The sequence below is a fragment of the Rhinatrema bivittatum genome, chromosome 4 (genome assembly GCF_901001135.1).
Source record: "Rhinatrema bivittatum chromosome 4, aRhiBiv1.1, whole genome shotgun sequence".
Lineage (NCBI taxonomy): Eukaryota > Metazoa > Chordata > Amphibia > Gymnophiona > Rhinatrematidae > Rhinatrema > Rhinatrema bivittatum.
In genome coordinates this window covers 29,945,073-30,017,161 of record NC_042618.1, presented here as the reverse complement: position 1 = coordinate 30,017,161, position 72,089 = coordinate 29,945,073, and the positions used below count along the sequence as shown (strand labels likewise).

The 72,089-nt window shown below is 45.9% G+C and overlaps 1 pseudogene; it reads right to left on the bottom strand.

Annotated features, from left to right (window-relative positions):
* Nucleotides 1–50,115: 50,115 nt before the first annotated feature.
* LOC115091393 lies at nt 50,116–50,289 on the bottom strand (annotated as a pseudogene).
* Nucleotides 50,290–72,089: the final 21,800 nt, after the last annotated feature.

Genomic DNA, 72,089 nt, shown 5'->3' with positions numbered 1-72,089 from the left:
CACAAAGATTGGTGTTAGGACTGTTTCTATTCAATATCTTTGTGAGTAACATTGTGGAAGGGATAGAAGGTAAAGTTTGTCTATTTGCAGATGATACTGAGATCTGCAATAGAATGGACATGTCTGAAAGAGTAGAGAGAATGGACATGATTTAAGGAAGCTTGAACAGTGGTCGAAGATATGGTAGCTGGGATTCAATGCCAAGAAGTGTAGAGTCATGCATCTGGGGTGTGGTAATCCAAAAGAGCTATATGTGATGTGGTGTGAAGAGCTGCTGTGTAGGGACCAAGAGAGGGTGATAGTATCTAGTGATCTGAAGATGGCAAATCAATGTGACAAGGTGATAGCTAAAGCCAAAAGAATGCTGGACTGCATAGAGAGAGGAATAACCAGTAAAAAAAAAAGGAGGTAATAATGCCCTTGTACAGGTCTTTGGTGAGGCCTCACCCAGAGTATTGTGTTCAGTTCTGGAGAACATAGCTCAAAAAGTACAGACACAGGCTGGAAGCAGTCCAGAGAAGGGCAATCAAAATGGTGGGGGGTCTCTATCAAATGATTTATGAGGAGAGGTTGAAGGACCTAGCTATGTATACCCTGGAGGAGATGAGGTGCAGGGGAGATATGACACAGTCAGCTGAAGTGTTACATGCGCAGCCCACGGCAACCCTGCGGCGTGGCCCTCTCACCTTCTCAGACGGACTCCAGGGCCTGGCTCCTCTTCTCTGGCAGTCAGGGGCTGGCAGCTCCGACTTTGGGTTCCCTCCAATGCCTCCTGTCCTGCCTCGCTACCCAGTATTGGTAGCCAAGATGTCCCTGCTCGTTGGGCCTCTCCACATGGCCCGCAGAGAGACGCTGCCATCAGTGCTGCGCCCCCTCCTGGGCGCGCGCGCTCGCTCGCATCTCTAGTTCTTTTAAAGGGCCAGCGGCGGGAACCTGACCATGGACCCAGATACTGACATCAGACTCTTCAGCGTATAAAGGCTCAGGCCTCGCTCAGTAGCGATGCCTTTGCAACAGGTCTCCTCATATTCCGAGTACTCTCCCCAAATTGTGTCTTCATTGTATTCCTGTTTCCTGTGATTCCTGGTTCCTGTTCTCCTTGTTCCTGTTCGTCTATATGTTGGACTGATTCTTGGATTTGAACACTACTCCATCTGACTACTCTTCAGCTTCTCTCCAGCTCTGGACCTCTGCTACGCCTGACTACTCTTCAACTTCTCTCCAGCCCCGGACCTCCGTTACGCCTGACTACTCTTCAAATTCTCTCCAGCCCTGGACCTCCACTACGCCTGACTACTCTTCAGTTTCTCTCCAACCCTGGACATTTGCCACGCCTGACCACGCCTACCTTCTCCATGCCCTGACCATTGCTTTGATTGACTTCACCTGCCTTCTCCGTACCCTGACTCTTGCTACGAATGACTACGCTATAGACTCTCCTGTATCCAGAGTCTACACTGCTTGCCACAACTTCTACTTGCCGCCGGCTCTGATCCTAGCCTGTCAGTGACGCCTCTCCCTGCCTATTCTCTGGACATCGACTTATGAGGCTTAGGCGCCACCAGCTATCTACTGTTCCATTGGCACCCAAGTTCCCATTCCAAATCCAGTCCAGGATAGGACTATGCCATCTACCGGCTGCTGTCTCTGGGCTGAACTACCTTCCATCCTTAGTTAACACTGAGGCCCACCTAAGTACTGCTCGACTTGGCACCCAAAAGCTCAATCTGAGGGGAATGAGGGCTGGAATAGGTGAAACACCAGTGGCCTCTAGCTTCAGCCCACTCTACCTGCTGACAGTGGGGACCCGTAGGCCCCTGCCTCCGGGTAGTGTCAACCCCACCTCAGCCCAAGGGTCCATCTCCAAACAACATGAAGAAGAGACGACTGAGTGTTGATATGATAGAAGCCTTTAAAATCATGAGAGGTCTAGAATAGGTAAATGTGAATTGGTTATTTACTCTTTTGTCTAATAGAAAGATTAGGGGGAACTCCATGAAGTGAGCAAGTAGCACATTTAAAACTAAATGAAGAAAATGCTTTGTCACTCAATGCATAATTAAGCTCTGGAATTTGTTGCCAGAGGATGTGGTCAGGACAGTTAGTGTAGCTGGGTTTAAAAAAGGTTTGAATAAGTTCTTGGAGGAGAAGTCCATTAACTGCTATTAATCAAGCTGACTTAGGGAATAGGGATGTGCAGAGCAAAATTTTATGTTCATATTTTTTATGTCCGAAAGGGGGTCCCACTTGCGGCCAATATGGACATAAAAAAAATCCAATGAGTTGGGTATATGTACATATGTGCAAAAAAAAAATTTAAACCCCCTCACCCTCCTTAATCCCCCCCCCAGACTTACCACAACTCCCTGGTGATCGAGCGAGGAGTGAGGACGTCATTTCTGCAATCCTTGGCGAGAAGCATGTGACGTCGGTGGCACGTCGAGTGACGCGGCGTCACGTGATTCCCGGCTCGTTTGCGCCGGACGGCTCGTTCGGCCCAAAAAGAACTTTTGGCCAGCTTGGGGGGGCCTCCTGACCCCCCCAAGCTGGCCAAAAGTTATTTTTGGGCCGAACGAGCCGTCCGGCGCGAACTCGCCGGGAATCACGTGGCGCCGCGTCACTCAGACGCGACGTCACGTGATTCCCGGCAAGTTCGCGCCGGACGGCTCGTTCGGCCCAAAAAGAACTTTTGGCCAGCTTGGGGGGGCCTCCTGACCCCCTCAAGCTGGCCAAAAGTTCTTTTTGGGCCGAACGAGCCATCCGGCGCGAACGAGCCGGGAATCACGTGACGCCGGCGTCACTCGACGTGCCGCCGACGTCACATGCTTCTCGCCAAGGATTGCAGAAATGGCGTCCTCACTCCTCGCTCCATCACCAGGGAGTTGTGGTAAGTCGGGGGGGGGGGATTAAGGAGGGTGAGGGGGTTTATATTTTTATTTTGGCTCAACAATCGCGATTTCCCACATATCGAACATATCTATGTTCGATATGTGGGAAATCCGATCGTTTATGTCGAATCAATTTTTTAAGTAAAAAAAAAATATGAGTTGCGTTTTACTAATGCGGTCAATCCGAATGCACACCCCTATTAGGGAATAGCCACTGCTATATCTGGCATCAGTAGCATGGGATCTATTTAGTGTTTGGGTACTTGCCAGGTACTTGTAGCCTGGATTGGCCACTGTGGAAACAGAATGCTAGGCTTGATGGACCCTTAGTCTGACCCTGTATGGCAATGTCTTATGTTCTTATTGTTGCTCGTCCCGACCGCGTGGGTGCTGCGACTTGGCCTGCTCACCTTGCCATGCCCTCAACCAGCTCCTGTCTCATCACTGCTGCCAATTCCCGCTATCCCCATCACTCACCATGGCCCTCTCCGGCTTCCTCCACGCAATAGGCCTTACAGAGGAGCTCCCGCGGGGCTCCACATCATTCTACTCCTCGGCCCCACCCCTAGGCACGCGCGGCCGACATCACGATGTTTAAAGGGCCATGCGCGGGAAACCCAGCTCAGATGCGCCCTGATGACATTACCAGCCCCTGCCAAGGACTCGGGTCACTACTGTCCTGGAAGTGCTCGCCCCGGATCTCACCTCTGGCTGACCATCCCCAGAGTATCATTCCACCCATTGGCTCCTCCCACGGTGGCTGGAGTCCCAGTCTGGCAGAATCACCATCGAGCACTACTTTGGGTCAATACCATGGTGTTCTGAGTTTGCCTTCTCTGGTTTCCAGCGTTACCTAGTTACAGAATTTCCTTGTTCCAGTGTCTCCTTGTTCCAGCGTCTCCTTGTTCCTGAGCCTTCGAGTGTTCCTGTGTCCTTCCCAGGTAGTACCTTCCCAGACTGATCTCTGGTACTGCCCTCTGCCTGCCTGACCATCCTCTTTGTCTGCCGCCTGGAACTGACCCTCGCTTGCCTTGACTACGCTCGGACTGACCTTGGTATTTGACCCCTGCTTTGGCTGACCACTTCTGGACTGATACTCTGGCTCTGACCCTTGCGCTTCACTTGGACACTCTCTTCTGGCCTACTGTGACTACCAGACCAACCTGCTTGGAATCCACCCGTGGCTTCCAACTGATTAGATTCACAGACGCTGCCTATCTCGCCTGGAGAACCTTCCTGAACTGTTACCTCCCTGAGGTCTCCGGAGCTTCCAATTTGGGTCTAGTCCATTCTCTCTGCATCAGCTGTGCACCCTTGCTCGTGGTGGGCACACCTCTCTGCTATCTCTCTGGGAGATCACCTGAGGCCCACCTAAGTCCAGGCGGTCTGGGTACCCAAGGGCTCAACCTGCGGAAACCCTGGACTGTTATTGGCAAAGCTCCAGCTAGCCTCTGTCTCCTCATGTGCTTCGCCTCCTGGTGGCAGGTGCTCCCTGGGTCCGACCAGAGGGCCATACCAATCCTGCACCAGGCCAAGGGTCCACCTCCAGCGCAACACTTATGAAACAATGGCAACAGTATTGACATTTAGAGGTCAAATTTCAATCTATGCATTTTGGGTGAAATGTCCTATTCTGAAAGCAAAAGTGTGTGCATACTTTTGCTTTAAAAGCAAAACTCATTATGGGTACAAAATGCCCATGGACCTTTTCACCTGCTTATTCTGAAGGTGCTATTTCCATGGAAAATAACACACATGGATTTGAAAATTTACAAGTGAATTTTCTAAGAAGTTATCCAGGTAAATTAACATATTGAGGCAATTTTCAAAGCCCATTTACCCAGGTATGCCTTAATCAGGTCCATAATGTAATGTATGTGTGTTTTAACTCCAATCCCTCCCCCCTTCCCCCCACACAGACAACCTAAACATGCCCCTGGCAATGCTTTTTTAAGTGTGACTAAAAGTGTGCACGCAGTGGAACGATGAACGACCATGTACGTATATCCATAATAAGGGAGTGCAATTACCACAACATTAAGCCTTATATTGAAATCAGATGGTGATGGAGCAAGAGGCACCATATTACAGCTGATAATATCGTAACATCAAATTCACAATGTAACATAAAACATCAAACCCTAAAGTAAAAGCCAAACAAACAGATAGGAAAACATCCTAAAAATCTCTACTGCACAGTTACAACAGAGAGCACTGGAAAAAAAAAAAGAATGCCAGTATTTTTTGCATTCCTGCCCTTAGTTTAAACTAATATTACAGTCAGAACATGTTCCCTTCCCTTCCAACACCAAGCTCTAGATATCGGTGACTTCCTATATCTTAGCAGGGATAATGAGGATTATGCGTATTGTAATGAAGCCGATAATGCTTTACTCTATAGGAAGCAGCAGATCTCTCTGTCTACATACCCAAGTAAAAGAGGCTTATTCAGTTTTCCAAAGAGCCTCTGAAATAAATTCCTTTAAACACAAGACAGGAATTTTCAAAAAGCCTGTGTATTTTGCAACTATAGGGGTAAATTTCCAAAGCCATTTATACCCATAAAAAACATGGGAAACTCAATTTTGTTCCTACTTGTATGCACATAAAATAAAATAAAGAGGCATTCTGGGGGGGGGGTTTAGAATTGGGAGTGGAGTTTGAATTTGCACATACATGCTTTGGGTTTTAAAAAGTTTGCATATATAAACCATGCTACCATTTAAGTGAATTACAGCATGGAAAAATAGAGGACTATGCAGCAATGTATCATGAACCACCAACCCAGGAAACCCAGAAGTGATTGAAAAGGTTGCCAGACCCCTTACTGTGAAGGTGCTTAAATGACCATTGAATAGATTAGTCAGAGACTCAAGTAGAGGAATTTGCATGTCACAGTACCCTGGACTACTATTGGTAACTTGCAGTGAAATATTACTTTAACTAATCTAGAACTATGACTGGAAAAGTCATACATTGGAGAATTCTGAATGAAAGAGGGATCTGTGAGAAAAAATTACTGAAAAACAGTCCTTGGAAACAAACAGATTCTCACCCTGACTAACAAAGAGAATTAGAGCCTTGGGTACCCAGTTCACAAGACAACATTTAAAAAAAAAAGTCATGGTCCTGCCTGGGTCTTGGTCTTTTAGCTAAGAGAAGGTGACACATCCAGGCTGGGTAACAATGCATGATTGGCCATGAGCATAGAAAAGATAAAATCACTAAAAACTGACACTGCGGAAGGACTGAATCACTGAATGCTAAACAAGACATGTGCCTAGTGGAGCTGTAAACCCAAGTCAGGAAAAGCCCTAAACATGTTGGGGACATTGAAGCCAGCTCAAAAGAGGAACTGGAGTCAGTATGGTGAGCTATTTGGTGCATGCTTATAACTGCACATATAATGATGCTACAGAGTTTTCACCCTATTTTCTGATATTTGGGTGAGAGACCCAATTGCCAATTGATCTGTGTTTTGGGGTTTCAGTAGATGGGTCATTGCCTCAGACTTTTTAAAGCTATGTGAAGAGGCTAAAAGAACAATTAGGGACAGCCTATAGGCTGTGGAATCTGCCTACCAACCGAGCCAGAGAAGCAAGCATTGATATGACCAGAAGGTGAGGCAGAATGACTTGATGGCAGGGGACAGAGTACTCTTACAGAACTGGGGGCTGACTGGGAGATACAAAATTGCTAATGGGTGGGGGTCTACCCCCTGTGTTGTTGAGGAAAAACTGAACAACATGCCTATTTACCATTTAAGGCCAGAATAGGGTGAAGGCCCAGTAAAAATGGTTCACAGAAACCATCTCCCATTGAACAGTTGGTATTTCCCCCTAAAGGAAGGGAACCCCAAGCTATAGCTGAACCCCCTCCACCCTGACCAAGAAGAAGGGAACAGTAAGACCTGAGACCTAACCTCATTGGGAGTTTGATAAGAATCCCCATCAGGAACTGCTAGGGACCCCTGAGTATCCACTGGAAGACAGACATAGTGGATATGATAGTAAGGATTCAGAAGGAGAGTTAGGTGGGGGAAATATGAGGTTCACCTGAGAGCCACAATGAAGAAACCGTACCCCTAACCAACAGGCACAAGATGGTGACTTAGTAAGGCAGTTCCTGGAAATGGAAATCCAGGAGAGGGAAAGCCAAGAAGCCCCCCCCCCCCCCCAAAGAGTAATGATAGGGCTGAGGGTGGTACAGATGGCAAGAGAGGGATGGACAACCTGGAACAAGAAAGGGAAAGAGGTTTCACAGATGACATTCACCCGCAGAGAGAATCAGATATTACAGAGGCTGAGGAATTGGTTCCACTGCCACCTCGAGAGCCCAGAAGGACAGGTAGGACTGTGAAGCCCACAATAAGGTTCACTATATGATAGTCCTGGAAATCCTGTGAGTGTCCTCCCTGACAGTAGCACACAATAGGGATGTGAATCGTTTTTTGATGATTTAAAATATCGTCCGATATATTTTAAATCGTCAAAAATCGTTAGAGCCGCGATACAATAACAATTCCCCCGATTTATCGTTAAAAAATCATAAATCGGGGGAAGGGGGAGGGGAAGGGGAGGGCGGGAAAACCGGCACACTAAAACAACCCTAAAACCCACCCCGACCCTTTAAAATAAATCCCCCACCCTCCCGAACCCCCCCAAAATGCCTTAAATTACCTGGGGTCCAGAGGAAGGGTCCCGGTGTGATCTTTTACTCTCGGACCTCTATGCGTTGTAGAAATGGCGCCGGCGCTACCTTTGACCTGTCATATGACAGGTCAAAGGTAGCGCCGGCGCCATTTTGTTTTTTTGTCCCCCGACGTCAGGAGTGTAGGAGATCGCTCCCGGACCCCCGCTGGACCCCCAGGGACTTTTGGCCAGCTTGGGGGGGGGCCTCCTGACCCCCACAAGACTTGCCAAAAGTCCAGCGGGGGTCCGGAACGATCTCCTACCATGAATCGTTTTTCCGTACGGAAAAACGATTCAACTGCAGGAGGCCGGCGCTATTTTGCGCAAAATGGCGCCGGCCGTACGGCAACACGATTCGACTGCAGGAGGTCATTCCGGACCCCCGCTGGACTTTTGGCAAGTCTTGTGGGGGTCAGGAGGCCCCCGCAAGCTGGCCAAAAGTCCCTGGGGGTCCAGCGGGGGTCCGGAACGACCTCCTGCAGTCGAATCGTTTTTCCGTACGGAAAAACGATTCACGGTAGGAGATCGTTCCAGACCCCCGCTGGACTTTTGGCAAGTCTTGTGGGGGTCAGGAGGCCCCTCCCAAGCTGGCCAAAAGTCCCTGGGGGTCCAGCGGGGGTCCGGGAGCGATCTCCTACGCTCCTGACGTTGGGGGACAAAAAAACAAAATGGCGCCGGCGCTACCTTTGACCTGTCATATGACAGGTCAAAGGTAGCGCCGGCGCCATTTCTACAATGCACGGATGTCCGAGAGTAAAAGATCACACCGGGACCCTTCCTCTGGACCCCAGGTAATTTAAGGCATTTTGGGGGGGTTCGGGAGGGTGGGGGATTTATTTTAAAGGGTCGGGGTGGGTTTTAGGGTTGTTTTAGTGTGCCGGTTTTCCCGCCCTCCCCCTTCCCCTCCCCCCCCACTGGACCCCAGGTAATTTAAGGCATTTGGGGGGGTTCGGGAGGATGGGGGATTTATTTTAAAGGGTCGGGGTGGGTTTTAGGGATGTTTTAGTGTGCCGGTTTTCGATTTACACGATTTACACGATATTTAAAAAACCCAAACTGCGACGATCCGTTTCCCTCCCCCTCCCAGCCGAAATCGATCGTTAAGATGATCGATCACACGATTCACATCTCTAGCACACAAACAGGTGACTGCTTATTACCCAAAGGTATACATATACATGTTATGCATTGCAAAGAACAAATGTAACTTTGCGTGGCTTCGTGTGCATACTTTAGAATAATTTAAAGATATAAGTTGCTTTGAAAACTGGGGGGGGGGGGGGGGTAACTGATGCATGTACTTGCTGCATAAATGACCTGCGAGATTGCAAAATCACCTTGCCCAGGGGCACTTTTACCACAGGTGCTTTACATCAGTTTTCAATAAGAAACTGGCTGCATTGTTCCTTTGTCCACCAATTACACGAAAAATGTCCGAGTGCTTTGTAACCTGCCATTTCATGTGGATGGTAGAGTTTGGGGGAGGGGGAATAGCGCAGTGACATTTGAAAATCAAAGGTACATGGGCTGTTTTCCCTCCCCGACCTAAACATATCCCTCTGAAAGGCTGCTTTTTTTCCCCAGGGCGTAACGTGTATAGGCCACAGAAAATTCAGACCAATCTACCCAGGTAAATAACTTTGATAACTGCCCTCAAGATATAGTTATTTATTTGCTGAGGTCAACAAATATCTTTCTGCCATACTGAGACCTGAGTTTGGGTGATTTGAGCCTTGTTTTTATCCTTTTACATTGTTAAATAGCTCAGAAACTGGGGCAGGAAAAGAAAATCTTTCTTTAAATGATTATGCTCAACATGAACTGTTTTTTATCGGAAGGATAATAGGGCATTTTTTGTTGAGAAAGACTGAATTGCATTTGATGAACTGTTTTCATTATAAACAATGCAAGCAGTCCTGCTCTCAAAATGGAGAGAAAATGCAGGAAGAAACAGCTCGGAAGTTCAGCCTGCCAGTCCTTCAGGGGATTATATATGTTGACTAGGGATGTGTAGAGGCAAAATATTTGTTTCAATTTGTTCATTTGTTTCGTAGGTTACAGCTACCTTCATTTGGTTCGTAGGAAACAAAAACAAATTTGGTGGATTCATACCATTTGTTTTCCATAGAAGTGACACTGTAAACTCTGAGCATGTGCGAGTAGCTCTGCATTTCCCCTCTAGCAGTTGTTAGGAAAGGCAGTGTGCTTTCTTTCAGAGTTTAAAAAAAAAAAAGCTAGAAAAACGTTGGATTTGATACTGGTAAAGGGCTGTTTTTGATTCTTTCTCTTGCAGTGGTCTCACTCACTGTGCTAGAAAAACCTAGGCAGTAGGTAGGAGTCTGGAGATTACAGCAGTTCTAGTGATTTTTGTTTGTCTCTGTTTGGACTGAGTGTCTGAGATAGAACAGCAGTGAGGGTAGCACGCTGGCAAACTGAAGAGAAGAAGAGCCTTACCAGGCTGACAATCTTTTTAGTTGTGTTTAACTAACAATTTTCTCTTGTATGGAAAAGCAATCAGTAAACACTGAATGCACCCACAGCACAGCACAAATACAATGTATATATATGTATGTGTGTGGGGGGGGGGGGGGGGAGACAGATAATTTCCATACAGCAGCATGGGGGTATAATATCAAATAAATATTAAATTCCTTTGTGATATCCAAAGCCCCCAGTAGGCAGTCCACTTCAAATTCCTTCATGTCACTGAAAGGAAAAGGGATAGGAGGGAATGCAGCATTGACATGGATAGAGGATTTATTACAGAGGTAGCCCAGCATAGGAGCAGAGACAATAAAAAGACATACCCACCCCAATATTAAAAAATACTGTTTTTAGCCACAGAATGGCAGGAGAGGAAGGCAGTTCAAAGCAGAAACAATTGAAATTTGGAGATTATGTGTCACTGCTGCCTGTTCCTCTCCCTCTTGTTTTGGAGCAGAGGGAAAATGAGGGATAGTTATTCAAGGCTGCCATTATCAGGGCACAGGCAGCAGAAGTACAATGCCTAAAACCAGCAGTGCACTGTGCTATGATATTGCTTCTGAGGCAGTGAAAGTAGTATTTTCAACAACAAATTCTGGGGAAGAATTTTGTCTGCAATTCTCTCAATCAGAACTTCAAGAACTACTAGTTAAAAAAACAAATGGGTGGATAAGTCAGGAGTAGGGATGTGCATTGCCAAAAAATTGTTTTTGTTTTCATTTTATTTAATGCTTTGTGTTTTTCATATATTTAATTTTTTATGTTTTTATTCTAATTTGTTTTTGTCAAATAGTGCACACAAGTTGCAAATAGTGTGCACAGTTTGAAAAATGTGTGCACTATTTGCTGAAAACAAATCTGAACAAAATTTTTGGAGTTTTGGGGGAGTCAAATTTATTTTGTTTGATATAAAACAACAATGGGCTCATTTGTCCTGTTTTCTATTTTTTGTTTAAAACAAATTCATATCCCTAGTCAGTAGGATCTTAGCCTCTAGTGTGGTGAAGGGGGAGATAAATGGGACTCATGTTGATGAGCAACACCTAACGAAGAGCAGACAGAACAGGTAGAGAGTGTGAGTGATGCCCCTGGAATTTTTCCTCAGGGCCTACCCTCAGCCTCAACTCAAGTGCCAGTATTAATTCCTGAAAATGTAGAAAAAGAGATTGAGGAAGACATCGCTGATCTGGAGGCACTTTAAAGCGAGGAAGAATCAGTATTTTGCAGTAAGGATATCAGTCAAGGGAGCATTTGACAAACAATAGCATGCAGCAGCATCTGCTGCAGTTGCACCTGCTAATATTGGCATCAGTGGAAGATGGTAGTGCTAACCTGGAGACACCTTCTGCCATTCCAAGTAATAAGCCAGAGGAAAGGGGTTGAAAAGAGGACGATATTTCTTTAAGCTGATCCTATGGCCAGTTTCACCAATGAGGTGGCAGGCCAGTAACCCCCCTGCCATGGATCTGCAGCAGCATCAAACCATAGATGAAATAAGGTGGTGTTCCATGTCACTGTCCTGGGGCAAGAGACGGGCAGCATCTTAAATAGAGACAAAGAACATCAGAGAAATGATTGCCCTGGATGATCAGCCCCTTCAGGTAGTGAAGAACATGGACTTTAAGCATCTGCTAAGACTGCTATGTGCATTAGCTCCCAATTACAAAATCCCTTACAGGACTACATTTAGTAGGCAGGCTTTCCCCACCTTGAACCACCAGTAGCATAGTTGTATCCATGTACAGCTGGCTAAGGCAGAGGTGAATAGAGTGCATTTTATCAGCTATTATCTGGACTAGCACCAATGCTGCACATGTTTACCTCCCCCTGGCAGCACACATGATTGGAGACAAGACTTCAGCTTACAGACAAGATACAGTACTTTTTGACTTAACAATATAGTACAACATGAAAACACATCAGAGGAAAACACTTCATGACCCCACACCTTGAATTTGCCTCCATGCCATCTAAATGCTGAAAACACATTTCAGATGTTGCCACATTGCTTTTAAATCCCCTAGGAACCAATCTGGATCCTCAGGAGCAAGATCATACAACAAGCTCTCTACCATTTGAACGTAGTTCTCTTCGAGCCAGTTTGTGGTTCTATACACGATGCACTAGTCCCAAACTAAGCAGACCCTGGTTTAAGACCCGCTGCAGTCATTTATTTCATCTAGAAACTTTAACTCCTCAGCATGTCCTGATATGATATTTACCTAGTCCTAAATTCTGTTAACATTTCATAGCTTGTCTGTTCAATTTGGTCAGGCAGATGGTAATACACCACCACTGCTATTCTATTCCCCTTCTCACATGTAATTTCTATCCATAAAAGTTTGTGCATTTTGTTTCCTTTAGAACTTTTTCCTGTTTGACTCTATACCCTCTTTAACATATAGCATCACCTCTCCACCAGTTTGATCTATCCTATTATTTTGGTATAATTTATACCTTGTTATCACAGTATCCCATTGGTTAATATCCTTCCACCAGGTCTCTGAGATGCCAATTATATATACACATTTGTGCTGTTTGCAAATGAACATACTCAATATCTTGGGAGTTATGACACCTTTGTGCTGTTTGTAATTCCCCACACTGTATGCCTTGGATGTTTTCATGCATTTGTGCTGTTTGCAATTCCACATACTGTACACTTTGGAAATTTTTATGCTTTTGTGCTGTTTGCAATTCTTGAGGTCTTCCTTCCACACTGTCTATATGCCATGCCCCTGATGCTATAGCTTGAGAATCTTTCTGCCACTCTGCTTTGCTGCCATGCCCCTGATGCTACATCTTGGGGGTGTTGTTGCCACTCTGTCTTGCTGCCATGCCTCTGATGTACCACCTTGGAATGATGCTGCCATTTTGCCTGTAAGGAACTGCGTATGTGTGAGTCCCTCTTGCCATGACTTAGCCTTGTAGGCAGAGTCCAGAGACCCCTGCCAGTGGTGGGAAAATGAGTCTTAGCATGGGAAGACTATGACTAGGTTCTAAAGTCTATACAAAGACCAAGCTGTGGCTGAAGCCAGGCAAGGACAAGGCTGACGGCTTGAGACAAGGCTGAGTCTGAAGCAAAGCTGAAGACTGCAATAGAGCCACAGGTGAAGAGTGAAGCAAAGCTGAAGACTGAGAAGATGGAACCAGGCAGAAGCTGAAGACAGGAACCAGACTGAAGCTGAAGGCAGGAACCAGGCTGTAGACAAAGGCAGCAACTAAGCTGGATCTGAAGGCAGGAACCAGGCTGGAATTGAAGGCAGCACCAGGCTGATGCTGAAGGCAGGAACCAGAAGGGCTTTAGCAAGACAGAAGACTGGAACCAGAAGGAGCAGGAACCAGGAGAGCTTCTTGCTGAGGCAACAAATTTAAGTTCAGGTAGGCTAAGTAGTCTTGAACCTGTGACATCAACAGTGGGACAGGTACCCAACACTCCTGCCAACATCTGCCAAATTTGGGGCACCGATGTGCACGCATGCCCTAAGCATCTCTTCACCGGGTCCTAGTATCACATGGGTCAGAGCGTCCAATGGTGGTTCCCTGCCACATGGTGAACCTCTGCCGCCAAGGAGTTTGGGAAGGCGGCTGGATTGGATTCTAACAGTACCCCGTCTTCAAGACCACTCCTCAAGTATTTTCTCTTTGGCTTTTTGAGGAGATGAAGGTATTATTTTACCAACTGGAGGCCTGGGGGTCCAGACTCAGGATCCAGAGATTCTTTGGTTTCAAGACTGGACTGAAAAATCATTCAAAGCAAAATACTTATTGAAGAAAAGGTTGAAAGTTTAAACAAGGACTGAGACTGGTCCTGATCAATGGAGAAAAGTTCTTTAGCAGGAGGACAACACATTCAGAATTCACACAGGAACAGGATTATACATTGAAGCAGCAAAACAGGCACTTCAGATGAGGGACCAGGCTGTGGCTGAATCCAGGCAAGGACAAGACTGATAGCTTGAGACAAGGTTGATGGCTTGAGGCAAGGCTGAGACTGAAGTGGAGCTGAAGATTGCAGTGGATCCACAGGCCAAAACTGAATTAAAACTGAAGGCTGAGAAGACAGAACTAGGCACAATTTAAAGACAGGAACCAGACTGGAGCTCCCTAGCAGGCACTGGGCTTACGCTAAAGGCAGGAACCAGGTTGTAGGGCTTGAGCAAGACAGAAGACTGGAATCAGAAGTAGCAGGAACCAGGAGACCTTCTTATTGAAGCTACAAATTCAAGTCCACACAGGCTAAGTAGTTTTGAGTATTTTACATCATCATCGGGGAGGGTACCTGACTCTCCCGCCAAATGTGCACCGAATTGTGCACACAGATGTAAATGTACACCCTAAGCATCTCTTCACTGGGTCCTAGTATCCCACACGTCACAGCATCCAATGGCGGCTCCGTAACGCATGGTGAACATCTGTCGCGGAAGAGTCTGAAAAGGCAGCTGGATTCTAAAACGCCCAATTGCCATAACCTTGTTGCCATCTTACTGCCATCCTGCTTTGTTGTCATGGTCAGATGTACCACCTTAGGAGTACTGCTGCCAATCAGCCTGGCTGCTATACACCTGATGCCTCATCTTTGGGGGTCTTGTTGCCATACCTCAGACTCTATATCTTCCTGCCACTCAGCTTTGCTGCTATATCCCACACGTTAAATTTCTGGGTTCTTCCTGCCACTCTGTCTTTCTGCCGTACCCAGCCCTCTACTACTGGAGGGGGGGGGGGGGGGGGAGTGGAGGAGGACTGCCACTTAGCCTTGCTGCCATACCCAGACTTCATACCATGGGTGTTCCCAAACCCAGTCAGTTGTGGACCCTTGGTCCGGAGGGTACTCACCAAGGAGATGTCCAGATGAATTCCCTTCCGGAAGGTGGAGCAGTAACGCGATACAGGCGCCAGGCAAGACAAGGTCCAGGTCCGGGCAAGGTCAAGGCAGGTGGCAGGCAAGGCAAAGTCCAGTTCCAGGCTAGGTCAGGCCAGGCGGCAGGCAAGGCAAAGTCCAGTTCCAGGCAAGGCCAGGGCAGGTGGCAGGCAAGGCAAAGTCCAGTTCCAGGCTAGGTCAGGCCAGGCGGCAGGCAAGGCAAAGTCCAGTTCCAGGCAAGGTCGAGGCAGGCGGCAGGCAAGGCAAAGTCCAGTTCCAGGCAAGGTCGAGGCAGGCGGCAGGCAAGGCAAAGTCCAGTTCCAGGCTAGGTCAAGGCAGGTGGCAGGCAAGGCAAATCCAATCCAGGCAGGGTCAAGGTAGGTGAAGACAAAACAGAACTCCAACAGCACCAGAAGAACCTTGTTGTAAAGGCATAGAGCCTTCCCGGGGAGAGGGTTAAATCTCCCCGGGAGTCTGAGGTCACCTCCGGGGCCGACCCGACTTTCCCGCCTCGGCCCCTGTAAGGGGGCAGGTCCTGCCGCGCTCTCCCCGACGCTGCTTTACGGATGTGGGGAGAGATGCGCCGAGGCCGCCGTCGAGGGACCCGTCCGGCCTGGTAGGAGATCCCGGCCGGGAACCTCTCGGCCCAAGATCGCAACAATGGGGGCTTTGCTGCCACCATGCTTTGTAGTCATATACAAACTCTTCACCTTGGGGTGTTCTTGCCACTATGGGTGGCTGTGTTGCACCTCTCATGGTGTCTTGGAGTCTTCATGCCACTCTTGGTGTTGCTTTATCCATTTAACAGTGCCTGGGTTTTTTTTGTTTTTGTTTTTTTTTGTTCCTGCATAACTTTGCTGCTTTCTTCCCCCTTCATGGTGCTGTAGGATATTCATGCCACTCTTGGTGCTCCTTTGCCCCTCTGTTGTTGCCTTTAGGGGTTCATGCCACTCTTATTATTGCTCTCTTATGAAGCCTTGGGGTGTTCTTGACACTCTTCATGCTGCTTTGACCTTCTCATGGTGCATCGGCGACCTCCTGCCACTGCTAGTGACCTTTTGCCCCTTTACGGTACCTTTCCAAGCCACTTTTGGGTGCCACTTTGCCAGAGTCTTGGTGCCTTCACGTTCTCGTCCCCCTTTTGAAGTTGTCTACCCACAAGTTTTATTAGAAGTGATTAGAAAAACCCAATTTTAAAGCTCAAAATAGGCTGCATTGCTTCCCTCATTGACTTTAATGGGAAAAAAAAAACAAATAAAACGAAGAAACAATTTTTTTTTTCATTTGAAACTAATGAAACAAATTGAGGTGACCTAGAAAACAAATAAATTAAGTGTAATGAAAATTTTGCTTCTGCAGATGCCTACTGGTTATTCAAGTGACCCCAGGGCAGGCATCTGAATTGCAGTAGTGGAACTTGCAGTCATTTTCCTGCACTTCATATACACGTGAGTGGACTGTCCTGACTTGCCCATGCCTTGCCCTACAAATGTGTTTGAACTGGCTGAGTTTGTCTTTGTGTAAAGTTTCTGTGATTATTTTGATCCCTAGTTCTTTGACCTGCAGATGGGGGGGGGGGGGGGGGGGGAGGGGCAGATTTTTTCACACAGCTCACCCAAAGGGAAAACTGCCCAGGTGCTTTGTCCCCTTGGATCCTGCACCTAATTTTCACAAGAAAAGTAAATGGCATGCTTTCCCTTCGAAAACTTACCCCAGGGGCGAAGGACCCATGGATTTTGCACCTGCTTTTTCTGGGGGAAGGGCAGATTTATTTTGCAGGAAAACAGCAAGCATAGATTTGAAAATCCGATCTATGTACGTTGTTTTCCTTCCCTTCCCTAAACATCCCCCTCCACCTCCCCGTGAAAGCCTCCTGTCAATCCATCTCAATGAGCACATATGCAGCACCCATGCATGCTTTTAGCTGGATCAATCAAAGGCAATTTTCAGACAGCCCATGTACACGGGTAAATGGCTTTAAAAATTGTCCTCAATTTCATTTCTTTAGATGGATTTATCACCCTTCCAATGAAGCCCAAGGTGATTCACAAAATATAAAATAAACCAAATTGCACCTGACAACTAAAAACCGTGTAAGAAAACAGTCCTGATATTTAGGAGAAAGTAATCGACAAGTCATGAATCTGGCAGCTCTTTTTGGCTCTTAGCATACGCTTACCAGAATGAGAATACTTTAAAAAGATATTCTTCTAGTAATTCTGGCTTAGGCCTAGATTCATCATTTTGCGATAAGGGGAGTGGGGAGAGAAAGGGAGATGCTCCAAAAAGTTTACTTTTTATACCACTGTAAGAGGGGGCACTAGTAACTCGGGGTGAGGTTTGTGGGGTGAGTTGGGTTGTGGGGGGCAGTTTAACAAGCACAGACTACGTCCGAACAGCACATTTACCATCAGTGAAGATTAAATGTGATTTGGAGCGACGAAAGGTGAAAGAAGAGTAGAGAAAATGGTATAAATCTATTCTTCTTTCACCTTTCATCCTTCCAAATCACATTAAATCTTCACTGATGGTAACTATGTTGTTCGTACGTAAGACTGTGCATGTAAAATTTCCTCCTAAAACCCAACTCACCTGACAAACCTCACCCCGAGTTCATAATGCCCCCTTTTAAAGAGTTCAAAAATCAGTGGGCCTCCACAGAGGCTCTCTCTTTCTCTCTCTCTCTCTCTCTCTCCCCCCCCCCCCCCAAAAAAAAAAAACAAGATTTGCGATAAATCCCGTTTTGGCTGTAACGCACAGGTATTGCAGGCATAACGCTCAGGGAAAAGATGTAGTTATTTCTGGTGTTAAATCTTGTGATAGTGTGTGTTATGTTATTGCACACAACATTAACCGGCCCTCATTTCCATTAACTCCTCCCACTCGAATAAAATTTGCATAGCCATTTTGCAATGCGGTATTTATTGTGAGCGTTAGGGCCCTAATGTGATTTGATAAATGACCCCCTTAGTGTCTTACCATTTCAAGACTTTAATTTGACACATATTCATCATTCCTTATATTCTAGCATGCTAATTAAGAATTCTCTATTAGCATTAATCTGGAAAAATATTTTACAATTTTTGTGCAAATCACCAATGGAAAAGGTAACAGCAGCATCAGTATTTTCTGCCTTCACATTCCCTTTTCCATTCTTCCCCTTAAGCATTATGCTAGTTTTTTACTAGATAAAGCAATAAAGTACCTCAGTTATATGATTTAGTGTGGGATGATTCTTAGATATGTTGGCTGGTCAATCAGAAGGGGAAATGATGAAGATGATTAATATTACTTCTCATTTTTGTTCGTGACAATAGGGATGTGCATTCATTTGAAGCAAAAACGGAAAATGGGGTGAAAGAGCCTGTTTTTGTTTTGTATCAAACAAAAGAAAATTGACACCCAAACTCCCCCCCGATTTTTGTACTTATTTGTTTTCAGCAAATATTGTTCGCAGTTTGCTAACTGTGCGCACTATTTGCCAAAAATGAATGCGAATGAAAACAAAAATTAAAACATACGACAATATAAAATATAAAACATAAAACAAAAAAATTATAAATGAAAACCGAAAACGTAAATGCATTTTTGGCCCTGTATAACCCTACTTGAGAACAGATTTGCTCCCATTTTTTTCCCCGTCACCCTTTATGTTACTTTACATAACTACAAAAAATATGTATACTGACTGATGAGGGATAGATGGGAAGCCTCCAGAAAGAATGAACTGTTAATGCTACTCCAAGTCATATTAGGATGCACAAGCCCAACTTAAACTTAATCTCCATTCCACCCCAGGGGCTTGACACATCACTTGTAAACTCAAGCAGTGGAGCTAGTCCCAAGCTCTCACTTGATAAAAAACCTGAATTTTTTTTCTATTCCTCTCTGTGCACTTATTTCCACTATAATGAAAGAAACAATTCCCCTTGCTAAAAGATAACAAACACTGTAATTAAAAATTCTCTTGAATAGGAAACAGTGATCTGCAGGGGGCCAACCCTCAGGCTGTTCTGTGCTTTTGGAAGGTTTCAAGTCCATATGAAGGAATACAAAAAAAAACTGGAGGATTAATACAGGTTAGTCAACCTGACTAGCCCTGCATCCTAAACTAGTGAACTGTGAAGCTTAGGCTGGTGCCTTTTTGGGCATCATTGAAGCCTGCAGTTATTTCTAATGGTGGGAGGGAATAAGTTGCCTCAACAGGGACCTTAACAAAGATGATAAAGAAGCATGTAATTTAAACATGAAAATGCCACTAAACCTTGAAACGGTTTCATTTTTCAGCACATTACTTGAATATGACTAAATATACTCAATAATAAGGAGATGCAGACCCAAAATTTTTCATTTAGGTCAGGGTTTTTTTTTTTTGTTTGTTTTGTTTTCATTTTAATTTGGTTAGTTTAATGATTTTTGTTTCATTTGCCGAACCAAAAAATAAACAAAAAACCCCCCAGAAAAAACTTGTACCAAAAAAAAAAAAAAGGACCTTTAATGGCCTTGCATGGGACTTCCCAGCATTGACGCCTAGTTCCACACAATGAAATAGTCTCGCTCCTGACCATTTTCAATGGATCCGAGAAAGGGTGAAGTAGGATCCAGGAGGGGAGTGCGAGGGACCCAACAATTACATAGAAAGACCCTGGTCCCGGGTCAGGCAAGATGGCAGCATGAGCCAGACGTTTGTTCTCTGAGATCTGTTTTCTTAAATATTAAAGTTTCACCTTCAAGATGCCCCCTCCTCCCAAAATGGAAGGGTCAAGTTAGGGTATTTCCCTCTGAAACCCAGCTTACTCCAGTTCAGTTCTGGATTTTCCATCTTTCTCTCCTGCTACCAAGGAGTTAAGCCCCATTGTGGCGGTCGGCGAGGGAGCATCTCCCACTGCTAGGGATGAGGTTTCTCTCAGCCGCTTGGATGAGCACCTACCCCAGCTCAAACCGCTCTTTCTCTTCCGGGCATCGCAGGTACGACGAGGTGACTGTCAATTCATGTCGAAGGGAGCTGCATTTGAGGATGATGAGCGCCATTTTGCAGTCCTGTGTTTCTTGAGAAATCGAGGCTATGTGAAGATTTGGGAGGTACAAGTTCTTCAGCTTGTGCTGCCTTTACTGCCACTTCTAAACCAGAGATAGTAACTTTGGATTCTCTCTGGGATATTATTCACAAGCTTGGGGCTGCATTCATTGAAAATGTTTCCAAGCTGACTTCCATTTCTACAAGGTTGTAGAAGCCCAAGAGGCCAAGCAACCAAGATCTGCCTTTGAGAGTTTCCATACTTGCGGATACATTTTCTGGTGTTCAGGCAGTTAATTCTGCCACTATTAAAGAGCGTGAGATTGTCAATCATCACCTGGAATATCCTGAAAATTTTCAAAGAAGATTTAATCTAAGATTCCTTAATTTTCCAAGAGTGGTTAGAGAACTGCCTAAATTTTGAAGATGTTTGGCTGAGAGTTTAAATATTCCATCTGAAATTATTCCACCTATTAATATTTTCTTCCATCTCTGCAGCATTCTGGTCAAATTAACATCCATAATATGAACTTGACAGACTTTTTAAAGTTTTCTTCGTTAGAAGTTTCAGAGAAGACAACATTCTTGGGTTTTTTTCTGATCATGACCTTAGCTTTATTATGAAGTCTTATTTTCGAAATTTAAATAATTCCTTTGTGGGTCAAATGGTCAGAATTTTTCCTGATTTTGCAAGAGCAACCCAAGAGAGAAGGAAAGATTTTTTGGCCTTGCGCCCAGAAGTTCTTGCTGTAGGTGCTACCTTTCTCCTTCAGTACCCTTGCAAGTGTTTTGTTAAACATCAGAGTCATATTTATTTGTTCTACCTAAACAGCTTAAATCTTTTATGGATTCTAAGAAACTGTTGTCGATATCCCATAGTTAAATCCGGAGTGATGCTTTATTAATCATATTGCAGGATGAATTCATGCTATTGTCTTTTTCCTAAGGCCTTCTTTTTCCTTAGTATTCATTCCCTTGATTTCTGCCTTTCACTTCTGTTTTGTGGCCTAGGATTGTGTCATGCCTTGTGGGGACTTTCAATAATGTGAAAAAATTATTATTTCTTTATTGCTTTGTCTAAGCATGTTTTTGGCTTATTTATATGTTAAAAGTTGATAAAGAAAGATTAAAAAAAAAAAAGAAAGATCCTAGTCCTGGCCTCAGAACTGGGCTCAGTAGAGGCCTAGGCCTCAGTGCCAGGTCTAGGCCTCCACGTTGGGTCCAGCCCTTGCATAGACTTTGTGCTGGGTCCATCCCAGGCCTAGTCTTCAGTATGGCCTAGGCCCCAATACCAAGTCCCAGCACAGGCCTAGGCCTCAGTGCTGGGTCTAGTTCTCAGGCTTGGCCTAGACTTGCTGCCAGGTCTGGCTGGGCCTAGGTCTTGGTGCCTGGTCTGGCCTTGTGCTCTGACCCAGGTCTAAGCCCCAGTGACAGGCCGCATCTTGAGTAGGCCCCTGTGCTGGGGCCTAGACCTTGGCACCAGGCCCTGGCCTAGGTCTAGGCCCCAACATCAGGTCCATCCAGGGTTTAGGGCTAGGCTTCAATGCAGGGTGCTGGGCCCCAGCCCAGGGCAAGGCGTCATCACCAAGCCCTGGTCCAGGACTAGAACTCAGTGCTGGAAAGGCCCAGCTAGGGTCACTAGACCCTTTTATTTTTTTAATGCCACGAATACAAAATACGCAAGATTTTCTGGTATTTTTGTAAGAGTCTGTTCTTGACTATTTCCATTTGGAACGAACTGAAAATGACCTACAGGCCGATTCAGTAAAGTCCGCGGGAGAGCGGAAGAACGCCTGCTCTCCCAGCGCGCGCGTACCGGCCCTTCGCCGGTGCGCACGATTCTGTATTTAAATTAGGTGACGCGGTAAAAACGGGGAAAAGGAGGTGCTAGGGACACTAGCGCATCCCTAGCACCTCCTTTTTGACAGGAGCGGCAGCTGTCAGCGGGTTTGCCAGTGTCGGTTCTCGAGCCCACTGACGCCATGGGCTCGGAAACCGGACGCCGGCAAAATTGAGCGTCTGGTTTTTGGCCCGACAGCTGCTTTTCTGTGCACTTTCCCGGCGCCGGAAGAAATTAGCACCGATCTTTGGGTCGGCGCTAATTTCTAAAAGTAAAATGTGCGGCTTGGCTGCATGTCCCCTCCTGTACATGTCTCCTTCTCCCTAAAATTTATTACAGTGTTCTTGTCTTATTTCAATCCTGTGAGGGTGAAATACTTTGGATTTGTTTGCTTGAGACACTGTGCAAAATAAAGTAGCGCTATTATAATTTGGCTTATGTTCCTATCCAGTAAAATGTCTAAAAGCATAAACAGAGGGAAGGTAACTTTTAAAGAGGCGGGCAGGTGCACATGTGCACGTGTTCATTGGCCCACACCCAGGGGGGTGGCCATTTTATAACATACACACGTATAAGCACGCATATTATAAAATAGTCTGACTATGTGCACATGCCTGTGCAATTTTAAATGGATGTGTGCCTATGCGTGCAAATCCCGTTTTTATCGCATAAGTGGGGGGATTTCAAAAGACTCGTGCGCTGATGCCATTACCAGTTTGTTCCCATTTCTCCCAGGTAAGGAATAGGACTTCCAAAACCCCAAGTTTAATAGCCTCCCTTCTCCCCTGTTGGCTCCGACCCTTAAAACCCCACTGATCTGTCTCTGTCTTTATTTTATTGCTTGCACATCATCCATAGCAGAAGTAAAGTTGCGCAACAGTAGACCCCCATTAAGCACCTGGGGGTGTAAGTATATACGCGCAGATTTAAATGTGAAATCCAGGAACGCCCATACCCGGCCCAGACCACGCCCATTCCCCATCCCTTTTTTGGAACTTTTCATTTGTGCACGTACGCTGGCAGGCTTTATAATCCGCTCGGCACACACCCGCTCAGCTTGTGCGCGTATCTCACGATTTTGGCGCACCGGCCTTTTAAAATTCAACTTTAAATGTCCATGGGTGGAAATTTTCAACAAAGAAGAAAAAAAGATTTCAGAAGCGAAATTTCCAGCCAAGTAGGCTTTCAAGATGACGCTGTCAGCATTTCACCCCTGCAGGCTGCGTCAGGGAAATCAAATTTTCTTGAAAAACGAAGCCAAAGTTAAGTATGCGTATGTGCTGTCCATCGTCTTTGTTGATGTTGAGACATTGACAAAAAAATCACATATTGATTTTGCCATTTTAAATGTACTGTCAATGTTGTGCTGTTTTTTATGCAAACCAAAGTTTTAACATGGCAAAAACTCCTGTCAGAAAAATCTTAAACAAAAATAAATGAAGCATAGAGCAGCTTTTTTCACATAATGTCTTTGAAAAGATTTTTAATAAACTTACCACATTTCATTTATCACCAAAGGTAAAAACATGGTGAAAACCACCTCAGCACCCTCTTAGCAATCCAAAGGGATGGGAACAGCTTGGTTTGAAAAACCAACTTCTTTTTAAAGAGACCTTATCCAATCAAAAAATGACACGTTCTTTCCATTGATTGGATTGTTTGCACATTTTTTCTACTATGCTTTTTTTCAACCAAACCTTTAGTCTTTTGCCTATAGTTTTAATTAGATAACATCGTAGCCTGCTATGGATTGCAGCTATCATTTCTGATTGGTCAGTGCTCTCCATCCAATCAATGGAAAGGAAGTGTCATTCTTTGATTGGATAAGGGCTCTTTAAAAAGAAGGTGGTTTTTCAAATCAAGCTGCTCCCATCTCTTTGAAAGGCTCATTTTAAACCACCGGCGTGAGTAAAAACAGTGAGACACACGCGTGGCCAGGCTGTGCGCACGCCGTGGGCATTTTTAAAGACCTCCAGCCACGTGCGTTATCTCCCGGTACGCGCCGCAAACCAGCAGGAGATAATAGGGGCAGGCTGAGGGCGGGGTCTGGGTGAGCCGTGACAGCGCATGCAATAAAATCGGCATTTCCATGTGCACGCTCAGGGAACTGCGCGCACATGGACACCCGCGCGCAGCATTAAAAATTTTCCCTAAAGTGCGTTGAGGCATTTTTTTTTTTTTTACCGTGGTTTGACTTCTGGTGATAAATGAAATGTGGCAAGTTTATTCAAAATCTTTTCAAAGACTTTTTGTGAGAATCTGCTCTTTGCCTCAGTCATATTTTTTTTTTTTAAGATTTTTCTGACAGGTGTTTTTGCCATGTTAAAAATCTGATTTGCATGAAAAACAGCTCAACATTGACAGTACATTTAAAATGGAAAAATCAATATTTGTCTTTTGTTGATGTCTCAATATGTGGACAGCACATAGGCATACTTAGCCTTGACTTCATTCTTCAAGAAAATGTGATTTCCCTGATGCAGCCCCACAGGGGCGAAATGCTAACTGCATCAATGTGTCCCTCTTAAAAGCCTGCTTGGTTGGAAATTTGGCATCTGAAGTTTTTTCCTTCTTTGTTGAAAATTTCCACCCATGGACGGTAACCGTTTGTGCTTTTAGACTTTTTACTGGGTATTCTTAAGGTCTACTCACATTAAGGTAATTTTGAAGACCCAATTGCGCGCAGTTCCCGACGCGTGCGCACACTGATGAGCCGATTTTAATAACATGCAAGCGCTGATGTGATAGGCCCTAATCCCAGTTTCCTCCCAGTCTGCTCCTCCTAAACCCCTTCCCTAACCTGCCTCCCTTTTACCCTATCTGTCCCGACTCTTAAAACCCAGCTAACTAGCCTCTTTTTTTTTTTAATTTAAAAACTTTCCTGCTCTCCAGAGCAGCAGCAACTTGCGCAGGCTGGTCGGCTCCCGGCGCGCCCCTCAGCGGGACAATGCCTAATGGCACTGTCCCGGCACTCCCCCAGCCCTGCCCATGCCCTGCCCAGACTCCGCCCAGACCCCGCCTCTGGCCTTCCCCCTTTTTCCCTAACCCGTTCATCTGCACGTGCCTGGAGACACGCGTGTGGCTGCGGGCGTTTGAAAATGCGCCTGGCGCACACGCGTCCCGGCCACACGCGTATCTCCCGGTATAGGCGCACGTAGGCCTTTTAAAATTCGGCCTATCGTGCCTGGAGATCTCTTTTTTTTGTTTGATTTATGCTCTTATCCACCTCCAGCTCGGGGAAGGCAGGATCCTAAATCGAAAAATAAAAAATGAATTCTATTCCCCTGTCAGCTGTCGAGTTCAGACAGTGCCGAGCCTTTGTTTTGGAACGCTGCAGAACTTCCCAGTGTCAAGCAGGGAAAGAAAATGTTTGTCTGACAGTCTAAGGAAAAATGGCTGAGCAGAATGTTCAGATTTGATTTTTTGCCAGTACATCAGGCATCTTCGGTTCTGAGCCCAGGGGAAATACCTGATTCTCCCAGTTTACTGTGGGATTAGCGCAGCTGCTGGGAGATTTCACAGGGCGGCGTATGGTTAACAAACATGCAACCATGATGCTAATGTGACCTGGTCTCACCGGGAAATCATCCATTGGTTCTATGAATTATTCCCTCATGAAATCTTGGTAATCTTATTATCTCAGAATTTTTTTTAATATACTTTTGATTTATAGCCTAAATTAGGTTTCAGCCAGTGCTGGTATGTCTCAAGCCACTTTTGAAAATAAATGAGATGCTTGGGATGCTGAAATAGTGGTGAAAGGGATTAAGAAGTCTAGGCTGCTTTCCACCCCAGTGGTTTTTCGTTACTATTAAAAGGAATGGATTAATATCAGATTTCCAGTATCTGGCTCCTCACTGATACTGCTAATTATCCAGATAAGTGATCAGAGTCCAGCATGAGTGACAGAATAAATACAAAGGAAATTATTACCTTTTAAGTGTGTTTATTAGTTTTGTCATCATAAAGAAAAACCTGCATTCATTCATTATACTTTAAATTCAGGGTCATGTTTTAACTTTAATTCTTCAGTTTTGGTCACTACTGACAAAAAGCTAAAAGGAAAAAGTCCTGCCCTATTTAGCTAACATGATTTTGTAATTATTGAGAGATTCTGAATGCCATCTAATAACATTACGATAATAAATTAAATCTGGATTTATATAGTGCTTTTCAGCCAATGAGGATTCAATTTGCTTTACAATGTGATATTTTAGAAACAAGCAAGCAGTCACATCTGGGGTGAAAATCTGCTCTTCTGTTTTGGTGCCTGGCCTATTTGATAGCTTCTAAAGATAAGATGGAAGAAGGAATATTGTTATTATTGTTGTTGTTATTATTATTATTATGAAAGTTTAGTTGTATAAACTGAGGTAAAGGGAGATAAAGTTGCTTGCTGTTGGGGAGAGAGAAGCTCACTTAAGGAGTCATCAGAGAAGGGTCATAATATCATGAGAATTACCATACTGAGTCAGACCGATGGTCCATCAAGGCCAGTTTCCTGTTTCCAACAGCGGCCAATCCAGGGCACAGCTACCTGGCAAGATCCCAAACAGTAGATAGTGCCCATGCTGCTATCGCCCAGTGATAAGTAGTGGCTATTCCCTATTCGGTTAATAACAGTTTATGTTTATTAACCCCCTTCAAATAAATGAAGCAGATTTGTTAGTAGAGATGTGAATCGGAACCGGAATCTGATCGGTTCCGGTTCCGATCCAAATCTTAAAATTCTTATCGCCCGGCCCGATTTTGTTTTTTGATTATCGGCTGCGCCCGATCCGATAATCAAAAAACCCTCCCCCACCCTCCCGAACCCCCAAAAAAGGTTTTAAAAATACCTGGTGGTCCAGTGGCGGCGCGGGGAGCGACCTCCCGCTCTCGGGCCATCGGCTGCGTTAATAAAAATGGCGCCGATGGCCCTTTGCCCTTACCATGTGACAGGGTATCCGTGCCATTGGCCGGCCCCTGTCACATGGTAGGAGCACTGGATGGCCGGCGCCATCTTTAAAGATGGCGCCGCCCATCTTTAAAATGGCTGAGCACAGCCGATAATGGCCAGGCACAGCCGATAATCAAAAAACAAATCGGGCTGGTGCCATTTTTAAAGATGGCACCGGCCATCCAGTGCTCCTACCATGTGACAGGGGCCGGCCAATGGGAGGGTGGGGCAGGCTAAGGGGGACATTTTAAAGGGTCGGGTGGGTTTTTTTTTTTATCGGGCCATCGGCGCCATTTATATTAGTGGCAGCCAAAATGGCGCCGATGGCACAAGAGTGGGAGATCGCACCGGGACCCCCCACATTGGACCCCCAGGTAATTTAAAACATTTTGGGGGGGTTCAGGAGGGTGGGGGATTTGTTTTAAAGGGTCGGGGTGGGTTTAGGGGTTGTTTTGGTGTGCCGGTTTTCCCGCCCTCCCCCCTCCCCGATTTACGATTTTTCACGATAAATCGGGGAAATTTCTATTGTATCGCGACTCTAACGATTTTTGACGATTTAAAAAATATCTGATGATTTTTTTAAATCGTCAAAAAATGATTCACATCCCTATTTGTTAGGCAAGACTTCCCTTGGGTAAATCCATGTTGACTGTGTTCCATTAAACCATGTCTTTCTATATGCTCTACGATTTTGATCTTGAGAATAGTTTCCACTATTTTTCCTGGCACTGAAGTAAGGCTCATTGGTCCATAGTTACCCAGATCACCCCTGGAGCCTTTTTTAAATATTGGGGTTACATTGGCCACCCTCCAGTCTCCAGTCTTCAGGTACAATGCAGGATGTGACATAGTAAGGGCAAAGGCTATCGGCGCCATTTTGAATACCGGCAGCCGACAGCCCAAGTGCAGGAGATCGCTCCAGGACCCCGCTGGACCACCAGGGACCACCAGGGACTTTTGGCAAGTCTTTGGTGGGGGGGGGGGGGGTCAGGAGGGTGGGGAGTTGTGGTTAATTAAATTTATAGGGTTGGGATGGGGGTTTTTTTGGGAAACGAATACATACCTAACTAATGAATGGATCAGGGTCCCCCGAGAACGGATGCAACGGATTTGGGACCCGACGAATACAAATACCGAATGGGACGAATCTGTCCCTGCTGCACATCCCTATTATTTACCCAGACTGCACAGATCAATGCCTTGTTGGATGTTGACTGAATATAAATCCTGTTTTCCACATTTCCCCCTGTCATTGAAGCAAAGAACAATGCTGTATATGCATTCAAGGTGATGTATCAGACTTAATTGGTTTAGGGTAGTAACCTCTGTAATAAGCAAGCTACCCCCATGCTTATTTGTTTACCCAGATTGTGAAGTTCAGTTCTTGTTGGTTGTTGTCTGAATGCAAATCTTCTTTTCCGCATTTCCCCTTGCCGTTGAAGCAGAAAGCAATGTTGGGCTTTGTTAACTTTATACTCTCCTTTCCTGACTCTAGTTCAGGTTTTGCAAAGCCAGTTCTAATTATAATTTGCAATTTCAGAAAGATTTATGCCCTAAGTAGGAGACATCCTGTTACAGCATGACTCCAGACAGTTCAAACACTGGACCTTATCAGACAGAAAAACAGATGTTCTTGTTCTTATCTCAATTTGTTACAACTAAGCAGACTAAGGAAAAGAAAGAGACATCATAATGTAGTACAATGCCTAATGATTCTATACTAAGCTATGCAATATATATTGATCCACATTTGTTCATTAAGGGGCAGATTTTAAAAAAGTACGTGCGTGCGTACTTTTGTTCACGCACCCGGCGCAAACAAGAGTACGCTGGATTTTAATAGATACGTGCGTAGCCGCGCGTATCTTTTAAAATTCAGGGTTGGCGCTCAAGGCTGCGCAAAATCGGCAGCCTGCGCATGCCGAGCCGCGCAGCCTGCCTCCGTTCTCTCCGAGGCCGCTCCGAAATTGGTGCGGCCTCGGAGGGAACTTTCTTTATGGCGCCCCCCCCCCCCACCTTCCCCCCACCTTCCCCTCCCTAACCCACCCCTCCATCCCTATCTAAACTCCTCCCACCTTTATTATAAAAGTTACGCCTGCCCAAGATCGTGCTGGCCATCCATTGCTCCTACCATGTGACAGGGGCTGACCAATGGCACCGGTAGCCCCTGTGACATAGCAAGGGCAAAGTCTATCGGCGCCATTTTGAATACTGGCAGCCGACGGCGTGAGTGCAGTAGATGGCCCCGGACCCCCGCTGGACCACCAGGGAGTTTTGGCAAGTCTTGGGGGGGGGTCAGGAGGGTGGGAGGTTGTAGTTAATTAAATTTTAGCCGGGAAACAAATAAGAATGGAACGCATGAACGGATCGGGGGGCCCCCCCTTGCCGAATGCAATGTATCTGCACCCCCCCCCCCCCCCCCACAAATACGAAATCCGAATGTAATGTATGCGGTCCCTCTGCACATCCCTAGTCAGTACCACACCTCTTGGAAATATTTCCTGGAAAGGATCAAACCAGATTTGCTAACTCAGGAGTTTCTGATGACTAGTCCACCAACTTGTGGCAGCCAAATTAAGAATGCAGATAGTTGTGGCTAATATAAATATGAATTAGTTGCAGTGCCTACCACTCTATTAGAAAAGGGGAACCAAACCATTCCACCATTAATTTTAGTTGCTGCTGTGGTCTAACATTCATTAAAATGTCATTTCACTTTTTACAGAATGTAATTCACTCCAGCTTTACTTTTGCAGATTTTTTTATCCCCACACTTTACGCGTTAAGCTTTTGGGCTGTAGCCTGGTGTGGTGAACACCACCTGCAGGTGTGACACAGGACAGGAAAACGGGAGCAATTGCAGGAGATCAGGTGAGGCTGGGTAGAGTCTCCGGAGCTAGGTGCAGGATGATAAGAATCCCTGGAGCTGGGTACCAGCTGAGAAGGCCCTCTGGAGCTGGGTGCTGGCTGAGAAGGGTCTGTGGTGCTGGGTACTGGCTGAGAAGGCCCTCTGGAGCTGGGTGCTGGCTGAGAAGGGTCTGTGATGCTGGGTACTGGCTGAGAAGGCCCTCTGGAGCTGGGTGCTGCCTGAGAAGAGTCTCTGGTACTGGGTACTGGCTGAGAAGGCCCTCTGGAGCTGGGTGCTGGCTGAGAAGGGTCTGTGGTGCTGGGTACTGGCTGAGAAGGCCCTCTGGAGCTGGGTGCTGCCTGAGATGGGTCTGTGGTGCTGGGTACTGGCTGAGAAGGCCCTCTGGAGCTGGGTGCTGGCTGAGAAGGGTCTGTGGTGCTGGGTACTGGCTGAGAAGGCCCTCTGGAACTGGGTGCTGCCTGAGAAGGGTCTGTGGTGCTGGGTACTGGCTGAGAAGGCCCTCTGGAGCTGGGTGCTGCCTGAGAAGGGTCTGTGGTGCTGGGTACTGGCTGAGAAGGCCCTCTGGAGCTGGGTGCTGCCTGAGAAGAGTCTGTGGTGCTGGGGTACTGGCTGAGAAGGCCCTCTGGAGCTGGGTGCTGCCTGAGAAGAGTCTGTGGTGCTGGGGACTGGCTGAGAAGGCCCTCTGGAGCTGGGTGCTGCCTGAGAAGGGTCTGTGATGCTGTGTACTGGCTGAGAAGGCCCTCTGGAGCTGGGTGCTGGCTGAGAAGGGTCTCTGGTGCTGGGTACTGGCTGAGAAGGCCCTCTGGAGCTGGGTGCTGCCTGAGAAGGGTCTGTGGTGCTGGGTACTGGCTGAGAAGGCCCTCTGGAGCTGGGTGCTGCCTGAGAAGAGTCTGTGGTGCTGGGTACTGGCTGAGAAGGCCCTCTGGAGCTGGGTGCTGGCTGAGAAGGGTCTCTGGTGCTGGGTACTGGCTGAGAAGGCCCTCTGGAGCTGGGTGCTGGCTGAGAAGGGTCTCTTGTGCTGGGTACTGGCTGAGAAGGCCCTCTGGAGCTGGGTGCTGCCTGAGAAGAGTCTCTGGTGCTGGGTGCTGGGTGCTGGCTGAGAAGGGTCTCTGGAGCTGAGAGCATGGTGGTAAGGGTGAACTTCAGGAAACACTGGAACAGCATGTGAGTACATGTAGATGTGAATGCAGGTAAGTGTGGTCTGTTATACTGGAACTGAGTGTAGATATGGGTGAAATTAGAATGGCGTGGAGGTAAGCGTGAACTGGAGGAGGGGAGCCAGAGCAGGAAGAAAGGCAATGACAGGACTGGACAAACCAGGACAAGGACTACACTGAACATGAAACACAAAATGCCCAAAGGCAGCAAGGCTAAGAAGTCCAAGGGAAGCAGGGGGAAGCAGAAAAATAATAGCACAGCTATAAAGGGATTCGGGGAGAGCACAGACAAGAAGGCAAGCAAGAACTAGAATGCCTGTAAACCACTGTTGTGCTCGTGGCTGCTCTTCGCCCTCGCTCTACCCCTGTGGCGACTCCCTCCGGGTCTGATGGACGGCTTGCTGCCGCGGCGTCTCCATGCCGCTTCACGCCGGCATCCCCGGACCGGCTCGACGCTGCGATCCGCCATGTTCCTGATGACGTAGGGTGCGCGCTCGCGCGTGCTCCGAAGTATGTACCAGCAAGGGCGCAAACCTCAGGGGCGTCCCCCTGTATTGACGTCAACCGCTTCCAACATAAAAGGTCTTCACTTGTGCTTACAATTTGAGTTAGCAAGGATTGATTGCGGGGATTCATCTGGACCCGCTTCTCTCTACGCTACTCTGCCTCCTCGGACTTACCAGGGGTACCCGCTCCTCGGGGGCCTCGCTCTCTTTTCTTGATTTCAGATTGCATACAGGAACCGGTACTCGCTCCTCGAGGGCCTATGTTCCTGAACACCCAGAAGACTCTCTATTGCCTGGAAGCGATCGCAGATACAGACATTGTGAGTTACTATTTCAGATTACAGATAGGAACCGGTACTCGCTCCTCGAGGGCCCATGTTCCTGAATACACTGAAGATTCTGTACTGCCTGGAAGCCATTACAGATACAGGCAATTGTGAGTTACCATCGCTCTCTCAGAGCTTTCCCTGAGACCAGGTACTCGCTCCTCGGGGCCTAACTCTTTCCAGCTACTGAGCCTTCTTAAGAATCTATGTGAGTGTGTCATCTACTACTGGCAATGTATACAGCATACCCTGTCTACTCACTATCTATAGTCTCTCTCTACAGCTCAGCAACCCTGGGATCGAAGTTTCAGTATCTGAGGGACTTCAGCCCTGCCGGGCACATCAGCTCACTACTGCCACCTCTGTTGGTTCTACTAACTGTTCTAATAAAGAACTGTCTGTGTCTGTCTCCATACCCAAGCCTAGCCGGTGGTTCCTCTCAGGATATCCTCCTGGAGGCGCTGTCATCTGCCATCGGCCCAAGGATTCACCTATTTACATTAGAGTGCTCACTCCTCCCACTTCAGGAGCTGAGCACAACAGACTGCTAACTCTCATCTGCTTGCTCCTCTCATCAGCATAGCAGATCCTAACAGATTGCTAACTCCTCCCTTCTGGAGGAGCAGATCGTAACAACCACAGAGCAAGATCAGCAAAGAACCAGGAGGCCCACAGGCCACAGAGCAAGGCAAAGCAGGAAGCCCAAAGGCATCCTGCTTTCCTGCTTTGCCAAAGGCGCGCAAGGCAAGGAACAGATGGTTAAAGCAGGGAGCCCAAAGGAACTCAATGCCAGAGCACCAAGGTATGGGCTGGGCGGGGTTAAATAGAGAGTTCTGGATATGGGGCAGGTAGGCAAGGAAGACCGGGCCAGCCAGGGGAGCATGCTCATGGGGGGCCTCTGGTGGTGAGGAGGCTGCACAGCAGCCAGAGTCATAACATTATGTGGGTAAAGCCTATGGACAATCCACTGGCATATATTGTAGCAATTTTCAAAAGCCCACTTACACAGGTAAATTGCATTTACTCATGAAAATCCCATTTAAGCAGGTAAATACTTTTGAAAATCAGGTTCCTAAATGCATATTTTCCATTCCACGTGAACATTTCATCGGCAGAAGAAAGGGGCAGGCGAGGGGCATTTCAGGGCGGGCTTCAGAAGTATGTGTGGCAGTTGCTATTTTGTAAGAGATGTATGCTCAAAGGTGAATCTCAAAAGCCTGATGTGCGCATTAATTAGGGCATGAGCTAATATGTCAGGCTCGCATGCACCAAGTGGATTTTAAAAGACACCCGGATACGCAGAGCGCACACCTCAGAATTTTAAAAAGAGGGGCGGGGCATGGGCGGGTGGAGCATGAGCATTTCGGGGGGTGAAACTGAGATGTGCGCATAAATGCTTACGTGATCCGCCGCGCGCCAGGGCCTCCTGCCATGTAACTTTCCGTCTGCTATGGATGCCGTGTAAGTTATAAAGTAAATTGGCAGATCTGCGGGGTTTTAAGGGTTGAGGATAGGTGGGGGGTTTGAAAGACCTATCTGTTAACTGGGTGAACTGGGGATAACGGGAAATGGCGTCGGTGTGCCCCCTTTTAAAATCTCCCGATTTATGCAGTAGAAGTGGCACTTGCGTGCGCCCACTTAAAATCCGGCGCGCATGTGCGTGCGGCCAGGCTATTTTATAACTCGCGCGCATATATGCATGCAAATCATAAAATAGCCGTGTCCTTGGGGGCGGGCTGACATGTGCGCTCGCACGCCGGTTTGAAAATTGCCATCGTATACATCGCTGACCTTATTTGTACACTTTTACACCTGCTAACGGACTCGCACAAATAAAATCAGACTTGGCTACAGTTTTGGGGTGGGAGGTTTGGGTGAGCAGGTGGTGAAGTGCTAGAGGGTCATGGTCAGTGCTTCCCAGCCCTCTCCTGGGGGGCACACCTATCCAGTCAGGTTTTCAGGATTTCCACAATGAATATGCATGAGATAATTTTGCATACAATGGAGACCCAGACTATACACATCTCTCTCATGCGTATTCATTACGGATATCCTGGAAACCCGAATGGTTAGGTGTGCCTGCAGGAGAGGGTTGGGTAACACTGGTCTCAGTAAACTGGAGATGGACTGGTGATTTGAAGTGCAGTCACAACAGCGCATACTTTATAAAATACCTGCCTCCTCCTAGAAATCAGTCTTATTATGCATTCATGTTATATTTTTATGTATCTAGTATGTTTATAAAATTTGGAGAGAAAGTATATGTTTTCTTGCAGTGGAAATATTTCACGCACTGAAACATACACACGTACTTTCAGAGCAGAACCGTGCGGTATTTGGCGCCTGCTCACCTCACTAACTCCTCCACGGGTCCCGGGTCGTCCTCCCCAGCTGCAGCAGCAAGCACGGCCAGGCCTCGGCGTCCCGCGGCGGCGGTCGCCGTGCCTTCCACCTCCAGCCAGGCCTCGCGGCGGGGCTCGGTGTCCTCCGTGGCATTGGCCCCGCCCCTAGGCGCGTGCGCGCGGACCGCCCAGTCCCTTAAAGAGCCAGGGGAGGGTCCCAGCTGCACGGCGCACCCTGATTGAACGCTGTATAAGAGGAAGTGCCTTACAGTACTTCCTTGCCTTGGCAATCGGGTCGATCACGCTGTGATATCAAGTTTGCCTCTGCGTTTCCAGCCTTTGTTCCAGTCTCGTTCCAGCCTTGTTCCAGCCTCCTTCTGTTCCAGCCTCCTTCTGTTCCAGCCTCCTTCTGTTCCAGCATCCATCTGTTCCAGCCTCCTTCTGTTCCAGCCTCCTTCTGTTCCAGCCTCCTTCTGTTCCAGCATCCATCTGTTCCAGCCTCCTTCTGTTCCAGCATCCATCTGTTCCAGCCTCCTTCTGTTCCAGCATCCATCTGTTCCAGCCTCCTTCTGTTCCAGCATCCATCTGTTCCAGCCTCCTTCTGTTCCAGCCTCCTTCTGTTCCAGCCTCCTTCTGTTCCAGCATCCATCTGTTCCTGCTTCCTCCTGTTCCTTCGTCTCCCCAGGTAGTACTTCTCGGTCTGTCTTCTCGATACTGACCTCTGCTTGTTCTAACCACGTCTGCTCACTGCCTGGAACCAACCTCTGCCTGACCTCTGACTATGTCTGACTGCTGCCTGGAATCTGACCCCTGCTTTGGCTGACTATCCACGGACTGACCACTGGTACTGACCCCTGCTTTGGCTGACTATCCACGGACTGACCACTGGTACTGACCCCTGCTTTGGCTGACTCCGTTACCTTGACTCTGGCCTTGATCCTTGCCATACAGTCAGAGACTCTCTCTGGCCTTCTCTGACACCTCAGACTCCTAGCCTGAACATCGACCACGCACCCTTGATCGTGGTGGGCACACCTCTGAACTTTCTCTCAAGGAGATCCTGCGAGCCCCACCTAAGATCAGGCGGCCCGGGTAACCAAGGGCTCAACTTGAGGGAACCCCGGGTTGCTAGTGGCGAAGCTCCAGCTAAGCCTCTGTCTCCTCTTGTGCTCCGCCTCCTGGTGGCAGGCGCTCTCTGGGTCCGACCAGGGAGCCTACCAATCCTGCACCAGGCCTAGGCTCCACCTCCCAGTGTAATATATATATATAAAATGCAAGCATTAATCTCCATGCAGCCACTTATGCATGCAAATACTGTAGCATGAATATGTTTGAAGCTTACGCTCCCTCTGTTACAAAATTACCCCAAAAAGTCCAGTAGCCTAGTTGTTCTAATATATCAGCATATTTTTGTTTTAAGCATGCTAACAAAACTTTTTTATGACAAGGTTTAAAACAAATTCTCACTTTTTCCAGATAATTCTATAGTCCCTGCTAACTTTAAAAAAAAAAAAAATGTTACTTGTAGAATAACAGATCCTTTTTCTCTTAAAATAGATTGTCACTAAAACTATTTTTGTTCTTAAATTAGTAGTAATAAGTTCTTTCGTATGAAACTGTTAAAGTCAAGTGTGCTAGTGGAATTCAGCATTAGATAATAATTTTTCAGCAACCTAGGGATAAAATTTTTCCTTGGTTAAGATTTGCCATGGCGGGGAAAAAAAGACTCCCTCCCTGAAAAATGTAAGTGATGGCACTAAAGTATAAATTAAAACATTCAATTTATATGAAGAATATAAAATGACAATGAACGCACTCTTCAGGAATAATTACTGAAGAATACAATATTTGCCTTTCTGTGAAAATGCATAGCGTATACATTCATGCCAAACCTTTCATGCATGCATGAAAGGTAAAAAACTCACGTTTGAGGAAGGCAATCTTAAAAGCCATTTACTGGGGGAAAGAGTGATTTACCCTACATAAACTGGTCTGTGAAAAATGGCCACTCTTTTTGCCCAGCTACACGTATGCTTGGGCTTCCTCAGTTTACAAACTTGTAGCTAGATTGAGAGAAATTCCCCGGGAGCAGACAGAGGGAAACACTGCAGTAAGATGGTAACTTTAAAATGGGTGCATGGGCACACATTTATATGAAGAGATAGGCGCGCGGCCAGATGCGCTGAAATTTTATATCCCATGCGCGAGTAGGCATGCATGTTATAGGACAGACCTGGCGCGTGTAGGTGTGCCCCAAATTTTAAGCAGGTGCACGCACAGCAGGGCAATGTTGGCTTTGGGGCGTACAAGTGGGGGAATCTTATAACAGGCACACATCAGGGCCATTACCAGTTTCACCAGTTTGTTCACCAGCTGGCCTAGTTTCTAGCTAGGTCCTCAAGACCCCCTGGTGTTTTAACCTGCACTTCCCTTGTTAACCCAGACCCTCAAGTACTTCATATGTGGCTAGAAATGGTTTTATTCTATCTTTCTCCTCATCTATAGCAGAAGTAAAGTTGTGTTGAAATGGACCTGGAAGCTGGACCAAGGAGTGTAGCTCCATGCGTGCACATCTTTTGGCCCCACCCTGGAATGTCCATGCCCCACCCACATTCCAACCCTTTTCCCCCCTAGGAGAGATATTCATGCATCGGTACCTGTGTGAGTATGTGGGCGCAACAATTATAAAATCAGGGGGGACATGCACATACGCTACATGCGAGCCCATCTCCTAGTTTTGGCTCATGTCTGGCTTTTAAAATTCACCTTTAAATGTAGATTGGCGGTGCCAGTGCCAGTGCCAGCCTCTTTTTGTTCACAGAAAGAAAGGGGGAAACGAAGGCTAATTATGGCACATTTTGGGGAAAATACTTGAAAACCTCTCTCCCCCCCCCCCCCAAAAAAAAACCAAAACCAAAAACAAGTAGCAATTTTCAAAGCCCCATTTATCTGTGCTAAGTGCACTTAACACCGTAAAATCTATTGAGAATACAATTGCACATATTGTAGCAATATTCAAAGGTTTTTGAATCCTTTACTCTTAACATGGGTAAATGGCCTTTGGAAAATTGGTATGTAGTATCTTACATTTACATTTTCCTTTCAAAATGTCCCAATTAGTGTTCAAACTGGAATCTTTGACAGCAGCAAATTATTTGCAGAAAATGCCCCCCTTTACCTTATTGCCCCAAGTTTATACAATCATAAAGCACTTACAATGAAATTGCATTAATTCTTAGAATTATATTTTCCTTTAAAAATTACCGTGTTGGTTTGGTTTTTTTTTTTTTTTTTTTGTATCAATATTTTAGCACATTTCTAGTCCAGTTTCAGGTAAAACTGATGGAGGAGATCGCATTCAGCCTGCCCAGAACTCCTGAGTGAAAGCAGATCTTAATCCCCTGGTGCTCTGGTGCAAACCAAGCCCAGAACCAATGGGAGCCCAATCTTTGATCTGCAAATTGAATTTCTGGCAATCTGCACCCTCCTGAATCATAACAGCATGGCCAACACCTGAAAACCTGTAATCTAAGTCAGCCTGTGCTATTTTTTTACCAAAGCTTGTTGGCCAAAAAAAAAAAAAAGGAACTTCTCGAAGCCTGGAAACCCCACTGCAAGTCATCTCACCCCTTAAGCACTGACTTCTCTTTTCTTGTTATACTCTCTGAGGGGTTCGTTTATAGAACCGCATCTTGGAAATCCTTTAGATTTTTTTGGTTTTTTTTTGTCCTTTGACCTTCACATACGTTAGGGGGGGACCTATGAAACCTGTTTGTGCACACACATAGCAGCCCGGTCGGCACATTTCCAGCAGTGCAAACTTGCTCTTGATTCGTGAGTCACTGTAAAGTGTTATTCGTTGTGTGTCTGGTCACTGCAGTTTCACATGAAATGCAAAACAAGGTAAAAAAAACAAAATAATTCCCCCGTTCTTCTTCTCTTACTTTGCGCAAGTGTCAGATCTTGAGTCCTCCGATTAGCACCGTCAGCGTCGTTCATCACCAGGGTCATGAGGACAAACCTGCGGATGTAAAACTCTCCACAGCTTCTAGTGCATGAGCATTGCAGCTGTTGTCAGGTTAGGTTTCTTGCCTCTAATCTTGGTAATCTTAGTTGCAAAGTTACATGAAGGACTGTAAAATTGCACTACTTTTTTTTTTTTTTTATTCTTGTTATTTGAATAGCAGAGTTTTATTTGACAGTGCTATCATATGCATGGAGGTTTTTAATTCCATTTCAGCAGATGTCTTTTTTAATGTTTTTTTTTCTTTCCCTTAAATATGACTTGAGGGCCTGATTTACTAAAGCTTTTCCCCCATTCCTTGCCTATGGGGACAAAAGCTTAGCAAATCAGTCTCTTGGAAGCTATAATTTGAAACAAACTCTGAAAAAGTTATACAAATAAATTAAAACACATAACATGAATCAATTACTGTGCTTGTGTATATATCTGTGCCACGCACAAGAGCATTCTGTAAGCCCTGACTGTATTTAGCAATTCTTAATAAAAACAATTATTCTGGGAGTTTTGGGCCCCTGAAGGAATTAAACTCTCCTTTTTTGCTCCTCCTGTTTCTGAAACATTAAGCCCTAGATCCATGAAAAGTGTCTTCTCTTTTAACAACTTTATTTTGTCTGCAATACATCCAAGTTTTCACGTTCTTTTTTTTTTTGGTCTGTTAAATCTATTGCTGTTATCTATGGCAGCATATGAGAAAAGGAGAGTGCCTGAAGCCTGTTAACCGTCAGTGCAGGAGCTATACCTGGGGTTTAACTGTCTCTGCCCTTTACCGTGTGAACCGCAAGGTGCAGGTTTGCATAACAAAAGTTTGTTGTTTTTTTTTCAGGAGGGGTTTAAAGATGAGTCTGGTAAAAAGGAAGGATATTCAAAGCTTCTTCTCGCACAAAGCTAGGCTCTTATCAGTTCCCACCATCTTGCTGGTCGTTAACCTCAGAAGTGGGACAAACTGCTTAAAGTGTTATGAAGTTCTCAAACACTATAACACAATTAGTAAAAAAAAACCAAAAAAAACCCCCAAACAAACAGAAAAAACCAGTGCAACAAGAGTCCCAGCATGATTGCTTGGGAATCATTTCTTCATGGCACTTGGACCTCAGATTGTGATTTAGATTGAAGCTGGTGGATCGGTCTTTTAAAATTCACCTTAAAGAAAGGACGAATGGGTACTAGTATGTTAGGACTGCTTCGTGGACTCCGTCAGCATACTGTGTAATCTATCTGTTACCTACTGCTGCAGTGCTCAGTGCATGTCACTATTCTGCCAGCATCTGTTGCACAATTTAAAATATTCCAGCAGTTTGTTAGTAACTTGTGGCCATATAGTAGACTGTACAAAATGTATAATATTTCGTTTTGAATGTATAAGCTCAAGTTAAGATAATTTTTTCAGGGGAACCAGTACTCTTCTTTAAGAACAGAGTTCATTTTATAAAATATATATTAAAGGAACAGTTTGAAATGATGTAATATAGGCAGCCAGGACATCCACACTCTCGCATCCGCCCTTTTACATAACTAATGATACACAGAAGTCGTATTGGAATTAACAAGGGCCGCAGCTGTAATCAAATACATCGGAGATGCCCGAGCCATATGCATGAACATTATAACATTACGTACCATTAAAACATTGTGTAACACGCACCAATCATCAGCCACCTCCCAGCAAGATGATCATCCCTAGCCACCTGGCTAGCATGTTCCAAAGCCTTGCTCAGTTTATGACCCCTCGCCACCTTCCAGCAAGGAGCCATTCCAGAGGACCCCCCTCCGCCTCCCAGCAAGGGGTCCTCGTCCCACAACGAGCCCCCAGTTGTCACCAAGGCAGTGTTGCAGCAGGAATGTAACTTAACAATAATACATATGAACCAAATTGACTCGGGCAATCCGCCACATCAAGAAATCCCGCCCCCCCCAGGTGCGACAGAACATACCCCTAACAAAACATATAATAATAAAGGCGGGCAGGAAGGAAGGGACCGAGCAGCTGAGGAGATGCCAGTAAGTAACACTGCTAGCATCTCCCAGCTCAACTCCTCCCCCCTGCTCCTTACATGGCAAGCCATGGGGCCAATAGCACCCAGCCAGCACCTTGAATTATAATAACGGCTGGCAAGTCAGCCAATACCTACTAACCTCCCCTGCATCATCCCCCCTCCCCTTCCTTCCCCTTAACCCTTGCCTAACCAATTATCTGTTTCACTCACCATCCTCCTCCTCCACCAACCCCAGCCCCCCTTCCCCCACCTAGGTCACATCTTTACTGCCAAAAAGGGTCCTGCCCCCGTTGTGAGCCTGGCACCTTATTATCTTGGCCGACCGGGCACACTTCCCATTAAGCTTAGACTGCCCTAGGACCCAGTGTGATGCTCAATCTGTTATGTACAACATAGTACAATCTTTATTCAGTGGAGCTGATCTAGAATAAAACTGCAACGTGGATGGGCTTCAGCTAATACGGGATATAATTTTAGACTGATGAGAAACAAATTTCAGGGACATCGTGTTGGAGCTTACATGAGGCTCTCAAACGCTCACTTGGATCTGTCAGCCAACATAGTTTAACAAATAAAGGCATAGCATTACCAGCAGGCTTCATTTAGGTTTAACTATTAATCTGATTCCCAATATTTGTGCATGAAAAGTCAAAAACTATAACTCCAAGTTTCTTTAAAATAATTTAGCTTCCAGAATGGCTACAAATCTTGTCTTTAGCCAGGAGATCAATTTTTCAGCAAATGTTAAATTGCTAATAGAAAAGAAACCAAGCCATTTGGTGTCACACAGCCAACTTGTGATTGGAAATGTGTTAGGATACTGTAGAGTATACAATGTGCCCATTCAGTCATAGTTAGCAAGGGATAATAATCTGAGTTAGTTACTGTTAACACATTCACTCAGACGTTGCATATATGCACCACATGCATACACCAGGAAGCATGTGAGTTCAGTTAAAGGGGAAGATGATATGCATGTGTATTATGCAAGCTGAAGTATAAAAGAGCTGTGACTCATAACAAAGAGAAACCGCAGAATGAAAAAAAAATTGAGCCTTCATTAAAAACAATCTCACTCACTGTGCCAATAGTAATAAACAAAGCTATCATGTACTATATCACAATGATAAGTATTATGTAAAGTCTGAAAAATTGCAGATAAAGCAAGCGAGACCTTTCACTAAAGTTTTACTATTCGAAATGGAGGCACCTCAACCTCATGCATTATTAATGAGCAGATACATAAATTTCATTTCTTCTGACCATGGCCATGATCATGTCCCAACAAAGAAGCAAGAATTGAGCTTATGGACTCTTTCATCCATTCACTCAACACCTCCTGTATTTGCCTCTTCCTTTCCTTTTTCTCTGGCCTCAGAACTACCATCTGTTGCACTGTATTCCTCTGTGACATTAGTGGTCTTTGAGAACCACTGGTGCCATTTTTAAAGGAGAGTGTGTGAAGGCAGGAGCGAGTGAACATTGCTTCTGCCCTTTAGACCTATGAATCCCATGGATAAGTTAAGAGGGGATGAGTTTCTCTGGCCTCAGAACTACCATCTGTTGCACTGTATTCCTCTGTGACATTAGTGGTCTTTGAGAACCACTGGTGCCATTTTTAAAGGAGAGTGTGTGAAGGCAGGAGCGAGTGAACATTGCTTCTGCCCTTTAGACCTATGAATCCCATGGATGAGTTAAGAGGGGTCAGAACTACCATCTGTTGCACTGTATTCCTCTGTGACATTAGTGGTCTTTGAGAACCACTGGTGCCATTTTTAAAGGAGAGTGTGTGAAGGCAGGAGCGAGTGAACATTGCTTCTGCCCTTTAGACCTATGAATCCCATGGATGAGTTAAGAGGGGCTAGGGAGGTCCCCAGCCCTAGCAAATTTTTATGGAATGGGAGTGGGGGTCAGAGGGACCCAGGGAGACCCCAGCTGGGCCAGGCTAAATTCAACTGGGCCCTGAGTTTCCTTTATAGTGCAGGAGTGAGGCCCAGAGAGGTGCAGCTGGCTATACTGGTACCCTGGGGTTGTCTTTATGAGTTGGAAGGGGGTTTGAAAGGCCTCAATGAATAGGGATGTGAATCGGGCTTCGGACGATTGAAAATATCATCAATATTTTCAAAATCGTCAGAAATCGGGGGCTCCCCCAAAACAATAGGAAAACCCCACAATATTGTTTGTGGAGGTTCTCTTATCGTTTTGGGGGAGGGCGGGAAAAACGGCACACAAAAATAACCCCTATACCCACCCCAACCCTTTAAAACTAATCCCTTAGCTTCCCCCACCCTCCCGACCCCCCAAAAAAAACTTTTTACAGGTACCTGGTGGTCCAGTGGGGGTCCCGAGAGCGATCTCCCACTCCCAGGCCGAGGACTGCCACTAATCAAAATGGCGCCGATGGCCCTTTGCCCTTACCATGTGACAGGGTATCCGTGCCATTGGCCGGTCCCTGTTACAGGTAGGAGCACTAGATGGCCCGTGCCATTTTTAAAGATGGCACCAGCCATCCAGTGCTCCCTCCATGTGACAGGGGCCAGCCAATGGCATGGATACCCTGTCACATGGTAAGGGCAAAGGTCATCGGCGCCATTTTTATTAGTGGCAGCCGACGGCCCAAGAGCGGGAGATCGCTCCCGGGACCCCCATTGGACCACCAGGTACCTGTAAAATGTTTTTTGGGAGGTCAGGAGGGTGGGGGAAGCAAAGGGATTAGTTTTAAAGGGTCGGGGTGGGTTTTTTGTTTATCAGCTCGGGCGCAGCCGATAAACAATACCACGATCGGGCCAGACGAAAAAAAAAACCACGATGTGAATCGGAACCGGAATCCGAACCGATTCCGGTTCCGATTCACATCTCTATCAATGAAGCCCAATGTGGTTGGGGTTTTTTGTGAGTTTTTTGCTAATTTAATATTTTTTGTTTGTTTAAAAAACAAACCAAACCAAAAATAGCATTAAATCATAAAAAAAAACCCCAAAAAAAACCAACATGAAAAAAAGCAAACCAAAACAAAATATTTTCCTTGCACATTCCTAAAAGAGATTAGCACACAAATAGACTGGGCATGAAATTGAAAAATGAAATGAATAGGGGATAATTTGTTGCTTTCTGGGAACCCCAAAACAAATGAAGAAGGTCCTCTGAATTAAATGAATCCTATTAATTTCATTTGTTTGGAATAGAATAATTTCTATAAGCCATTATAGTCAATGGACTCATAGAAAAGCAACAGGTGTATGTATACAGTTAGAAATTGATACAGTGTAGAGCAGGGAGTCAGCAGAGAAGGGGAGGATGGACCTGTTGTCAAGGAAATGAGAGGAATGACATATCACAGTGAAGCAATTTGCCAGTCTAACCTATTGCTGCAGACTGGGTACAGTGACTCTGCACACTGATCTTGAAGACTGAGCATGTCAGAGATTTGCTCTGCATTGCTTCTCAAGTCTTTGTGTGAAAAATTAGCTCTGAGCTCTCTCTGTTCTTGCTAAAGTTTTTTGCTGTGGCATATTTTATAATCTCACTCTGCCAGCAACAGCCCGTCACGTAAGAAAGGATAGCGGTGAAGCAGCGCTGCATCACAATATCTGTGTCTCAGAGCAGGTTTATGTTGCTTCACTTGCAGTTGCTGTTCTTTTTTTCCTTTCTTGTGACTAAAACCTTAGGTATACTTGAGATTAGTCATGTATTCTCTGTTTCCTAGCAGTGGGCACAGTGTGGGCAGTGGGCACTAGGCAGTGGGCATAAGTGAGCAGAGAGGGCAGGGCACAGAATGCAGCATAACAGGTTGTATTGTGAAGCCTGTCTGTGTCAGAAAAGTCATGCAGAGCAGACAGTGTGTCACTCACTGAAGTGATTTCTCTGTTCTTCATACAGCAGTGTGGTACTGGAACAGTCAGTGGGCATTAAAATATAAATGTAAAATATTTAAAAATTGTTGTAATCTTCACATCCCCAGTGACATAAAAGCAATTATGTCAGGATTGGAATAGGGAAAGGCAGAGCAGATAAAGTAAATGTATCCAAAATTGACCAGGTTGGCAGTAGCGCTGGCAGTGCCAGCAAGAAGAGAACTCAAAACGTAGTCACAGTATAACAAACCAAGTAGAGATAAAGTGTGGGAGGAACACCCCAAGCCTCTAAAAGAGGTTACCACTTACCAGCAACAGTGTCACAAACACTTGATGGCATCTCAAGTGGCAAACTACCACAGAAAGTGGCATTAGCATCCTAAATCAACATGAAGGGGGAACAAAGCAGAAAATGTGGCAGTAAAACCTCCAAGACAGGAACTGATAAAGGGGCCAATCAGCACAAAGAGTGACTTCAAGATGTAAGGTCTACTTATTATCACACTTAGCACATCACAAAAAATGCTCAAGAGAAACCATTTTGAAGTATGCATGTGATAAAACAGAGTAGTGCCAGAGATTCCATGCAAAACCAGAAAATCAGGAAATGGAACAGGCTAAGGGCAGCTCAATGATGTGGAACATGGTCTCTAGATAAAGCAGCCCTCACTACTTTCCTGGAAAACCACCCCACAATCATTAGAGAAACCGATTGGATGTACTAATTATGATAATAACCTTTACATTTGGCAAACCCATTCTACAAGAAAATTTAAATTCTACCCTGCAACTTGGGGGACGTTGTGCCACTCAGCCTTGCTTCCATGCCCAGACCTTACACCTTGGAGTTCCCTTTGCCACTGTGCCTTGCTGTCATACCCCAGAATTAACACCTTACCAGTTTGGGGGGGGGGGGGGAGGGGCTGCTTTGCACCTCACTTGGTGCTTTGGAGCCTTCCAGCCACTCTTTGTGCTGCTTGACCCCTTTATCATTTCCTGCCTTGGAAGTTTTTCTGCCATCTTTTCTGCTTTATTTCCCCTTCGTGACACTTATGCCACTTTCAGTGCCAGTTTGCCACATGAGATGCCATAAAGGGTTCATCTTTTGGAGCCTTGGAGTGTTCTTCCCACACTTGATCTCTTATTTTATTTTTTAGATTTTTATATTCCACTTTTTGGCACTTCAAAGCAGATTACATTCACGTACTATAGGTATTTCCCTATCCCTATCCCAACAGGGCTTACAATCTAATTTTGTACCTGAGGCAACAAAGGGAAAAGTGACTTGCCCAAGGTCACAAGGAGCAACAGGGGGATTTGAACCCTGGCTCATATCACACTGCTCTAACCACTAGGCTACTGCTCCACTTCTTACTAGAATGTTTTGTCCCCAAAACAAACATTTGAAAGAAGAAAAACAAAACCAAAGTTTTCATTACCAGAGCCTAAAACCTGTTTATAGTTCTTCCTTTCCTCCAACAATCTCATCCTTGTTCTCCAACTCCATTGTATGTTTGATTAAAATGGGGAGGTTTGTCCAAAAATGTCTTCATTCAGAGGAAGAACTGCTGGGACAAGGCAAAAGATGCTCAAGAGAAACCATTTACTGAACTGAATACCAAAAAAAGGTTAAAGTAGTTAAAGGGAACTCATGCAAAACCAATAAATGAGGAAGTGCAACAGCCAGAGTTCAGGTACAGGATATGGGAAGGGATTTCCCCTCCAAAAAAGCCCTCATTCGAAAGGAGAAAATACTGGCACAAGACCAAAGATACTCAAGCATAACCATTTCAATGTTCTGAATGTGATAAATCATAGCATAGTGCTAGAAATGTCATGCAAAATCTGAGAATTAAGAAATGGAATAGGCTGAGAGCAGCTCAGTGATGTGGGAAGTGTTCTCTAAATAAAGCAGCTTTTACTACTTTCCTGGAAAAGCATCCCACAATCATTAGAAAAAGCTTTGTGATGTACTAATTGTGATAATAACCTTTACATATGGGAAAAACCATTCTACAAGTAAATTTTAATTTCAACCAGAACTTTGGGGGGTCTTTGTGCCACTCAGACTTGCTTTCTTGCCCATTGTGCTTGGCTGTGGTACTCCAGAGCTAACACCTTGCTGGTCTTGAAGGGGGGGGGGGCGTGCTGATTTGCACTTCTCATGGTCCTTTGGTGTCTTCCAGCCACTCTTTGTGATGCTTGGCCCCTTTATCAGTCCCTGTCTTGGAGGTTTTACTGCCACCTTTTCTGCTTTCTTCCCCTTCATGCTGCCTTGGATGTGCAATGTCACTTTCGATGTCAGTTTGCCATCAAGAATTTATGGCACTGTTGCTGGTGCCCTCTTTTGGAGTCATGGAGTGTTATTCCCATTTTTTCTGCTTCGTTGCTCCTCTTACAGTGACTTGGTAAAATCCTATTAATGCTGGTATCCCCTTTGCTCCTTTATTGATTCATAGGCTGTGCATGCCACTTTAGGTGCCACTTTACAGCCTCCTCAGACTTTCTCCCTTCTGTTGATTTCTTCCCACACGTTTTAAGACAATTGATTAGAAACCTCCTATTCTATAGCCTAATATAAGATGAAAATTACCTGTAATGTTTCCCCCATTGACTTTAAGGGCAAACGAAAACAATTTTTTTTTTTGTTTTGAAACTAAAGAAATGAATGAGGGTTCCCTTAAAACAAATTTTAAAACAAAACAATTTTTTTTCTGCTGCACATGCCTAAAATAGACCTTTTTTTTTTTTAATGGAAAGGAAACTGTAGAACTAGGGATCATAGTTTGAAGCTGCAAGAGGGTAGGTTCAGAACCAACATCAGAAAATATTTTTTCTCACAAAGGGTGGTGGATGCATGGAATGTTCTACTGGAGGAGGTGGTAGAGACAAAGATAGTAGCAGAATTCAAAAAACCTTTGGCTAAACACAGAAGATCCCTTATTGGTAAGAAGATGGGAACAAAAACACTGGCATAACCTGCATGGAACAGTGGCTTGGCCTAAAGGTTACGCCTGTCAGTCGCAGCGGCTGCGACCGTGAGTACTCACTACTCTCCTGCCCTCCCCAGGGCTGCTCGCTGCGCGGGCTTGTCTGCATTGCTGCGTTCTGCAGGGCTCTCATCTGCGGCATGGATGCCACCACTCCCTGCTCCGATGCTGGGTCTTCCTAGGTGTGCGCGTGTGTCACAGGCCCCGCCTTTGAAACCTCTTCGGCGGGAACCTCAGGGGCGTCCCGCTGTGATGACATCATCGGCCTCTCATTCATATGCTCCACCATCACCCACAGCAAACTGACTTGGCAACAAGTGCCATCCTTGGACTCAACTCCTGAGGATCCTCAAGACATCATCTACTGCCTTCCTTGGACCCTGTCTGGCACTCGCTCCTCGGGGGTCAGTGTGCGCTACTCGGGGACCTGCTCCCCTGGCCTACCCCACTCCTCGGGCTAGCCCTGCGCCTCTTGGGTTCCATCCTGCCTGGCTCCAGCTACTCGAGTCTCCTCCTGATTCGCAGTACCTGTGAGTCCCTCGTCTGGCCTCCTCGCTTCTTGGGGCTGTGCCTGCATTCGCGCTAAAGACTGACTGTGCTTGCCCACTCCTCGGGCTGTGCTTATTCTAGCAATCTACCTAGTCCTGCCCTGCTCCTCAGGGCTGGATCCCAGCTTGCTCCTGTTTGTCACCTGTCCCGTTCCTCAGGTCAGCTCCTGCTTCGCCTCTGGCTACACCTCCACTCTCCGGGGTTCTATCTTCATCAGCTGCTTGGGTCAGGACCAGACTACCCCACCCCATGGGTGGTCTATGTTCCTAGCTATATCCATCACACTGCAGCTGCACCCCCTTGGGGCCGACCTTCCAGAGAACCTCCTACAGCCTACCACCATGCAGGGGTTTTATACAGGTCCTTGGGGCCTCTCCATCACTGTGCCAAGAGCTTCCCGCTGTGCCGGTATCCCGCCTCCTGATGATGCGGACCTGTGGGGCTCCTCCCCACAGGCTGTAACAACTCGCGCCTTGGGACAAGGGTCCTCCAACCCACAGATCATAACACTAAAATTACATATGAGCTATTGTATTATACATCCAAGGAAGGCATGGGATAACCTACGCCGAGTGTCAGTTACAACCCTGTTGGCAAAGCATGGGGATAACCTACATGGAAGAATATCTTGCTGGGCAACCTAGATGGGCAATTTAGGTCTTTTGTTTACATTAATTTACTATGTTACTACGTCACATCTCCCATGCCACTCAGCATTGCTGCTGTAATGCTCATGCTACACCTTGGGGGGGGGGGGTCTTTCTCCCACTCGGGCTTGCAGCCATACTCCAGACTCTACACCTTAAGGTGTTGCCACTCTGGGGGACTGTTTTGCACCTCTCATGGTGCCTTGGTGTGTTGATGCCACTTATTGTTCTGCTTTGTCCTTATAGTGGCGCCTTGGGGTTCGTCCTGCCACCTTTTCTGCTTCGTTCCCCCTTCATGGTGCCTTATTATGTTGATGCCAGTCTTGGTGCCACTTTGCCTCTTGTGCTGCTTTCAAGGGTTCATGCCACTGTCGGTGCTCTTTTTTTTTAAGGCTTGCTGCTTCTTTGCTCCTCTGATGATGCCTTGGAGAGTTCCTGCTGCTGGTAGCCCTTTTCTCCTTTATGGTGCCTTATGCTATTCACCCACATTTGGTGCCACGTTGACATATTCTTGATGTGTTGCCATGCCTTCACCCTTTGGATGATGTCTGCACTTTTGTTTTATTAGAATTAATGAGAAAACCCCAATTTTGGAGTCCATAAGAGACTGCAGTACTTCCCCTGTGAAATTTAATGGTAAAAAAAAAATGAATGAATGAATGAATGAATATAACAAATAAATGTAATACTTTTCATTGTTTTAAACTGATGTACCAAATAGAGGTGTCCTACAAAATAAATGAATGAACTGAAATGAACATTTTTCCTGTGCACACGCAAGTGTAAATAGTTTCTCATGAAGAGTAGACATGGGGACTCTGACAATTTCTCCATGACAGGCCTATTTATAAAAAGGTTTTAAACCTTTCTTTTTTTTTGGCCTAGGGGAAAGTAATTAATAAACAGGACCATGAGAGCGCACATTTGTAAGATTCAATTTCATATTATGCTGTGCATTGTCCTTTGTCTGTGAATCTATTACACAAATTGAGGGACCCAGGGAGAGCTTTAAATAGCAACTAATAACCACAAAGAAGATGTTGAGAGTCTGTCTGACCTGAGGAATATTTGTTAAGCACAGTTTTCATGAATGTACTGAAGCAAAACCACTCAATTATAAGCAAGCCTTATCAATACCTGTCTGAATGTGCTCTGCATTCCCTGCAAGGACTGAAGTCATGTGTGTGTGATGTCATGGCTTGTCTACTGCAGGAAGGGGGGGAGGACAGAATTCAAGAAGAACGTCTCTTATTTACTTACAGCGGCCACATAAATATCAGAGACATGGCACTTTCATGTGTAGGGCAACTCTTTTTTTCCTACCCCCCATCCATTTGATACAAGATGATACTTTAGGGATAGACATAAGGCCTGGACTGACAGGCACAGCAATCGAGGTCAAACACTTGTAGGGACATAAGGCCTGGACAAACAGGCACAGTAATACAGGACAGAGTCAAGCCCATGATATGAAATCGGATGGCTGAGCGCACATGTGCCGCCAGATTTTAAAAATCCGCGCGCGCATGTGCAGGCGGCGTGCGCAGGGGCAAATTTTTGTAAAATATGCGCGGCGACGCAATCGGGGCCTTCCCGGTTTCCCTCCCAGTCTGCTCCAATTAAGGAGTAGACTGTGAGGAAACTTTCCTACCCCCACTACCTACACTTCCTCCTTCTTCCCCTCTCCTCCCCACCTTCTAAATCTAACCTACCTTTCCCTACATGTTTTATTTTATTACTTATTGCTTCTCCGGAGCAGAAACAAGTTATGCGTGCTGGCCGGCTCCCATCGCATGCTTCCCCAGAACAGCTACTAATGGCCGCAGACCCGGCCGGCCTCCATCCCGCCCCCACCCCACCCAGACCAAGTCTCCCGGCCTGCCCTTTTTCAGGGCCTGGCACTTGTGCGTGCACCGGGTTTTACACGTGTGGCCAGGCCTGTTATAAAAATGTGCGCTGTGCGCGCAAGGTCCGGCCATGTGCGTAAACCCTAAGGGGGGTCATTTTCAAAAGGAGTTATGCACATAAATGTAGCTACTATTGTAGCAATTTTCAAACGCTATTTACTCACGTAAAGTGCATTTATGTGAGTAAATCCTATGGACAATTCAATGGCATATATTGTAGCAATTTTCAAAAACCCACTTACTCGAGTAAAGTGCATTTACTCGAATAAAGCCCAGTTTTACTCAAGTAAATGCTTTTAAAAATCAGGCCCTTAGTTTTTACGTGCATAGGTCTTTGAAAATTTGGCCTTATGTGTGCAGAACAGATACTACACTTGATCTTAGCCAAAGGATTGAGAAGCAAGAAGTGTAGGAGAGTTCATACTATGGTTATATAGTAGAGAAAGAAGAGCATGCAGGCTGTGGTACCTGAGTGATTTCCATATCAGCTTACACACATTAAAGGGCTGAATTAGCACAAGTTTGAAACTTGTGAGCAGCAGTGACAATCATCAAAAATTAGCTATTTTTCTGTGTAATATCAGCTTTCAAAAAACACCTTATATGAGTATAGATTGTTGTTGCTTAACTTTTATAATGAAGGAGAAGCTATGAATAATGTCAAGTTTTGTGAGATAGTTTCCAGTAAAGTTTGCTGGTGTGTGGGAGACTTCAGGTCCTCTATAGTTTTCAGGTAATTGGAGAGGTTTGCTTGACTGATATGAGTCATCCTCTAATCAATGCCCAGTATGACAAAACATAGCATATGGTCTTATAATGTTATAGAAATAACTGTTCAAGAGTTTAAGATGTGTTATTTTTGTGTAAAATAAAAAAAAAAGATTGTAGGGAGTCACATGATGTGGTGAGCGTGGTCGGGTCGCACAGACCAGGCTCCGGTCGTCTCTCATCCTATTTTGTTCAGGCAACCCGCTTTTTGAATGATTTTCTAGTTTATATGGCAGGGTGTTGCCACCCATCATCCCGAACTCATGTAACCGGGTTCCTTTTCTTCTTGTGACGATTATGGCTATGAAACTGCAAAAGAAAGAAAAAGAGAAGCAGAAACCACCCGACGCTAAAATGGCACCGAAGTCCCCAGAAGCAGGAGATCACTTCGGAGAAGAATCTTTAGAGGATATTTTTTTGTATTATAGTTCACCTTATCTAGTATTCAGGTTCATTAGCTTTATATGTAACATATAGCTCCTCGAATTTAACATTTAGTTATTCTACTGTTCCTTGCCTCTTATAGTTGTTACTGTTCCATGTAAGGGCTCTGCCTATATGTAAATGGCTCCGCCTAAATGTTCCTAGTTATATGTAAACCGATACGATGTGCAAACGGCTATCGGTATAGAAGAAACTCTAAATAAAACAAATAAGTAAATAAATAAATAATAAAATATCCCAAGCGGTGATTGTGCCTTTGGATTCACGTTTGCATCAAATTTCGGAGCAGATCGCGGAGGTCCGTTCTTCACTGATTTAAATAGATAATAGAGTGGAACGCGTGGAAGGCCGAAAGACTCTGCTGGAAGATGATGTTGGCACATTGGAACGGCGGATACTTGTTTTGGAAACAACAGCGAAAGCCCAGGAAGATAAAATAGACGAAATGGAGAATCGAGCGAGGAGAAACAACTTACGGTTTGTCAGATTTTCAGAAACTATCTCAGAGGCAGACCTTATAAGCACCTTGCAGGCGTGAATTGGGAAACAGGTACCAGAGTTCCTACCCCAGTCTAAAGGCCTGCTGGAACGAGCCCACTGCCTAGCACCGAGAATGCGGGAGGGAGATCCTACCAGACCCAGGGTGATCATTGCCCGATTACTAAACTATGCTAATATGGTAGCGACAATGCAGCATTATCATAAAGAATGGGACTTTACTTTTGAGAATAAGAAAATTCTCCTCTTCCAAGATTTTTCTACACGTGTCTCAGGCCTCCATAAAGCCTTTAAGCCGATCTACTCCGAGCTCATCACAAAAAGGTCCGTTTCTCGTTGCTGTATCCTGCTAAGCTGAAAATCTGGTTCCAAGGCTCGCCGAAAACGTTTGAGGAAGTGTCATCTGCTCGAGAATTCGTAGCTAAGATTCCACAGGCAGCGATGGAGCAGACCGGGTGAGATGATTATAATTCTATGCTTCTATGGTGGGAACGAGAAGCAGGAGAAAGAAGCGCTCAACTTTCTGCTGTTGGAAGGCCAAGAGTTGCCGTGGCATGCACCATTTTGGAGTTCTGTTGTTAAAGTTTACTCTGGTACACCACCTGTATAAAATCTCCATGTAGGAGAGTCCAGAGTGGCCTCTCCAGGATAAACTCTGGAATCGAACGTTCTGATCTGGCTTCCTTGTTAGCGAGAAGTCGAGAATCTTTAGATTTGATTTGATTAACTTTAATTTCGATATTGGAATGTATACACAAGACTCCCATGCTCTGTGGACATATATATTTTGTAGTACTGTTATTTCTGAGAGGTGACCGAGCACATCGGTTACACATGACTCCAAGCCCTACAAGAGGGACATTTAGTTCAAGTTGGGGGGGGGGGGGCTTTATCGTTTTAGGCGTAGTTCAACTTGAGGGTGGGGGGAAGGGGATAGGGGAAGGGAGGAGGGGGGGTAGAAGTTCTGGAAATGTGATGTTCCTCAGCAATTCTTCGATATAAAATTATGCTTGCAATTCTTTTAGATACCCGAAGGTAATAGATGAGAAGGAGTGGGCAATGCATGGTAGAATACTTGCTCCAAGATCTTATGAAGTGGTGGGAATAAATTGGCCAATTCTTAATTGAAACCTATTAAAATGGTATGGAATGTAGCTATTTGGAACGTCTCTGGCCTTGGTAGCCCTATAAAGAGAGAGAAGATCTTGTCTAGACTGAATAAGTTAAATGCTAAATTGATTTTTATGCAGGAAACCCACCTTACTCAGATTGAAACAGCTAAACTAAAGAAGAAAGGATTTGGGCAGGTATTCTCAGCAGCGGGGTCCTCTAAAAGTCGGGGAGTTGCAGTTCTTATCCATAAGACTCATGATTTTCAACTAAGTCAACAGATTATGGATCTGAATGGATGTTTTATCATCCTGGTAGGTAAACTTATGGGGATCATAAGTTTAGCTCTAAATCCCAGTAAGTTTAGCTCTAAATCCCAGTAAGACTGAACTTTTAATCATATCCAATAGGCCACCGCTCCCAGACATCCCACCCGCTTACTCTTCCACATCTTTCCCATCACACGTTCGCAACCTTGGTGTTCTTATTGACAATCATCTTACTTTCAAACCCTTCATTAAATCTATCATCAAGGACTGCTATTTTAAGCTCCAAACCATAAAAAAACTCAGACCACTGCTACACTTCTCTGATTTCCGCACTGTACTCCAGTCTATCATTTTATCTAAGGTAGACTACTGTAATGCACTCTTCCTTGGCATTCCCGCAACACATACCAAACCCTTACAACTATTACTAAACGCCGCCGCCAGGATACTATCAAATTAAAAAAAAAGAGACCACATCACCCCCACACTTATCGAACTTCATTGGCTCCCTATACACTCCCGAATTCTTTATAAAACCCTTTCCATCATCCACAAAAGTCTGTCGAATTCTAACCTTAATTGGATCAACCCCCCTCTCATCCCCCGTACCTCGAATAGACCCACACGTACAGCCCTCCAAGGAACCCTACGTGCCCAACCTATCAAATCTTTCAAATTATCATCCACCATAAGCAGAGCTTTCTCTATCGCCGGCCCCTCTTTATGGAACTCCCTGCCTCCCGATATACGCCTGGAAACATACACACCCGCTTTCAAAAAAAAACTGAAAACATGGCTCTTCCAGCAAGCTTACCCCATGTCACCTTCCATTACATAACTCCCCACTGCTTGACTAAGAATCGCCTATATGCCTAAGAATCTATTTCTCAGAAGTCGCCTTACGCCTATCGATTTCGTACTTTGACTCTGCTATTAATGTTGTTAGCTATGTATATAGTTTGATTGTACGTATATAGTGATTTGCTATATCTATTTATTGATTTTATGGACTTTGCCCGGCATAGTCAGTTCTTTCCCGTATCCCTGTTTTAGCCTCATTGCTCTCAGTTACATGTAAGGGCCCTGCCCAAAAGTTAACTTGTATTTCTATGTTATATGTAAGGGCTCTGCCCAACTGTTCCTGTTTAATTGTAAACCGATGCGATGTGTGAACGGAAGTCGGTATAAAAGAGACTTTAAATAAATAAATAAATAATAAAATCTTGATATCGGTATATGCTCTGAATGTCTATGAGCACCCCTTTTTTGTTGACCCAGTGACAAAAGTTTCCCAAGTAGAACAATATCCAATTATTCTGGGTGGAGATCTGAACTGCATTGTTGACCCTGCATTGGATAGAAAGCCCTCGAAGGGTGGGCACCTCATGGGAGACCATAAAGGCCCACCGTTTCTTTGTAAACAATTACATTTAGATCTCTGGCAATCTCTAAATCCTGGAAAGCTAGAATTCACTCATCTAGCTAGAGCCCATGCCTCCTGGTCGAGGGTAGATTATCTGTTTATTTCTGAAAGTCTACTTCCCTTTTTTGTAAAGGTGTCCATAGAAGACCTAATTATTTCAGATCACAGTCCAATTATTGCCCAGATGGAGGTCACCCATTCTGTGGGTGGTAAACAATGGTGAATGCCTGTACACCTGCATTTTGACCCAGAATTTCCAAAATATTTAAAGGAAAAATGGGCAGAGTTTGTGAGGCACAATGGGCATCATGCAATTCAACCGGTCCTGTTTTGAGAAACTGCTAAGGCAGTACTGAGGGGGGAGGTCATAAAGTACGTAAGCCATAAACGGAAAAAAATGAATAAACAACTTGTAGATCTCCAGTACACATTTCGAGACCTTCGAAAACAGCTCTCTGGCACTAAAAACGACCCCCTTCTAATCCAATTTCAAGCCACGCAAGTGGCGATTAATTACTTACTGCATGATAGGGCAGTTCGGTCGTTACAACAGTATAAATACCAGCTTTTCCATCATGCGAATAAATCAGGATGGATGCTGGCCCGGCTTCTTAAAAACCAGGATCCCCATAAATTTATAGCGGCTATTAAAGACTCCAAGGGAGGGATTACAACTAACACCAAGGACATAGCCTATGTATTCTCAAAGTACTATCGGGAATTGTACTCCACGGAAGACGCTGATTCAGACCTAGTAAAAAAATTCTTAGAACAGGTGCAATGCCCCGTGGTAACAGATGTTCAGCGCCTTAAATTAAATCAGGCGATACAGCTAGAGGAGGTCACTGAGGCCATTAAGACCCTGCCGGCATTGAAAGCGCCAGGGCCAGATGGGCTTGACTCACTTTTCTACAAAATGTTGAGTCAAGAGATCCCGAAAGCCTTGCGAGGGCTATTTGAAACTATGTGTGAGAATAGGGAAAGGCCTCCTTCTTTAAAAGCAGCAAACATTAGGGGTGTGTATTCTTTTCCAACGTATTGGTAATCCGCAATGTATAGGGCCATATTCTTTGTATTTGTGGGGAAGCGAAACGTATCGCGAATCCCCACAAATACAACGAATCTTCACCAAATTATTTGGCTGTCTAAAGGAACGAATTTAAACAACCCCCCCCCCCACCCTCCTGACCCCCCCCCCCAAGGCATACCAAAACTCCCTGGTGGTCCAGCGGGGGGTCCGGGAGCTATCTCCTGCACTCACGCCATCTGCTGACGGTATTCAAAATGGTGCCGATAGCCTTTGACCTTACTATGTCACAGGGGCTACAGGTGCCATTGGTCGGCCCCTGTGACATAGTGAGGGCAAAGGCTATCGGCACCATTTTGAATACTGCAGCTTACGGCCCGAGTGCAGGAGGTCGCTCCCGGACCCCTGCTGGACCACCAGGGACTTTTGGAAAGTCTTGTGGGGGTCAGGAGGGTCCCCCAAGAGTCCAAAAGTCCCTGGTGGTCCAGCGGGGGTCCTGGAGCGATCTCCTGCACTTGGGCCGTCGTCTGCCAGTAATCAAAATGGTGCCGATAGCCTTTGCCCTCACTATGAGGAGAGATGTGCATGACTCTGCACTTCTTGGCATTGAATCTCAGCTGCCATATCTTCGACCACTCTTCCTATTTGCAGATGATCTATTGCTGTTACTTTCCAAGGCCAGACAATCTTTTCCGGTTGCATTACAGATATTCTCCACCTAGCAGACAGTGTCTGGATTTAAATTAAACCTAGATAAGATGGAGGCCTTGGATATTAGGGGTGGCTTAAAACAGACTTGGGCTGATTTCCCAGATAAGTGGGCTGGGGATACCATAAAATACCTTGGGTTAAGTTGTATCGGGATACATGTCAGTGGTACCCCATTAATGTACATCCCCTTCTGGACAAGATTCAAGTCCAATTAACGGCATGACACAACTTTCCTATATCACTACATGGCAGAATGGCTGTTGTAAAAATGGTGATACCACAAAAAATGCTCTACCTGATAAGTATGCTTCCCATGAGTTTGCTAGGTAGAGATTTAAAACAATTGCAACGTAGTATTATGTTTTTTGTATGGAAGGGGAAGAAAGTGTGGATAGCCTTTGCAACTCTGGCGGCTCCCAAAGAGAAGGGGGGATTTAACTTACTTAGAAAATATGTTTGGGCGGCAAACCTTCGCTTCTTAGGGGACTGGTTACAAGGTACTTCTGAATACACAGATTATGCATTAATTTAGGCTATTTGCAACCCGGTTGACCCTAAACTAGTTCTGCATCTCGATCGACAAGAGTTGAAGCATTTTGGTATTTCAGCTCAACTTGTGTATACTATGAGACGTATGTGGGTTGAAATATGGGTTCTTCCTCATCTAGCCATTAATGTTTCACTGCAGTACCTACTCATGGGTAATCCGAAACTAGACTTTAGAGAGCTGTTTTCCCAAGGCTTCTCCTTTATCTCAAATACTGGACTTTTGGGAGATTTCTTGGACCCAGTCAGGGGGAGGTTGCTCAGTTTTAGTGGGTTGCAATTGAAACTGGGACTCAAGAGTATACATTTTTTGGGGTATGCCCGGCTGAGTGCTTTTGTGAAGGGTATCTTAAGCAAGCGGGAGTCCCCAGTAGATAATGCATCATACCAACATTGCTGAGATTGTATCAGGTGAAGCAAGGATCCTTAACACTACTGTATAAATTTTGTCAAAATGTTAGTAAGTATGCTATCTTGGATAAATTGGTGATTAAATGGCAAGGGGATCTGCGGGAGGATCTGGATACTCTGATGCTAAATGAATGTTATATGTATGTACCTAAGATCACAAATAATGTGAATCTGAGGGAACTGCAAACTAAATTGTTCCATAAGGCAATATGTTCCCCACAAAGGGCGCATTGGATGGGTCTGATAGCTTCGGAGGTTTGTGGGAAATGTAATCAGTCTCCTGCTTCTTTAATTCATACTCTATGGGATTATCCACAGATTAAAAAATTTTGGGAAACTGTACATCTACTAGTGTTGGACATGTTCACCTTCCCAATTACTTTGTTGTGGAGTCTCAGTTTAGTGGACTCTTGGGCCGACCTGCAGAAGTCTAGTAAAGATGGTCAAAGTCTCTAGTGTACGGCAGGCCGGGAGGCAGATGATCAGGCAGGACTAGAGATGCTCTTCACCCTGGAAGTTGGTACTCCCCCGGGAGGAGCCCGTAGGGGCCCAGCCACTGGGACTTAGGCAGCTTCACCCTTGGAAGCCGGAGCCCCCCCCTCCCCCCCCCCCCCCGCCCGGGAGGAGCCCATAGGGGCCCGGCTGCTGGGGCGGGTAGTGGACCAAGACCAGTAACTGGAACCAGACTAGGACAGTAGCAAGTACTGTAACAGGGCTCGGGTTCTGGAACCAGGCAGGAACTGAGGCAAGACTCGGTACTGGAACCAGGCAGGAACTGTAGCAGGCAAGCAGGAATCAAGCAGGTACTGTAGCAGGCAAGCAGGAACGGAGCGAGTAGCAAGGCAGGTCACTCCGGAGCACAACACAAGAGGGAACCAGGAGGTAAACCCGTTGCAAGGCAAAGACTGAAGGTCCGCGGCCGACTTATCAAGGCCGCGGCGTCTGACATCAGGAACTGGGCAGAGTCACCCTTGGCAGGAAACAGCCTAGAAAAGCATCTGAGTGGCACGCGCGCGCACCTAGGAGCAGGATGTCCATGGGAGGCTTCCCGGCAGCGCGGCCCCCGCGGTGCTCGCGGCCAGAACCGTAACATACTTGGTCTTGTGCATTTTGTCTGTTACACAATGATGTTAGCGAGTTCTCTGTCAACCATGATAATATACTTTTCTTTGCAGAAACATGTCTCATAGCAAAGCAATGTATTCTGCTGAAGTGGATGGACTCTGATCCGCGGCTCCTTGTGGAAGATGGGAATGACAGAACTCTCTCAGTTAGAATTTGGATTTATGTATCCCTCTTTCATAGTAAAGAAGAAAAAGTGGTTCACGGTAAGATGGTATAAATTCTATTGCATGCTTCCCCCAGCCACACAAAAACTATTTCCCTTAATGGAACCGACATCTGTCGTCTCATGAACAGCCTAGTGAGGGGCCATGTTTGGACGTTTGGACTATAACTTTATGACTTTCTAATAATGAGCAAGCAAGAAGGACGAAGACGGGCATCGCGGGGGGGGGGGGGGCGGAAGGGAGAGCGATTAAAAATGGTTAAAACCTGTTGGGATGTCAGAACTTTTGGAGTGTACTTTTAAAATTGTATTAATGTTGTTGTAAGGTTTCTGATATCCTCAATAAACAAACTTTGAAAAAAAAGATTGTACTATACACAGCCCTCTTGCCTTTCTGTAAGAGCAGTTCGGCTGGAGTGCTGGACTGCCCGAGGCTAACTGGCGCGCCAGACTAGCTCCGGCAGCTTGATGCCAGAAGGGGTGGGTGCAAGGGGGGAGGAGCCCCGAGTCCCCGGATGGAATTTTGAATACTTCCTCACAGCGCGATCAAATTGGTGAGCGCCGCAGGGAGTATCGGGAATAGGAGAGCCCTATTTAAGGGGCATACGTACTGGCTGCGTGCCTCTGCCCGAAGTATTTTTGGATGAGCAGCGACCCTCCCTCCCACCCTTGTGTTATGTACTAGGGATGTGAATCGGGCTTCAGACGATTGAAAATATTGTCAATATTTTCAAAATCGTCAGAAATCGGGGGCTCCCCCGAAACGATAGGAAAACCCCACGATATTGTTCGTGGGGGTTCTCTTATTGTTTTGGGGGAGGGCGGGAAAAACGGCACACAAAAATAACCTCTAAACCCACCCCGACCCTTTAAAACTAATCCCTTTGCTTCCCCCACCCTCCCGACCCCCCCAAAAACATTTTACAGGTACTTGGTGGTCCAGTGGGGGTCCCGGGAGTGATCTCCTGCTCCCGGGCCGTCGGCTGCCACTAATAAAAATGGCGCCAATGGCCTATGCCCTTACCATGTGAAAGGGTATCCTTGCCATTGGCCGGCCCCTGTCACATGAAGGGAGCACTGGATGGCCGGTGCCATCTTTAAAAATGGCGCCGGCCATCCAGTGCTCCCTCCATGTGACAGGGGCCGGCCAATGGCTCGCTCCCGGGTCCAGTGGGGGTCCCGGGAGCGAGAGATCGCTCCCGGGACCCCCACTGGACCACCAGGTACCTGTAAAATGTTTTTGGGTGGGGGTCGGGAGGGTGGGGGAAGCAAAGGGATTAGTTTTAAAGGGTCGGGGTGGGTTATTTGTTTATCCGCTCAGGCGCAGCCGATAAAACCGCGATCGGGCCCGATGAAAAAAAAACCACATGTGAATCGGAACCAGAATACGAACCGATTCCTGTTCCAGTTCACATCTCTGTTATGTACCATGTTTGTAACGGGTTGGTTTGTGGCTGTCGCAGTTTGGGTTGGCGGGTTGCCCGAGCCTCTTTAGTGTCAGGTGGTGGCTTGACGGGTAGCCAGTTGGGGGTACATACTGGCTGGAGCATTACCCGTTGGGCAACTGCCTAAACTGGGATTAGCTCCTTGCTGGCCGGTGGCGGGGGCTGGAGTTAGACAGCGGGTGCTTTTGCCCTTCTAGCAGAGCTACCGAGGGAGAAGAAACTGAGCACCTTTAGAAGAATGGTGGAGGCTACCATTTTAAAGAACCTTTCAATTAAAGGTTTTTCTTTTTTTTTTTTTTTACTAGTAATTGACTTACTATTATTTAATTGTGATTTTTGAGTGCATGAATTTTATATATTTTCTGAGTATATGATTATAATCAGCACTTTAAAAGAAATTGAAGTAGCATCAGAATAACAGCATAATCCAATAATTTTGTCTCTTTATAAATGGTGCTGCACATGGCACCAAAATCAAACTCAATCTGCACATCACCTAGATTTCAGTACTGGGTGCACTAGGGTTCTCAATTAATTGCACATTTTAGAGCAGACAATGTGGCTAGAAATTAGAGCAAAGAGCTGGGAATCCCCTTAACCTCTCTTGCTCCTCACTCACACACCTACAGACCCACAGGGTTCAAAGCCTGTGTTCTTCACGCTTGCTGCCTTGGTCAACTCACATATCCTCCAAGTGACTAAGGATGGCCACATGCAGGTAATGCATTATCCTAATTATCAATCAAGTGAAAAGAAAATGGAAGCTGAAACAAATATTAGCAGCATTTTCTACTCTAAGTAGGCGACATAAGATATTGGCTTAGAGGAGTTTACTGCTTGGTCACACGTTTTTGCTTAATGTAACCATACAAGCTGTTGTCAATATCATTTTATGTTAGCATGAATAAAACTTATTCCAGCGGACTAATGTGGCCAACAGAACTTTAAGTTCAACAGTTTCTATCAGTGGGTAAAAAATGTGAAATTTGGGATTCTGTAGTCAATATTTTATATTTTTCTTTGGTTGAATAAACACAGCCATAATGATTGTCATCTTCTTTTCTCCTTTTTCTTTCTTCTTTACTGTTACATGAATTACCAGATTGAAAAAAAAAAAAATTTAACAACTCAGGACCCTTCCCTGGAAGCCTTCCATGAAAAATATTCCTCCATCAAATTCATATATATTAAAATGCACAGAATTTGCTGACTTGCATAATGCAGTAAAAAAAATTGATTATTGGTGGCACAAAATATGATTAAATATCCCAGGATATTTGACATTGCCTGAAAATATTCTACATCTTAATTTTGGAAAACAAAGCAGGTCATTGTGAAGAGAGACCGGGAAAGCTATAGGTTCCTAGATCACAACTCAGCAGACACGATGCAAAACGATGTCAAGGACTCAGTCATGGTGTCCCTCGTAGATTTTGATGTAGCACGTGGCAATGGTAATTATTTTCTGCTGCAACATCTACAAGTTAATAATTGAAAGAGAAGGGGGCTGACTGTCCGTAACTCAACTCTAGGCTTTGACAGAAGAAATAGAAGCTCCCCTGAGGCAATGGGAGGTAAAATATTGCTTATTTAAAATTGATATTGTTAAATATTGAGGAATTTGTTCAATTGTTGGAGAGTGAACTGAAGAATTCCAGTTGGCACCAGAGAGACCTCAATTCTCAGCCAGTGACTAGTTTGCATAGGTTTTTTTTTTTCATTTTTTTTTTTTAAGTCAGAAGTAATGATTTCCAGCAGGATAAAAAAAAACCCATCAATTAATAATCTACAAGATCTCCTGAGGCAGAGAGAGCACCGAAAGTATAATTTGCTGAGGGCAAAAATAATTTAAGGCCCTTTTCACAGTGCGCTGATGATAAACAAATTCAAGCTGGGTTCTCTACTTTACAGACTGCTAATGGCTCATATCCAGGACATAATTTATGGGCGAAAGTGTCAATGTTTACACATAGAAGAAGGACTGAATCTACGAGCATATTAATTCACATATTTCTTATTTGTGGTGATCTCCCTCCCCTCCCCCAATCCTTAATTGTCCGCTGTGAAATATATCCCAAAGGTACTCAGAAAAATGTGTAGCCTGTTCAGATTTATAACATTCAAAATTCAGATCAGCATCTCACTTTAATGAAAAGCAAATGTCTTTCTAAAGAAATCAATGTTGTACCCAAAAGATGTAGATCTTACTGGCAAGTTTAGGGAGCTCATCCTCCTGTAGGGCATAGAAATGTCTGCTCTGTAGCGATAATTGCCAGTAACTAAAATTAGTGGTCTTTGACCTGACAATTTGATTTATGTTGACCCAGATTGACTCCGATGGGAAACTTGTTTTATCTTTCTATGCTGAATTTGGACCATTCGCTTCGCCTGCAAACAGATGTACCTTGTGAAGTCCATATTCAAAGGCTTTGTCCGGGTAACGTTTGGAAGTACCCAGACCAAAATATGAGATTAAAACATTTCTCTCTCTGCTGCCCAGCTAAATTGTGCCTGGGTGACTCATTGTTACTCATACGGGACATAGCTGGTGCAGTGAGTGTTCTTGGAGGCAGGACTAAACTTGCTCCCTGGAAAGTTAACTGGCTAAATCTGGTCAGAAAAACAGATGCCCAAAAGTTAGCTAAATAAATTTACTAGGGGTAACTTTAGCAGGATGCATTCAGTAAAACACTGGCTATCTGGTTATATTCCAGTGAATATCTGGATAAAGTTACCTGGGTGAGTTTCCCACTCACTGGCCACTGATTATTGACCTCTGTGCACTTAGGAGGGATGTGCATTTGTTTGAGATGAATGTGCAATGTAAACCAAAAAGGTACAGTTTTGGTTTGGTTTAAAGGCAAACCTAACACTTCGTGAGCATTTTTGTTTCAGTAAATAATGTGCATTCATGTTAGCAAATAGCATTTACTATTTGCAAAGAAATTTGAAAGATACACTCCCCCACCACTACCCCTCACCACCCCCTTGCCCCCTTACCCCTTCTATAACACCGATCCATGGGTAAAAGGGACAGGAGCGATCTCCAGTCACTCCTAACCTACAAGTTCCACTTTCAAAGTGGCGCCAGTCTTAGGAACCATGCTGCTTTAAGGCCACAGTACTTTATGGTCGTAAAACAACATGGCGCCAGCCAGCCCTGAGATCAATGCCATTGTTAAAGGAGAACTGGCAGGGCAGGAGCAGCTGGGGATCACTCCTGCCCCTTGTACCCTCGGGTCAGCACTATAGAAGATGTAAGGGTACAAAGAAACAAGGTGGGAGCCATGGAAGGGATTGGGAAGCTGTTTCATTTTTTTTTATTTAATGTTTATTTTGGATTGGCAAATGAACCAAATCAAAATAAATATTACATGCGCCTAACTCACAAACTCCCCCGCCCCCCCCCCCCCCAAAAAAATAAATCCAAAATGACAATGGTGACCCCTGCACATTTCTTGCATTTAGCATGACTAGAGGTCACCGTGCTCTTACAATATCTCCTTATTTGCTACTGTTCTTCCTCCTAACTCAAGTGACACCTTGCAAGGCAAAATGGACCTTCTAGTTTATACTTCATTGTTTCACAGTGTGTGGAGAAACTGGATATATATTATTGTACACTTTAGGGCACCCCCTATGGCACATCACTTTTCGCTGTCAGAGTTCCTTTGTGTTTTCAACATGGAAATTAGTTCTTTGCTTCTTGGCTTCCATTCCTGCTCCTCTGCAGAGCTGTCCGCCGGTGGAAGTAACAAAAAAATCAGAACAGGAGCTGGCGACAGTGTTGCCGCCTGATGCCAAAATGTTTTAGAGCCCAATCACTTAGAAAATCTAGACCAAAAGCAGCCCAAAACTAAAAAGTTGCAAAAATAATTCTTATTATGCAAGATTGGATACAAATCCCTGCATTGCATGCAAACTGATAAAAAATAATGCATAGAAAAAAATTATAAAAACAATGCTAGAAATGCGACGACACTGGTGGCAGGGTCCATATCCTGCCCAGAGGAAAGAAGACCAGAAAGGCAGATACCACAAAGAGAGAGGCTAATCCTGATAATAAGGAACCTAGAAATACAGTTGCAGAGGAAAGAACAAAGAAAAACACAGGACAGGAAGGACCCAGCTCAAAAAGGCTGACAGGGCCCTGGAGCAGAGCTCTAGAAAGACAGGAGGTGTCAGAAATTTTACAACCCCACCCTGACTACCTCATGGTGGGACCCGTGAGTTAAATAAAATAAACAAATAACCAAGACAGACATTTTCACTGCCTGCATGGACTGTAAACTGCATAGGGATGTGAATCGTTTTCCATATCGTCTTAACGATAGAAATCGTGTGGCAGGGCAAGAAAATCGTCTTAGGCACGATTTTTTAGTTAAAAAATCGTTAAAAATCGTTTTTTCCGATTAGTGCGCACTAACTCGAGTTAGTGCGCACTAACTGGGAGTTAGTGCGCACTAACTGAAAATGATACAATTTGACACTTTTCAGGTCAGTTAAGGTCAGTTTAGGAATGAATATGTATTCCTATTGGCTGCCCTCTTATTTATTCATGTTACCAAGTTTCCTACTGACAGTATATGGGGGATGGGAAATGGAAACAGTTGGTAGCTTGACAAAACAAGTAATGTGATCAGTCAATGTGACTAGAACTTGTGCCCTAACCCTGATACCAGGGGTATTGTGATCTTCCTGCACACAGTGCCCTATCCCTATTAATACCAGGAGTGTTGTGATCTTCCTGCACACAGTGCCCTATCCCTAATACCAGGGGTGTTGTGATCTTCCTGCACACAGTGCCCTATTCCTGATACTGGGGGTGTTGTGATCTTCCTGCTCACAGTGCCCTATTCCTGATACCGGGGGTGTTGTGATCTTCTTGCACACATCCCGATATCAGGGATAGGGCACTGCATGCAGGAAGATCACAACACTCCTGGTATTAATAGGGATAGGACACTGCATGCAGGAAGATCACAACACTCCTGGTATTAATAGGGATAGGGCACTGCATGCAGGAAGATCACAACACCCCTGGTATCAGGGATAGGGCACTGTGTGCAGGAAGATCACAATACCCCGGAGGAGTGAGGGTCAGGCAGCTCCCCCCTGTCTGTGAAGCCAGCCTCTCACTAGTAATGCAGGGAGGGAGCTGTCTCAGACTTCACCATCCTCCCCCCTCCCCTTACCCACACACCATTCACTAGCTGGGACATGGGGGAAGTCAGGAGTGAGGGTCAGGCAGCTCCCCCCTGTCTGTGAAGCCAGCCTCTCACTAGTAATGCAGGGAGGGAGCTGTCTCAGACTTCACCATCCACCCCCCCCCCCCCTCACCCACACACCATTCACTAGCTGGGACATGGGGGAAGTCAGGAGTGAGGGACAGGCAGCTCCCCCCTGTCTGTGAAGCCAGCCTCTCACTAGTAATGCAGGGAGGGAGCTGTCTCAGACTTCACCATCCTCCCCCCCCCCCCTCACCCACACACCATTCACTAGCTGGGACATGGGGGAAGTCAGGAGTGAGGGTCAGGCAGCTCCCCCCTGTCTGTGAAGCCAGCCTCTCACTAGTAATGCAGGGAGGGAGCTGTCTCAGACTTCACCATCCTCCCCCCCCCCCCTCACCCACACACCATTCACTAGCTGGGACATGGGGGAAGTCAGGAGTGAGGGTCAGGCAGCTCCCCCCTGTCTGCGAAGCCAGCCTCTCACTAGTAATGCAGGGAGGGAGCTGTCTCAGACTTCACCATCCTCCCCCCCCCCCTCACCCACACACCATTCACTAGCTGGGACATGGGGGAAGTCAGGAGTGAGGGTCAGGCAGCTCCCCCCTGTCTGTGAAGCCAGCCTCTCACTAGTAATGCAGGGAGGGAGCTGTCTCAGACTTCACCATCCACCCCCCCCCCCCTCACCCACACACCATTCACTAGCTGGGACATGGGGGAAGTCAGGAGTGAGGGACAGGCAGCTCCCCCCTGTCTGTGAAGCCAGCCTCTCACTAGTAATGCAGGGAGGGAGCTGTCTCAGACTTCACCATCCTCCCCCCCCCCCCCTCACCCACACACCATTCACTAGCTGGGACATGGGGGAAGTCAGGAGTGAGGGTCAGGCAGCTCCCCCCTGTCTGTGAAGCCAGCCTCTCACTAGTAATGCAGGGAGGGAGCTGTCTCAGACTTCACCATCCTCCCCCCCCCCCCTCACCCACACACCATTCACTAGCTGGGACATGGGGGAAGTCAGGAGTGAGGGTCAGGCAGCTCCCCCCTGTCTGCGAAGCCAGCCTCTCACTAGTAATGCAGGGAGGGAGCTGTCTCAGACTTCACCATCCTCCCCCCCCCCCCCCTCACCCACACACCATTCACTAGCTGGGACATGGGGGAAGTCAGGAGTGAGGGTCAGGCAGCTCCCCCCTGTCTGTGAAGCCAGCCTCTCACTAGTAATGCAGGGAGGGAGCTGTCTCAGACTTCACCATCCTCCCCCCCCCTCACCCACACACCATTCACTAGCTGGGACATGGGGGAAGTCAGGAGTGAGGGTCAGGCAGCTCCCCCCTGTCTGTGAAGCCAGCCTCTCACTAGTAATGCAGGGAGGGAGCTGTCTCAGACTGGTATCAGGGTTAGGGCACTGTGTGCAGGAAGATCACAACACTCCTGGTATTAATAGGGATAGGGCACTGTAAGAGATGACTGTAGTAGATTGAATAAAGATCTGATGTTTCTGCTCTCCTCACACCAAACAAAAACAACACACAAGCAGAGAAGCCCTTCTTACAAAGCTGAGCTAGTGAGTTAAGTAGGAGGAAAAGTAAACATACTGGTGCCAGTGTGGCTACTTAAAAAATACACTTACCAACAATCAATTACATATATTTGAACTGTGTACAGTTCCAGCCAGGACCACCTTTCTAAAATGCACAGTGATTGGCAAATTCAACATGCACTAGCATTTCAGGTGCCTGCTAACAAAAATAATAAACAAACAAGTTCTAGTCACGTGAGTGCTGATCATTACATTACTTTTTTTGTCAAGCTTCCAACTGTTTCCATTTCACATCCCCCCAACCATATTGGTAACATCAATAGATAAGAGCACAGCCAGCCAATAGGAATACATACATACATATTCATTCCTAAGTGACCTTTACTGACCTGGGAAGTGTGAACACTTTGTTTCATTTTCAGTTGGTGTTCGTTAGTTTCCAGTTCCATTTCCCATTCCCCCCAACCATCACCTCAGTGGTAACCTTGGTAATATCAATAGATAAGAGGGCAGCCAGCCGATAGGAACACATATTCATTCCTAACTGACCTTCAGTGACCTGGAAAGTGTTTATTTGTATCATTTTCAGTTAGTGCGCACTAAATCGAGTTAGTGCGCACTAACGGGGAGTTAGTGCGCACTAACTCGAGTTAGTGCGCACTAACACGATTTAACGATTTTTAACGATAAATCGTTAGAATTTCTATTGTATCGTGTTCTATAACGATTTAAGACGATATAAACATTATCGGACGATAATTTTAATCGTTGAAAAACGATTCACATCCCTAAAACTGCATGGTCCATAGAATGTAAAACCAGGACCGACTCAGCGACATACAGTATCTGTTCATTTTGCTGAGCAATCGGAAAGTTCACAAGTTCAACGCGTTGGTTCTGGTGAACTTTGGTGAAGGGGAAACAATTTCGTCATATCAGTCAAGAGCAAGCAGACATCCGATGTCTGCTTGAGATTGTGTTGAAGGTGCTCAAGGGATTTCTCCCCCTCCCCGGGGCTGCAGAAAATGAACAACTGTAGGCAAATGCTGCACTGTGCAAAACTTCTGCACAACTGTTGCACGACTGTCACTCGACTTTTGTTTGAATCAACTCTTGTTTCTACAATGCACAAGAATATTCTCAAACTTTATTGAAGAATTAAAGAAAGGCAAATGTGTGCTGAGGAAGCTCTTGCAAATAGGCTGTTAACAAGTGATAGATCAATAAAACAGATGTAAATCAGGCTGATCAAATCAAATTGACAGCTCAGTCTTCCTTGTAATGTATGAGTAGCAAATTTAATCCGGAATTAAATCAGAAGTAAAAATTATGACTCAGTCCCCCGAAACGGGACCGTGTTTGGCCAAGCCTGCATCAGGAGGGACGATTTACATCAGGAACACTTTAACTTTTTGTCGTCAAAAACGCATTAACAGGTATTCATATTTGAGAAGCAATTCAAATACCGTGAACACAAATCGTTCAATCAGAGACTATAAAGGACAAATTTAGAAGGTGTTTAAATCTGGATCCATGTATCAGAGCAGAGAATGAATAAAGGCCTGTAAAAGTTCAAAATATGCAAAGGGTACAGCTTAGGCATTAGAAAATCAAACCAAGACTTGGGGGTGGAACAAATTTCATTTTTAAATGCCCATCTTACTGATGGCCATGCTGGGTGGCCCAAGATCCCTATGTAAGCCAAGAGCTGGAAGGGGTGCCGTACAATTCCATACCCAATGCAGCTGAACATGGAAGGCTTCCAGAGTTGTAATTCTTATAACAGTAGAGAAGAAAGAGAAAAGGGGAAAAGAAGATGACAATCGTTATGGCTGTGTTTATTCAACCAAAGAAAAATATAAAATATTAGTTTATATGAATGCTAACCTTTTCTCCCTTACATTTTCAGCTCTTCTTCAGAAAGCCATAACGGTCTCTTTTTCCGCTACGGGACAGCTTTCAGTCCCATATAGAAGTTAGCCAACCTCACTCTGTAGAGCTCATTCTGGCCAGTCCTTCCGCATTACCACATTACTCGCTGTCCTGGTAGCATTGTCAGCAGCAAATCTGCAAGCTTCAGTCAGGTCATCGAAAATCATTGGCTTACCCAGCATTTAAAAAAAACTTCAGCCAGGCTGCGGATAACATGACATATTTGAAACCTTATGATTGAAGTCGATGCTTGGCCTTGACAAAGCTTTGCCTCTTTTTTTGTGAAGTGGGGGAGATATCGTGGAAAATGTAGACACATCGTGAACCATAAAGGAATTCTCCCTGGCACCGGGTGGCATCAATTATTTGATGTTTGTCAGTGAAGTTATGAAGATAAATCACAATAACCTGCGGTCGCCCATTAGGGCCTGGAGCTGGAGCCAGTGGGTGATGCACACTTTCGATTTTTATGCGTTCGCCTTTGGCCTCAAGCTGTAACAGTTCCTGCAGCCAGTTTTCCAGAAATTTGGCCATATCCTTTCCTTTGGCTTTCTCAGGTAAGCCAATTACTCTGATGTTACTGCAGTGACTTCGGTTTTCGATATCCTCCTGTCGCATCTTCATAGATCTCCACTGTCTTTCCAGCCGGTCCATTTTACTGCCATATGCTGTGTGTGAATCTTTTAAGTCACTCATCTGGTTTTCTACCCCACTATCCATTCCTCTTGTTCTCAGACTGAAAAAAACTAATTGGACAACTTTATCCACTACTGTGCCCAGTTTTGGATCAATTCTTTTTGAAAGCTTATCAATAAAATGGTGTAAAACCTTTTCAATGGTCTCCATTGAAGTAGCAGATGCATCCAGCTCATTCCAGTCTGCCTCTCAGAGGACAGGTTGCTGTTGAGGCCTGCAGCTACAGTCTCCATGGCAGAATCTGTATAGATATTTTTAGTCTTCGCTGCACGATCTGCCCATAGGTTAGGAATAGATCTTTTCTGGGGTTCTTTCGGCATCTTGCGATCAGATTTGGTTCGGCTTTAGCAAGAAAAAAAGAGGTAATTATTGGAACTGAAGTGGGAACCCAAAAGGAATGCTGCTTCTTCATCTAACACATCACGTGTCCCATCTGTCAAATGCTTTCTGAAAGTCCAGATACACTATATCAACTGGCTCACCCTTATCCACAGGTTTATTCACCCCCTCACAAAAATGTAGCAGATTAATAAGGTATTTATTTATTTATTTATTTTATTTATAGGTTTTTTTTATACCGAAGTATTGGGGAAGGCCTTCACTCCAGTTTACATTTTAAACAATGAGATACAAGAAACAATCAAATGATAACTTTAACGTATAACTTTAACTAAGACAATCAGATGTTAACATTAACATATAATATTGAACAGGTGTATCTACAGGTAGCGTCTGCGGGAGTAGTTAGACGAGTATAGACATTTTAATAAGCAAAGGGTTGAGTTGGAGAGTAAGGTGATGTCGGAGGGTCGGCAGGGGTGTAGGGGTGGGCTGGAAGGGAACAGGAGGAGGAGAATGAAGGGTATACATGGAGGTGAGGGAGAGAAGGAGAGGGCGGTGGGGGAGGTAGGGAGGTGTTGTGGTTTATCCAATCCCATCTTTGTATGGTAAGACTCAGGTACAAACTTAGGGGCGGATTTTAAAAGGGTTACGTGCATAACCCTTAAAAAAAAAACCCTGCGTGCGCCGAGCCTAATTTGCATAGGCTCGGCGACGCGTGCAAGCCCCGGGATGCGCGTATGTCCCGGAGCTTGCAAAAATGGGCGGGGCCACGGTCCGGGGCATGTCCGGGGCGTGACGGCGGTCCGGGGCGTGGCCAAGTTCCCCGACACAGCGGCCTGTGTCGGGGCCTGCCGCACAAGTTACGCCTGCCAGGTAGGGGGGGGGGAATTTAGGTAGGGCTGGGGGGTGGGTTAGATAAGGGAAGGGAGGGAAAGGTGGGGGGGAATAAAAATAAGGTGGGGGGAACAAAAAAAAATCCCTCCAAGGCCGCTCCGATTTCGGAACGGCCTTGGAGGGAACAGGGAAAGCCATCGGATGTGTGCACCTCCTTGCTCGCGCCAACCCTGGATTTTATAACATGTGCGCGGCAGCCCGTGCATGTTATAAAATTGGGGGTACATTTGTGCGCGCTGGCTAGCGCGCAAAAATGTACCCCCGCGCGTACTTTTAAAAGTCTGCCCCTTCGATGGTAAGCCCTCTGGGGATAGGGACATACCTACAGTACCTGAATGTAAACCGATGTGATATGTCAGATTGAATGTCGGTATATAAAAATCAATACCTATAAACAAAGCTTGACCGACGTGCCGCAAATGCGCAGTAGAGACCAGCTCTACCGCGCATGTGCGGGCGAGCACGTCGGTCTGACGCTAAGAAAAAAAATGGCGGCGTCCAGTGGCAGCAGCGGGCGGCGGCGGCGGTACCGGCGGCGGGCGGCGACGGCGGTAGCGAGCGGCGGCGGCGGTAGCGACGGCGGCGGCGGTAGCGGGCGGCGGTAGCGGCCAGTAGCGAGGGAGGGAGAAGAGAGAGAGAGGGAGGGACGGACTGAGTGGGAGGGAGGGACGGAGAGAGAGAGTGAGAGGGAGGGACTGAGTGGGAGGGAGGGATTGAGTGAGGGGGAGGGACTGGGGGGGAGGGAGTGGGACTGAGTGAGAGGGAGAGGGGGAACTGAGTGAGAGGGAGTGAGTGGGACTGAGGGAGGGAGTGGGACTGGGAGAGAGAGGGAGGGAGTGGGGACTGAGGGAGAGTGAGTGGGACTGAGTGAGTGAGAGGGAGAGAGGGGGGAGGGAGTGACTGAGTAAGAGGGAGGGACTGAGTGGGAGGGAGGGATTGAGTGAGGGGGAGGGACTGAGTGAGAGGGAGGGACTGAGTGGGAGGGAGGGATTGAGTGAGGGGGAGGGACTGAGTGAGAGGGAGGGACTGAGTGGGAGGGAGGGATTGAGTGAGGGGGGGAGGGACTGGGGGGGAGGGACTGAGTGAGAGGGAGGGGGGAACTGAGTGAGAGGGAGTGAGTGGGACTGAGGGAGGGAGTGGGACTGAGGGAGAGAGAGGGAGGGAGAGAGAGAGGGAGGGAGTGGGACAGTGAGTGAGAGGGAGGGAGAGGGAGGGAGGGACTGAGTGAGAGGAGAGGGAGGGTGGGGAGGAGTGGGTGAGGGAGGGGGGGGGTGAAGAGTGAGGGGAGAGAGAATGAGGGGAGGTGAGAGACAGAGGGATGTAGCCCGTTTTAACGGGCTTAACGGCTTGTACATAAATAAATAAGACTTCCCTTGGCTATACCCATGTCGCGCTTGACCCCACAGGGGAACTGTTCAATCCCCCTTATCATTTTGGTCACCTTTCTCTGCAACGTTTCTAGTTCCACTATATATTTTGTGAGATGGGGGTGACCAAAACTGCACACAAAACTCAAGGTGCAGTTATACCATGAATTGATACAGAGGCATTATGATATCTTCTATTTTATTTTCCTTTACTTTCCTTATAATACCAAACATTCTATTTGCTTTTGTGACTGTCGCTGCACAGTGAGCC